This window comes from Leptonychotes weddellii, chromosome 8 (genome assembly GCF_054177405.1).
Source record: "Leptonychotes weddellii isolate Sample4059 chromosome 8, ASM5417740v2, whole genome shotgun sequence".
Classification (NCBI taxonomy): Eukaryota; Metazoa; Chordata; class Mammalia; order Carnivora; family Phocidae; genus Leptonychotes; species Leptonychotes weddellii.
The window spans coordinates 89,206,266-89,278,354 of NC_138376.1; the positions used below are offsets into that span (position 1 = coordinate 89,206,266).

At 36.8% G+C, this 72,089-nt stretch overlaps 1 protein-coding gene and 1 pseudogene across 1 annotated transcript; both read left to right on the forward strand.

Annotated features, from left to right (window-relative positions):
* Positions 1-4,229: 4,229 nt before the first annotated feature.
* Positions 4,230-60,670, forward strand: RFX6 (regulatory factor X6). Its single transcript, XM_006734550.3, has 19 exons — positions 4,230-4,452; positions 4,754-4,910; positions 7,676-7,799; positions 9,722-9,783; positions 20,909-20,986; positions 22,224-22,251; positions 38,055-38,162; positions 42,522-42,599; positions 42,716-42,829; positions 44,326-44,375; positions 46,787-46,946; positions 47,845-47,989; positions 49,395-49,504; positions 50,453-50,570; positions 52,560-52,682; positions 53,349-53,555; positions 54,692-55,204; positions 56,053-56,265; positions 59,909-60,670. Exons 1-19 carry the CDS (start codon positions 4,230-4,232, stop codon positions 60,082-60,084), a joined length of 2,787 nt encoding a protein of 928 aa, XP_006734613.2. The 3' UTR covers positions 60,085-60,670.
* On the forward strand, positions 18,168-18,235 carry LOC115941361 (U4 spliceosomal RNA; annotated as a pseudogene).
* Positions 60,671-72,089: the final 11,419 nt, after the last annotated feature.

The window sequence follows — 72,089 nt, forward strand, 5'->3', positions numbered from 1 at the left end:
TGAAGTATTATCCAACTGTGGGTTTGATTTGCATTTCCCTAATGCAAATGATATTGAGCATCTTTTCATGTACTTATCGGTTGTTTGTATATCTGCTTTGGAGAAATGTCTATGCAAATATTTTACCCATTTTTAAATTGGGCTATTACCTTTCGATTATCAAATTATAAGAATTCTTTGTATATTCTGGGTACTACACTCTTATTAGATAGATGATTTTCAACTATTCTGCCAACCTGTGTGTTGTCTTTTCACTTTCTGGACAGTGTCCTTTGATGCGCACATTTTAATGGAGTTCAGTTTGTCTATTTTTTCATTTGTTGCCAGCGCCTTTGGTGTCATATTTAAGAAATATTTGCTTAATCCAGGGCAAGGAAGATTTATACCTAGATTTTCTTCTAAGAGTTGTACAGTTTTAGCTTTTGTATTTAAGTCATTGATCTGTTTCATGGTCATTTTTGTATGTAGCATGAAGGAGAGTTTCAAATTCATGTGGAAAAGGGTTTCTCTTGCATGTGGATATCTGATTGTCTCAGCAACATTTGTTGACGTTTATCCTTTCTCCATTGAAGGGTCTTGGTGCCTTTGTCAAAATCAGTATTTGCTTCATGTATTTTTGGGCTCTGTTGTTAGTTCATAACTGTCCTTACTTTTTATTTGAAATCAGCAACTATGTGAAATTTATTACCTGAAGGCAGAATAAGAAGTATTTTCCATATTTAAAAAGTAATCTTGGTGAAAAGAAGAAAAATTAGAGGAGACATGTGTTTTCACAGAAGAAAGTTTCATAGTATATGATCCCTCCAGATCATACTAAGCCCAGGAATAGTCTAGGAAAGGAGAAAGGTGTTTTTCAGAATCATTTTGCAATGAAAGAGAAAAATTTCTTTCCTTGCCCATGAGCACTAAAAGAGATCTAAACTTTCAGAATGAAATATTAGATGCCTTTTATGAGAGCTTACTGTTCCAGGTACTGTATTAAGTTTGTCTTTATAATATTTCATTTAATTCTTACATAAGCCCTATGATGTGATGTCTTTGTCAGTAGAACTTGAGTGAAGTAGTCATCTACGAGTGATTTTTAAGGAAATATTTCCAGGAGAACCAGGTAAGGGAGTAGAGATAGCAGGACAGTGAAGGGGAAAAAAACAAGCAAGGATGGGATTGCAGGAATTGTCCAGCTGAGGATGCTTTAGTCCAATTCCACAAAGGAGCTCTGAGTTGTAAATTGCAACTCTGATTTATCTACCATGAGGTCAAAGAACTAGGCTTTTATTCTCCCTAATCACCAGTCATTGGTTAAGGGAAAGCCATGGAGTGTGCAGACACTGAGGCTCTTGGGCTCTCTGACTATGCACAATGGCGGTCTGGTAACCAAGGGCGGTCCCTGTGCTCAGGTGGTTGTGGTGGAGATGGTGACTGATACCCAAATGAGTTGGAAGCTGGGGAAAGGGTGCTCAGAAAATTGAGAGAGAAGGAAACAAAGGTTAAGTCCCCAGAGTCACAAAGAGAATGAGTGCAAATGTGTGTGACTCCAAATTCCTTTTATTTCCCCTTTAATGTGGGGCTTCCAGTCACAAAGACACTGTCATTGGGAACTTCCAAGAATCTCCTGTTTCAGATATCATTATGCCCTTTTCTTAAAACTGAATAAACTTTTATAGATTTTTTTTAACTTGGGGTCTGTCAAATTGCATGCGGAATTTTGTGTATATATATATATTTCCCCCTCCAGGGAGAGGGTTTATGGCTTACATAAATTTCTTAAAGGGAATTTAAAAAACAAAATGTTAAGAATCACTATTTAAGAGATCATTCTCCATATTTACCTATTTTCCTCCCTAAGATATGACTTTTTTATCATTATTACATCTTTAAAACATTGGTCTCATGAGCTCAAATTAATTATAATAATTACAAATAAAAATTTAGGATAATGACACTTCCCCTTCCCCCTTTTGAGTACTGTTTTCACTTGTTCTTATAAGTTTGAGAAGAATTGGCATTAATTATTTTTTAAGATTTAGTGTAGCTCACCAGTGAAGCCTTTTGTCCTAGGATTTTTATGTGGAAGGTCTTTTTTTTTTTTAAAGATTTTATTTATTTATTTGAGAGAGAGAAAGAGAGGGCACAAGTGGGGGGCAGTGCCCAGAGGGAGAAGCAGACTCTCCACTGAGCAGGGAACCCAACACAGGGCTTAAGGGGCTGGATCCCAACCTAAGCCAAAGGCAGACGCTTAACAGACTGGCCCACCCAGGGGCCCCTATGTGGAAGTTTTTGATTACTGATTTAATTTCTTTACTTGTTATGGTTCTTTTTAATTTATATTTTTAACCAGAAGCACAAAGAACTTAAATGTTATTTTGTTAGGCAGATGGTTTACTTAAAATTAAGGCAAAAAGTTCACTAAAGGCATTAAATGAGCTTGGTTTGTGTTTCCATTGATCAATTCAATTGGGTAATTGCCAGATACTCATTTAGTGTTTGTATGACTTACACACACACACACACACACACACAATTAGCCTGGATAACAAGTGGTCAGCATTTTTAAAAATTCAAAAAGAATTCCCAATAATATTCCTGAATATGTTTTTTCTGTTTATGTGATATAAGTAGTAGAATCTTTTTGTGTACACATAGTTAATCACTAGAACTTTTATAGGATGAATCTGAGGGTATCTCTATAAAGAGGAAACATTCTAAACTTGAAGAGCTAAGCTCCATGGACTGAGAAAGTTCTGGGGCTTTGGGGGAACTGGGTGGAGAAGACTGATAGACAAAGTTCTCCCTGAGGGAGGGGTGGGTAATAGCCTCCAACCTTTGGATGTATGGATGGGTGGGTGGCCCCAGCCTGGACCTGCTGCTGGAAGTACCAGGTAGGAAGGAAATCTTTGACAGCAAAGTGATGCCTTTCCCAGCAAGTGGTGCTAAAAACAGGGAAAGGTTCAAATATGTCCATAATCTCGGCTGCTTAAGCAGGGTAATGCTCTTAGATTATATTACCCCTCTCAATAATTCACCCATTCAGCCATCCACCCCCGTGAGTCCCATTTTGTTTTTCCTAAGTAAAATTTTGATGTAATGTAGATTAATATTAAATTCAAGTTCAGGGGTGATTTCTCTTTCTAATGCTCCACGAGAGGATGGCAGGTTGTTGGTTGTGGTGGGGCAAGGTGAACCAAAGCATATTCCTTGCTTTTTTTGGGGGGGGGGGCCCTAAGCATACAGTAAGCACAGGACATATTTGTCAAAAGAACAGAAGATGGAAGGAATGAAAGATTATGTGGCAGTCAGGCAACACACACCCCAACTCTAAACTGATTTCTCCTTCTTCAAAAGAGCACAAGTTATCATTTTTTGCACCCTGCATGACTCTCTTGTCATTTTGGACTGGAAATGAAATACGGCGATTTCATTCTTCATCTCAACAAACGTCCATTGCACTACCCCTAGGTATAATAGATGAGGAATTGTCAGGGATGCTTGAAGTCACAAAATACTGCAGGGAGCAAATGAATCCTCAAAAGAGGCGAGGCCTGGGATTCTGAGCCCTTGTGCATCCGCGAGCAGGGCAGTCTGGACACGCGGGTGATGCGATGGCGTCTGTCCCCAAGTCTCTGAGAAGAGCCTTCACCAACCCCTAAGATTAATCCGAGAAAAAACAAACCAGGCTCAGGGGTGCAAAGACTGAGCGGTGCTCTAGGGTCCACCTCTGCCCCGCTTCGCAGAATCAAGGCTGCCCGGCCAGGGCGTCGTTTGTGTCTGAAGAGACTAGGGATGGGGACAGTTGCAGCCACTCTTCCCTCGGACAAGAGAGTGGGGTTTTCTCAGATCTTTCTGGGAGCTTTGGGTGTGAAAAGTGTCCTCCGGTCCAGCGCAAGATGTAAGAAAGGGAGGAAAGAAGGGGTAAGATGGGAATGGGACTCCCGGCGAGACGGGCGCAGGTGGGGAAGTGAGTTCCTAGTTGAGCATCTGCCCAGACCTCAGACAGGTGGAGAAAGGCAGTCCCGCCTCGGCTCACCCCGTCCCCAGGTCTGAGCTGTACCTGTGCCCTGCCTTCCTTCTCCTCGACGCCGGGGGGCCGGGGAGCCTGCGGCCTCCGCCCCCGCCCCTGCGGCCGCAGGTCCCCAGCCCCGCCCCGCCCCGCCCCGCCCCGGGCTCTGGGCTCCGGGCTCCGCGGGGCGCCGGCCCAGCGGCGGGTGCGCAGGTCTCCCGCGGCCAGGAGGATGGCCAAGGTCCCGGTGCTGGAAGACGCCTTCCTGCAGGCGCAGCCTTCGCCCCAAGTTTCCCCTGAGACCCAGGGGGAGTGCTGTGTGCAGCTCTTGGGCAAGGGCTTGCTCATTTACCCCGAGGAAAGCGTGTACCTGGAGGCTGAAGCGCAGCCCGGGGGCGCGCTGGGCAGCGCGGAGAGAGGGGAAGACCTGGAGCTGCCGGTGGGAGTTAAATCAGGTGAGCTCTCTGCCCTCGCGGGGGATGTGACTGGGGAGCGGGTGAATTCTAAGAAGGGCAAATAAAAGTAAACACATCGCAAACATAACATGTATGTAGAGTGTTCAGTCCAGATCTTTGTATTTTCCCTAGGAAAATATTTGTCAACTGGAAATGAACTCTGAGGGATTTTACATAGTTCTCCTCTCACCGCCCCCACCCCCCCCTTAGACCACCGCGTTTGACGCCAGGGTACTTTTAAAGACTATTTAATTGATTTCACATTCTGATTTTCTTTATCATTCTTTCAACTTGCAATCAGAAATGCATTTAAGCAATGGTAACTTTTCCTCTGAAGAAGAGGATGGAGAGAGTCACGACAACAAAACCAAAGCAGCCGATCTACACCTCTCTCAGAAAAAAACCATCACGCAGATGATGAAGGATAAAAAGAAGCAGACTCAGCTCACCCTGCAATGGTAAGACTCCCACAGGGGTACATTTCAGCACCTGTTGAGTCTTAAAAGTCAGTATTTAAAAAAAAAAAAAAAGTATCTTCAGAATCTGCTTTTCTCAGTTTGCTTCTCCCTCGAACTTTTTGGGGGAAGTTTAAAATACCAATAGGAAATTTATCCATTTTTTTTCACTGAATATTTGGTATGGAGAGATATTCTGGTATTGATAAAAAATGATCTGCAATGCAAAACCCCATCACTTTGTTCATTATTGACCCAAAGTATAATTTTGTCAAATGTCAGCAATGACAAATGTTTTTATGACTTGCTTTCTTAACATAAAATCAATTTGGTCCTTATCATATATTTGTTATGTGATAGTTTTGTGTTTATAAAACATGATTCTTTAAAACAACTTATAAGGAGGAAGTACCTTAATACTGTCTTTATCCATATGAGGGCAAATTAACAATTGTGTACTGGTCATTAGGTGAAATATGTGTGAATGAGAAGACATAGAAAAATCAGTTAAAATATTACTATTATCTTAAATAAGTGTTCAACTATTTTTATAGCACCTGTCATATATGATTTATTATAGTGAAATATCATGAATTGGATTTTGAGGAAAACCTTTTAAAACCAAGAGTTTATCAGTAGGCTTTCTACATATAGAGAGCATTTTGTAATATTATCTAAAAGGAAGAGGGATCTAAAGTAAAAACTCTAGGCTTTCCTACATACTATGAAGAAATAGGGGTATAAATTTCCTCCCAAGTTACAAATAACAAGCAAATAATTAAAAAGGTCTATTTACTGATTAGTTGTATAAGATGTTTATATGTGAAGTATGATCTAAACCTTAGAAAAATACAATAGAAAAAATAATAGCTAAAAAAATTACCAGAAAAACCTAGTAAATTTTATTTTCAGTTGAGTTAAAATTTGCATATACTAAATTTTTGTGATTATATACTTAAACCTTTTCAAATATTTGAAATATAAATCAAATATTCTAAGGTTATGGTTTAACTATGGAAGTTGATGTCACACTTACTGGTTAAAAATACACTGAAGCAGTAAATATTTGAGTTAATTATCTGGAATATTTAGGATACAACTACTTTATTAGGATAATTGGGGCAGAAGTGTTGATTAAAGATATATTATGGAGAGCTGTTGAAAGATCACTTCCAGTTTTTCAGTTCAAATCAAGTGAGTGGAAACAAACTTGTTTTTTTTTTTTTATTTTGTAAATATGATTGCATTATAATTAAAGGAAAAAAATGTCATACCCAAAATTAATATGGTACTCATGGCTGGAATTATTCAGTATTTTGAAGGTAATGACAATGCCTACAAGAACATCAAAACAGCAGGGGAACAGTTGACATTTTATGCATGCCATTAAAATATAATTTTTAAATAGTTGAATGTTTTCTTAGTGATTTTCATATTTTTTGAAGCTATAAAATGCTGTAATTTTTGTTTGAATTTTCCACAGCCTTTCCTAAAAAAGAGTCTTATGTATATTTTTTTTAAAAATGACGTGAGTTATCTGTATTTTGAGAATTTTCCCTTAAGGTTGTGTAGATTATTAGGGATGTTAAAAATTAGAGTTGAAAATTAAAGTGAAAAATCTGGCTGAGTAATTCCAGTTTTCAACTGTCAACTAGGTGTTTGGTTTTATGGATGCAAATCTTACTGGGTTTTGGTTCTTTTTTTTCTTTCTTCATAGAAAAATGGACATCTGATGCTTTACATCTGATGAACATCTCTTTTAGCTTTTATCTCCTGTGTCTTGGGAATAGGTTAAATCAGAGATCTTGGATAGTTGCACTCAATTTTAATCTGAATGCATACTCTATATTGCATTGTTCCTATATAGGAATAATTATAATTTTAGTATACATAAATTTTAGTCAAAATCACCTACTGAATTGTTAGAAAAACTGGGAATACAATCTACAAGTTCTGAGTTCTTGAGTTGTTGTTCAGATATTTGTAATACTTAAATATATATTATCACATTTATGTAAATCGTGTTTAATTGAGATTGTAGACATTCAAGTTAAATAGAATTATGTCTAAATTTTCAAAATTTACATAATTATATTTATAACAGAGTTGAATTTATATATGTCATATTTGGAAATGTCTCTGAAGACATACATTGTGTTTCAAGTGTATGGTATGGATTAGGTAGTTACAGTACTGATCACAGCATAAGGCGTAGGAAGAGAAATAGATCAGTACCATTTCAGACTTAAGCGAAGTGAGTTTACTCTTAGGTATTTTGCAAATAGATGCATCATCATGCTTCCCTAACCATTTAGGGTTCAGAACTAGTTTGTGAATGAAAGTTAGAGATTGTAAACATTTGCTGGCCTAAAACCGGGCAGCCCTTCAGGGTTGAGAATATCCTTTAAAAAAAACATCATCTTCAATTTCACCATTCCCATTTTATCTCACGGGCAAACCGTAATGAATAGTGAGGATTTCCATAGAAGTAAGACCTTGTTCTTTGGGATATAGACCAGGTAGGAGTGGTATTATGTTCACCACGGTATTTTAACTGCACTAACAGGAGTGCATTGGGCCTGTTGCTCTTCTAACATTAGTTCTTGTGATCTGACTTTTAATAATATCCGGAATAGAGCAAGTCTACTCATGTCTGCTCATGAACCCATTTATACAGAGTTTGTATTCAGAGCTGTCATTAGACCAATGTGAAAGGGGAAAGGAAAGGAGAAAAAAAGAAAAGGCCCAATTTTTTGCCTTTTTTTTAGGCTTGAAGAGAATTACATCGTATGTGAAGGAGTCTGCTTACCGCGGTGCATCCTTTATGCACACTACTTAGATTTCTGCAGGAAAGAGAAACTGGAGCCAGCCTGCGCAGCCACCTTTGGCAAGGTAAATGACATATTGACTACACTACTTTACAACTCGACTCACGTCAGGTAGACGGTGTGGAAACACATTCATCTGAGCAAGTTTTCTTACAGAGTATTAAGAAACTTGTTTCACAAGCGTAAATGAAATTCTTACGGGTGTATTTGGAACTACTATATGTTTTGTCTTGATTTTACCTACTATAGGTTTTACCTTGAACTACTTTATGTTTTGAATATTAAAACCCTGGCTATCAGAAGAGTTCATGTGACATTAAAGGAAGCTCCCTTTGAGCAGTGACATACATTTTCCTTCAAAGAGGAATATGTTAAAGAGTATGGTATGGCCTGTATTGAGAAGCAAAATTAAGTGGAGGTGACAAGTATCTTGTTGATGCAATTGGTGATTGTGCTTATAGTCTAGCTAGTCCAAGCATATGGGTTTTTAATAGATTTTAACTTTCTTTCATAAATAGTTCCCTTGATTCTCCATTTCACTCTGGGTATGTTTACACCGCAAACTCCAAGATGTTGTGAGAGGATTGATTAAATATTGCTCATTTAAAAACATTCCTTTCTGCCCAACCTGTATGGTTAGGATGGGAATCTATAGAATTGGCATTACTATATTTACGTATGTTGATCTTATTTTGAGAATCAGGAAACAATATCAGTCTCTTGGGAAAGCCTTGTTCTTTGAGATTCGTCTCATGCTCTGCCGTCTTAAGAACCTAGGATCGTGTAGAAAAACTATCGCAGGAGGGGAAGAATGAAGGGGGGGATATCAGAGGGGGAGATGAACCATGAGAGACAATGGACTCTGAAAAACAAACTAAGGGTTCTAGAGGGGAGGGGGATGGGAGGATGGGTTAGCCTGGTGATGGGTATTAAAGAGGGCACGTTCTGCATGGGAAAAAAAAAAAAAAGAAAAACTATAGGAAGCTTAAGTCTCAAACATTGCATCGCATGTAAACTGAAATCCAAATTCTAACCTGTAGAGGGACTCGTTGTCTAGAAAATAATGAATACTGTAGTCTGGCTTCTCAGTTTTTGAAAATAAAATAATTTATAAATTTATTTTGAAAACGTATCTGCTTACGGGAGTCAGTGTGATATGCTGCATGGTAGTCTCATTTTTTAGGTTCTGGCCTAGACAGTGACTAACTAATTTGTTGTGAGATCTTCTGAAAGCACTTCACCTTTTTAAAAACTCAGTTCACTCACTCCCTAAAATGAGGAAGTTGTGTAAGGCAATTTCTAATGTCCACTTTAGCGTTGCTATTTAATGAGTCCACCTATGGCAATCATCCTAACTGTTTGGGGAGTCATGGAGCACCTTGAGAATCTGATTAAAACTATAGAACCAGTCCCCAAGAAATGAACATATACAAGAAGTTTGCCATGGAGCCCTTAGGAGATCATACAGTTTCATGTTTCATGTAGAAAAGATTTCGTTCTTTAATCACTAATGCTAATTTTTAGCAAATTTTAGAGAAAAGAACATAGAAAAGAAAAACTTTAAAACACTGCTGTGGAGATCTGGTAAGGCAGAGAAAGTTTCCTGTGTTCTCTCAGGGTTGGAGATGGAGATTTAATTGTGGCAAATCTCCAGATAAAATTATTATAAAGATACTCAAATTTTTCCTTTAAGTATGTAAGTAAGGTAATAATTGCTTTCGTAGTCACATTAAGTGAAAGCAGATACTGGTATGATCCGCTTTGGAATTGAGACAAGAGCAGTAGGATCATCTCATCAAAAAAGTATCTTCCTGCCTCTGCTGATGTATTATTGCTTATCAATATGGTACATGTCTGATGTTACTTCTTCCAGACTAAATATTTACTCAAAGTTTAACATTTACTTTCTCCAATTAAGTGGTTACAAGTTGCTTGCAATAGAACCACACACTTCCTAAAAACTAAAGTAATTGACTTTCCTTTTAGACAATTCGCCAGAAATTTCCCCTCTTGACAACTCGGCGACTTGGAACAAGAGGCCATTCAAAGTAAGACCCACTGATGAGCATATATCAGATCTGTACATATGATACACTGTACATGAGGACTGACGCATGTAAAATAAGGATTGTCTTTATCAGTGAGTGGAAGCAGGTATTCTCTTCTTGACGAAGCAGATTTGTACCATCTGTAAGAACTAAGAAGAAAAAAAGTGGATTTTAGAATGATGTTTAAAAAACAAAACTTATACTGAAAAATCATAATATGTTATTTCTTCCGATAAAATAATTTAAATGAATCATTGTCATAATCTTCAAGCCACTAACAAAGGCACCAGTGTCACGAAAGGGGCATGTCTATGGCTGAGTAGGGGGTCCGATGGAGCCCACAGCACTCCCAAAGGCAAGGCCAAAGCCAGGAGGTGAAGTACGATTCAGGTTCTTCCTCTGCGTTTCTTTCCCAGGTGATGATTTCTTAATATCCTCTTCCTTTCCCTTTAAGACGAGTGACCTGCACAAATGACTTCTTTGGTCATCTCTTCATGTACGTAGAAACATAAAGTAAGTTCTCTTTCTTGATAGCTTCAGCTTTTCTTTTCTCTTGCGGCAGTCTCTGTAGGACCCCAGGCACAGGTTCTGATTCATCCATGATTGCCTCTGTCCGCGGCGTTTTCAGTGTTTTCTTTCCTCCAGCCTACAAACCTATTCAGGTCTATTTCAGGTGGATAAAAATAAAATCCTCTCAAACCTGCTCTACTCTTCACAGTTGCTCTGTTATTTTGCTTCTCGTTGCTGTTCCTTGAAAGAGTAGCTCTGCTCACTTCCCTTACCATTGTTCACATGCTTGTGTCCTAGCCCATGTCTTTACCTGGACAGAAACTCCTTGGCTCATTGTTACCATTAGTCATCTTGCTTGGCACCCATCTAGCGCGTGAACCTGCTGACAGAGCCCTCTGAGGATAAATCAACGTGTGAAGTGTCTCCCCTGGTTTCTCTGTCACAGCACCTGCTAAGTCCTCTTCCCTCTTCTACCATTCGTTTGCTAGCTCATCCAGTGTCTTTGCCCTAACATCTAGTTCAGCATTGCCCAATGGAATATAATGCAGCCACATATTTAATTCAAACGTTTCTAGTAGCCACTCTTAAAAAAGTAAAAAGGAACAGATGTTATTTGATTTTAGTGTTTTATTTAATCCAATATATCCAAAATGTTGTCATTTCACCAAATAATCAAAATGAAAATTATTGAGATATTTTACATTCTTTTTTCCCCTGCTAAGTGTTTGAGCTCCAGGGTGTATTTTATACTGATCGCACATCTCAATTCAGATTAGTCACATTTCAAGTGGTCAGTACCCACATGTGACTAGGAACCACCCTAGTGGATAGCTCAGCCTTAGTCACTTGCCAAAAAGAATAAATCTTACTCTATGAATTCTCTTGAATTGGTCTCTCTCCATTCTCACTTTCATAATCTGGCCTTCACTCTGTCTTTCCAGTCCAGTCAGTATGACTCTTCCAAATCGACCTTCTAAAGTTTCCATTCAATCATATGTCTGTCATGCTCAGAAAGTTTTAGCAGCTCATGGCGAATATTTCTCACTTTGACCTTCAAGGTCCATTATGATTTAGTTGCAAACCATTTGCCTACCTTATCATCTGCTTCTCATTTCTCAGTTTGTAACCTGTGTTCCCACCAAATTAGGGCCCAGTACCCTCTGCTTCACCCTCAAATGTCATTCGTTTGTTTATGCTGTCTTCCTCCATGGAAAATGCCCTTTCCCCTACAGGTATGTTGAAAGCTTATCCATTGAAAAAAATGCCTCATGAACCCCCTCTTCTTTTGAATTTTTACTTACCTCTTGATTTCTTGTAGGCTCTTTCTTTATACCCTCACAGCAGTTCATTGGTACCTATCTTAATATGAAATTAACTTAACTTTTCCCCTCAAAAGATAATATTTTTTTAAAAGATTTTATTTATTTATTTGACAGAGCGAGACACAGAGAGAGAGAGAACACAAGCAGGGGGAGCGGGAGAGGGAGAAGCAGGCTTCCCGTGGAGCAGGGAGCTTAATGCCGGGCTCGACCCCAGGACCCTGAGATCATGACCCAAGCTGAAGGCAGACGCTTAACCAACTGAACCACCCAGGTGCCCCAGAAGATAATATTTTGAGGATAGAGACTTTGTCCCATTCATTTTCATATCCTTTCTGTTGTCGGCTACATAATTGATGATCAATTAAAACTTATTTAATTGACTCCTATTAATGTTAATAACCTGTGGTCTGAGAAGGAGGAATGAAATGCCAGATTGAAAACGACTGAATTCCCTTCTAACCAAGTGAGGACTTGTTTTTCAAAGTTGAATCACTTTAACTGGCTGATTTCTACTGAATTTGATTCCTACTGAATTGTGTAGGTGGAGGAAAGATCAGATGGTGTTTGACGTAGATAGTAGAAAAAAAGGCAAAGCAATGCAGAGAAATCCTCTTCACAGGATCTGCAAGAGGGCAGGCAGGCAGGCTGCAGAGAAAGTCAATTAATCCTAGAAGGAGCCTTTAGGATTAGGGATGAATCATTAACCCTGTCCATTGTGACACTGTGAGGCTCCAGTGTTTAGGTTTATGTAACAACATGTGGTAACTTCAGGCAATGTGTTTGATATCTAAGAACAGATGTGCCCAAGAGCAAAGCATTAATAATTTGAATTTTTTTCTACCTTCCTGATATGCCATTTGCTTTTTATAACTTGCCTGTTATATTCATGGTATTTCGATATCTTGGGGAAAAAGATATTTTCCATAGGGAAACTAGGTAAGTTGAAAGATAACGGCGAGATGTAGAGTTTGTGTATCTTGCAACTGGCAATGTTTTGATGTACTTATTCTTAGCCAGACAGTTTCCCCATCTTTATTTATTTCTAAGAGTTGCCTAGAGTTAGGAGCATGAAGTTTAGAGTTGGGCAGTTCTAAGCTTTAATCCCATTACTCCCATATGGAGTTGCTGTGTGACACCAGATGAATTGTTCGGTTTTTCATCAGTAAAGAGGGTACACAGTATCTGTCTCACAGGTTTGTTGTGAGAATTAAATGAGTTAAAGTATAGGAGTGGATGGAGAAATGAATATACTTTCAACCTGACTGTCCTTAATAATATGGAATTAATCTCTCAGTTCATCCAAACATCAGCAATGCAATTAAAAGTTATTTATTGAGCACTGCACACACACACACACACAAGCACATGCACAACCACACACTCTCAAATCCTCACAAAGACAATGCAAGATTAGAATTACTGTGTTTTAGGGACACCTGGGTGGCTCAGTTGGTTAAGCCTCTGCCTTCAGCTCAGGTCATGATCTCAGGGTCCTGGGATCAAGTCCCGCATCAGGCTCCCTGCTCGGGAGGGAGCCTGCTTCTCCCTCTGCCTGCCGCTTCCCCCTGCTTGTGCTCTCTCTCTCTCTGATAAATAAATAAATAAAATCTTTTTTAAAAAAAAAAGAATTACTGTGTTTTACAAATGAGGAGACTGCAGTTCAAAGATTATTGACTTGCCCAAAGCCACACGCATGCTGTAAAATAACAATGTTGGCATTTAAATCAAAGTTTATCTGACTCTAAAGTTTGTGCTTTGTCAACTAGTAAATCCTACTTTTTTTCTGATATCAGTCATATCAACAAAATAATTATTTAATTGAACTTTTGATTTTTTGAGGTATAAATTTCATTTTTTGCCTAATCTGTTTTAAAAACTTATTAATAAATTCTTCAAAGAGCAAACATTTTCTGTTTTTCTTAAAGATTTTATTTATTTATTTGAAGGAGAGAGAGAGAGAAAGAGCACAAGTGGGGGGGCAGAGGGAGAGGAAGAAGCAAATTCCCCACTGAGCAGGGAGCCTGATGCAGGGCTTGATCCCAGGACCCCAGAATCCTGGACCCTGACCTGAGTCGAAGGCAGAAGCTTAACTGACTGAGCCACCCAGGCACTCCTAAAGAGCTAATGTTTTCTGAAGCCTCAATCGTAAGGCATTTTAAACTATTTTATATTTATTTAGAGATATTTATGTTTTATATAAATGTGTGGTTGTGCCACACATTTGCTTTTTGCTTTTAATTTTTGTCCTAAACATTTTTCTGTGTTGGTATATTATCTTTACAATCATCATTTCTAATGGCTAGTTAATATGTCAAAAATTCACATCTTATGAAAAATATTTTTATGTCTATGGAAATATGAACAATTGGTGAAACACAGAAATATAAATGAAGAAGTAAGAATATTTTGGAGAAAGAGAAACTTATAATTTCTGTGAATTTTACCATTAATTTTGCAAAACGCATTTTACTGCAGTGGTGTTTATTCTAGTGCCTTAAACATACTGTCACTAAATATTTATTGAATTATTTCAAAAATATAAATAAACTTAATATTAATTTATTTGACTTCTGTGGATCATATATTAAAATATATTAATATTATATAACTGCTTAATGTTGGTTATTTAAAAACAGAAGCTCTCAATTTTTGCCCAAATGTCATAGAATAGCGAAAGTATGTCCAGTCATTTCATTTGAGTCCTTCAGACAGAATTTATTTTAGATCATGATTAACTCAAAAGATTCTTCTGTATTCTGGGCACAAGATAGCATCACTGTTTCTAAAACTGTCCTTGGATGCCTTTAGGGTTCATGGAACCTCTTCAAATTTTACTCCCTGTATAAAATCTGATAGTTGGGAAGCACTGATCTTTGTGAGGAAGAGATTGATTAGTAGGATCTAAAAAACAGGAGTGAATTTTGTGTCTATTTTCAGGTTCTGTTTCTCTAAGTTCTGACATCACTGGGTATTAAAAGGATTCGTCCTCACCTTTGTGCAGGCGCTACTTCTTTCCCTCATTAAAGTGAAAGATGAAAAAGTAACTGAATAAAATGAGGCAAAAATTTATTCAACCAAAAGGAAGAGAGAAAATATATAAAATAGATACATTAAAAACAAACAAAAAATCCAGATGGACAGAATCACTAGGTGATTTCACAAATCACGAGATATCACGCACTGTCAAAATTAGAAACAATTAATAATTGAATAATTTGTTTTCACTGGCCCGTCTCATGTTCTACATGAGAAGCCATTGCTGCCAATGGTTCCGGAAAAAGGTCTTTAAAGGTTAACATCTGGTGTCAGAAAGCCTGGCTCTAGAACATCTAACCTGAGTGAGCCTTGGGGACAAAGCCAGTGAGTTTACAGGGACAAAGCTCTGCTCTCTGTTGCTTCACTCTCTATCCCTTCCTTCACTGTCACCATCCCCTCTCTGCCAAGAAGCCCCAGCGGCAGACTCTGCACATTCTCAATACCAAGATAAAAACTGACTTGGCTTTTGAGGTTTTTATTGTCTTCTCTTTGATTTATTACCAATGCCAAAATATACACCTGATTTTTTTTCTGTGCAGTATTTTCAAATTTGGATTTTGAAAAAGTAACAGTGAAACAAAATCAGATAGGCACAAAAGAGTATCTAATGAAAAGTAGTTTTTGCCTGTTTCATGTTATGAATGGATTATATCAGTAATCAATCCATTCATATTTTTATCAACGTACAAAGCATGCTGCTGAAGAGTTTTTAAGGTGCAAGTAGTGGGGATAGGGTACGTGCTATCAAAAAAGTTTCACTATTAATATTCATTTATTTAATGAGCATTTTATTGAGTGTCCTGGTGCTGACGAGGCCCTGGGGATAGAGTGGTGAAGAAAAAGCATCTGCTTCTCACCCTTGCTCAGAATAGCTCAGAAGAATAAGGGAGAACACTGTTGGAGACCCACCATGTAGATTTCATAGACAGGGTAGACTGTTTGATTTGAAGTTACATTTTAATTTCTTGTAGACTTTGATCAGTTGAATCTTGGTTTTCAGACATGATGGACAAAAGCTATTATCTTATTTATTAGTAGTGATTTAGTGGGTTAATAAAACTGATACGGCAGCTGCTCTTATCATAGTAAAGTTATTGCAAGTCCCTGAACAGCTTAATCCCATCATTTCCTTATCAGTGATCATTTGTGCAGTGTAAACTAACATCAGGGCTACTAGCTCAGTGGAAACATATGTTTCAGGAATTCTATATAAGGACTGAACTGGAAAGGAAGAACTATAGGGGCAAGTAGAAGTTTATCAACAAGTGAAGAAAAGTGTTAGACACAATGTAAATATTTTAGTAGTAAGAGCAGCAATAATTTCCTTTGTCCTGTTAAAAATCTTTTATATTTTATAACATGTTCACTTTAAAATGTGGACATAAAAACTAATGAATTAATCTTCTTTAGTGCTAAAATGTAAATGATAGCTGTCATTTGATGTAAGGCTGAGGATAATTGACACTAATGAATGAACACAATTTATTAGATAATCACAAAGATCCTTGTTATTATGCAAACATTTTCTGAGAGAAATTAGCTAGTTATACCCAGGATTTTTAAGCACTTATCATATAATTTTAAAATAAAAATGGATAAGAATCATATAGAGAGAAAGAACTGTGAAATGTTTGGGAATCTTTATTCAGAGTAACCCACAGAATCAGCATTGGGTAGTGGTATATAAATGAAAATAACTAGCTAGCTCACACTCAGGCAGACACATTTTTATTTGACATGCACCAACCATATGTCTTTGTTGTACTAGAATATTTCTGGCAAATATTTCCTAGCAAGATTTATTTTAGGCGAATATATTAACAGTAAAATAATGTTGTAAAATGTTGGACTTGAGATGAAAAATCCATGTATACTTTGCATGAAATTACTCTCCCTAGTTTTATGAGGTTTACCTTTAGCTGTTAGGAAGACAGAGCTGCTCATTTATTATCTCTTCTCTGTTCTCAAAGACATTAAATCATCACTCAAGTGATAACATGTATCGCGTAGACTAAAAGGAAGGTTAAGGGGGAAAGATTATTAATTTTATTGGTTCCAGAAGAAACTAGATATGTAAGTGCTAAAGCATTACAATAGTCGTTACAAAATATTAAAATTTATATTCCTGGCAGCAGTCTTTCTACTTAAATACACTGATTTCATGCCCCTTGTATACATTGTTTAGCTATATAACTCTTGTTCGACCCCAATATTTTACTGGTGACCTGGGAATGCATAGTGCTACGAGGCAGTTATTGAAACTGTTGGCCTTAAGGGAATTTTTGTTTTATAAGTGTCTAAATTTCTAACAGGAGACATTGATTCATCCTCCAATAAGTGAGGATTTTTCTACAGTAATTTCTATGGAGGAAATCAATGAAGGAAAAGATCCATTCCTTTCCTCTAAACCTTATAGTTTAGTGGGAGAGGTAAGTCAGGTATACACACCAGTGGTATGAGGTATAAAGCTATAGAGCATAAATGACCAAGAGAGGAGTTTAAAGGACAGAGAGATTAGATTTGTCTGAGAAACCAGGCAAGCTTCATGCATTAAAGCTATGGCCTGAGGCGTAAGAAACGAGAACAGAAAGGAAGAAGGGCGTTCCCAATGAAGAATTCAACCAAGTAAGGGTGCCGAGGTGAGAAAACACGTTATTTATGGAGTGCAAGTAATTGTGACAGTAATAGATAAGTTTATACAGTGCTCATGTAGGGTTAAAGGAGTTAGTGTATTTCCTTATATCATGTTAGACAAGGAATTCTTTAATCTTTACCAAATTTAAAATTATGCCAATATATTTAAGTATATGATACTAGATGTGTGGCCTTAATTGAAAAATTCCTGTTTATAAAGTTTTCTTTATGACACATTGTTATTTCTAACTTTTTTCATGTTATTTATTTATTCAACAAGTATTTATTGATTTTCTGTTATAGGGAGTTTACATTCTAGAAGGAGTCTTTGTTTATACATGGATCATCAAATATGAAAAATCCAGATCAGTGGTATAAATCTTAGAGGTTCCTGTTAGTTATCAATGCTTGCTTAATATGATTCATGCTGAGCTAGAAGAAGGAGTGTTTCTGCTGAACGCAAACGTATTCAAAACATTTTCACTTAAGAATTTCTAATTACAAACAAAATTAGGATACAAAATTATATAAAAGATATATATATCTTTTGTTTCTAGAGTATGGAGGCAACATGGCCGGTTGAAACAAAGAGGGCTCAGTTGTGTCTGGGTTAATAGTGTCATTTACGTTTGGCCTGTGAATAAAATACACTGTTTTAGGGCACCTGGGTAGCGCAGTCAGTTAAGCGTCTGCCCTCGGCTCAGGTCATGATCCCAGAGTCCTGGGATCAAGTCCCATGGTGAGCTCCCTGCTCAGTGGGGAGTCTGCTTCTCCCTCTGCTCCTCCCCCACTCTCATGCTCTCAGGCTCCCGTGTGCGTGCTCTCTCTCGCAAAAATAAATAAATAAAATCTTTAAAATACACTATTTTAAAAGGATTTTCTAGCTTTGCACAGTGGCAGTATCGTAGCCAATGAAGTTTTTCCAAGGCACGATTTTTGTTAATTAAAAGGATTTTCTTTTGTTGGGGTTGGGGTGGTGGGGGGCAGTAAAATGTAAAATCTTGAGTCTGAATGTAGTTGGAAGCATTACATACTTCCATTTTTAAAGATGTTTTTCCCTAATGATTGGAAAGGAGGGGGCAAAGTAATACAGTCATTTTAGAAAAATAAGGAACAAATGAATTGTGTCATGAGAATACCCTTTCCTTAAAGTCATAAGTATGAAAAAAATTTACAAATTCGTATTAGTCGGTATTACTGAGTCCTAAAGGATGTTGTAGTTTTTTTTAAAAAAGTGACCATAAGGTGATTTTAAAAAATGGAAGTAAAATGTGCCTTCATATTGGTCAGTGTGGTCAGTGTTCTGTGTCTGGCAAGTGGTCTGGCTCAGGATGTAATGAACAACAGTGTAATTCAGAGGCACATTCCTGACCTGATCTTCCATGTCTGTTTTGTCATTGTACTGACATCTAGCATAGTCGTCAGGATGCAGTATGTCTTCTAATGTTTGTTGAACTCCTGCTCATCCTTTTGACTGGTCCTGTGATTTTTGTCCACCACCAAACAATGTAATTTCTTCTCCAATCTGCATGACAAACCACCTTACCATCGTATAATATTATCTGCATGTTGAAAAAAGGATTATAGATGAGAAACAAGAGGATCAAAGTTCTAATAAAAGAAAATGATCAACTTTTAAAGCAATGTTTAACATATATTACTTCAGCAAGTGGCTAAAATATAATTAAACTCTAGCATCTGTAGAATAAATGGAAAACTTTGCCAGAGAACATGAAATTACAATATATTTCCATTGTAATCATTCCCCTTGTTCTCAAACATCCCTTGCTTTATTTCTTCTAATACAAAGACATTCCCTCTGATATCTTTGTTCCAAAATTTAATCAAGAAAATATTAATACTGGGACACCTGGGTGGCTCAGTCCATTAAGCGTCTGCCTTTGGCTTAGGTCACAATCCCAGGGTCCTGGGATCAAGTCCTGCGTCGGGCTCCCTGCTCAGTGAGAGCCTGCTTCTCCCTCTCCCTCTGCCTGCCACTCTGCCTACTTGTGCGCTCTGTCTCTCTGTCAAATAAATAAATAAAATGTTAAAAAAAAAAGAAAATATTAATACTTATTTCAGACTCTTAGACTCATTAACTAATTCTAATATACTTGGCCCAATAACATCTGAATCTGCTCATTTTTTTCATGGTTTTTAGGTGTTTCCGTTATCTATTTCTGTTAATATAGCTGCTTTTGTTAACTTCTTTGTGACTTAAATAAGCTTCCTTCTTTTAGTTTCTCATTGAAGACTTATGTCACTTCCATATTTTGGAGTTTCCATCACTTACATCTTTCCTTCATTTCCCCCTTTGTTCCAATATACCTTAGGGGTTTTTTATTCCACATCTACTATAGGAGCATTTTCTATACTATAAAACAGGAGCGGTTATAAACCTACTCTGTTCAGGTTAACAGACTACTCATTGTCCTTGTATTGAAAACTTGTCCCCAATCTGAAGCAATCATAAAATATCTGCATTTACCTTGATCATCCTTCCTTATTGTTTCTCAAATATAACAGCTCTTTCTGAAAACATTTATTATAATATATTTAATTTTTTGTTTTCATATTTAAACACTTTTTCTTCTCCATCTCAAAGAGGGTCATTAGAAGTGACTTCTTTGCCCTTAGAACTTAATGGGAAAGAACCTATCTCTGGGCCTCACACTTTAAAGTGGCCCTCCTCCTGCTATTCTCTTCCCCAGGAGACAAGTTCATAGCCTGAGTAAATGTGTCCAGTGGGGTGGGGAAGGAGAGGGGAGGCAGAAGTTAGCAGACGTTGGCCACTCTTCCTAAATCCCCACTATTTGATGAGCTTTTGTATCATAGTTATAGCATTTGTACTTGGGTGTGTCATAAATCAGAAGTCTGCATCTTAGGAGAATGAGCTACAGCCTGAGAATTGATGAAATGCTATGCCTGTCTGTGGCTCAAGATCCATAGACACATTTATAACAAATTATTTGTAACACTGTTACTTTCCATGTTTCATATTTCTATTGATTCATGACATAATTTTTCCCTCATTGTTGCACAAAAGTTTGAAGTGAAGATGACAGTAAATTGGGCTTCTCATTCTTCATAAGGAAAGTGATTTTTGAAAGATCACATGCTTCATACATATTCCTATGCATGATATTGATATCTTCCTTCATACAGTGTCATACTGTTTTCTCCATCCAATAAATATACCATAAAGGAAAACTATCATTTTCTTATTCAATTGCCTATATGCAAATTGAACCAGCAATTTGCAGATAGATGCTTGTATACTTGGAGCCGGTGCTGACATTTACAAATTTAAGTGGTTACATTTAAATGCCTACATTGACAAGTGTTTTGGTTTTTGAAACCTAATATCTTAGGGGGCAGTAGCAGATTGATGGTAGGCGGCTCTCCTTTTTTAATCTCAGAGCCAGAAATATGACCATAAGTAGGACTAATGACCATCAAAGGAATTTAGCACATTAAGGTGCTACTTGAAAAAAGAAATCAGGAAAAGAAGGTGATCAAGGGGTTGCAGTTCTTGCACTTTCCCCTCAACTATACTTTAGTTTCCTTTTCCCCTTCAAAAAACTCCTTCATTAACACAGAGCTGGTTCCTGTCCTTGCTCCAGGTATCATTATTATGGGATTGGCATCAAAGAGAGCAGTGCATATTACCACTCCGTTTATTCTGGAAAGGGCCTGACAAGGTAGAGTTCTATTTTCTTCAAGACAAGTTCTCTGTATTTCTTTAACTATGCATAATAGCAATTGAGTAAAAGACTTTCTCATTTTGCTTATTGAAATGTTTTCTTTAAGGCATCAGACCTTAGTTTCAACTTTGTATGGACATTTACAATGATGTGGTCTAGATTACTGGGCAATTTACATAATTTGCAATCATTAATGAAAAATTAATAGTGAACAAGGTATCCCAGAGAGATGAAAAGGAGAAATCAAGGAAGCAGAATTGCTTTTAAATTAGTATTTACTCATAAGACTGGAGTCTGTTTTCTGGCTGGATTCAATAAAATAAAGGCAGAAAATGTATTTTTTTCCAAGAGATAAGCTGTTTTAAAAATCTATGTGCTTGGGGTGCCTAGCTGGCTCAGTCAGTAGAGCATACGACTCTTGGTCTCAGGGTCCTGAGTTCAAGCCCCACATTGGGTGTGGAGCCTACTAAAAATAAAATAAAATAAAAATCTATCTGCTTGATCAGCACCTTACAGAGATGAAAAGTTTATTATAAATCATCTCTAATGATGCATACTTTGAATACCAGCTTTACCTTAAGTGAGTTAAAGCTACTGACCTGGTTGAGTCTTTATGAAAGGAAAAACACAAATGAATGTAAAGAACACACTTCTCTAATCTACCCTTAGCTATCAAGGGGAGGTCATGAATAAGTGGGGTGACATCCAACAAAACCATTGATACTATACAATTATTATTTTTTAAATACTGCAGCTCTGAATAATTAAATCTGCATCTGAGGTTGCCTTATGGTAATCCGCTCTGAGCTCGCAAAGGAATAAATTAATTTGAAAAGTAAAGTAACTTGTATAAAAAAATCATTTTAGTCACCTGAGTCATACGAAGATGAACTCAGAAATGGTAAAGAACATACTGGTAGCTTACTGGCTACACTCACTGTAAAGTGAACGTACAGGCTGGAACAAAAACGAATATTTCTTGTCAAGTGTGCTTTGCTTGCCTCAGATCCTATCTGACTTCCTTAAATAGTCTTCATTTTACTTGCCCTTAATAGCTTGTTTTTTAAGTAAGTTGAGAAGGATGTGTGGGTCTCTGAAAATCAAATCGATTTCTCCAGGTTTATTTCATTAATCATGATATGAAGTCACCACCTTTGTGGGTCCTCTGCATTTCCTTGATTGCTGTAACTATGTATTTATATTTTAACTAATGGAAAATGTACTGATTTTTAAGGTTTTCTGGAAGCAAGCTGAAGAATGAGGTAAGAATTGTTTTCATTTCTATTTTGTGTCTGCCATAATATGTACTACAAACTGGACAATAAGTGCTAACCATCCTCGTTGGCAAATATACAAATCCATGTAAATTTATGAGGAGCCTGGTGAATGACTGAGAACTTCAGACAGAGCTAAGTTAGATTTGGGGCAACTGATGTTTCTTTACATGGACCTACTGAACAATTTCCGATTAGCCTAGGAAGGGTAATTTTTCGATTATTCTTACCTAATATCAGATACTTAAGAGGTGGCAAAAAAAGACCATTACTGATCTAAGAAATTTCCATTAAATATAAACAGAAAGCCTAAAGCTGAGGATATGGAAGGAATTGGTATTTGGAATATACCCATTTAGACAAAACCTTTAATAGTAATCAGCAAGCCCAAATGTTATGCTGTGGTTTGTTTCTGTTTTAACCACTGTGTGTGTGTGTGTGTGTGTGTGTGTGTGTGTGTAGTCAGTTTGCTGATCTCTTCTGCAATGTGTAGTTGGGGTGGATGGCGGAGGTGGGAGCTAGGGAGAAAGGGTACGTGTCTCTAGCACACACACACTCACACACTTTCTCCCTAGACTCCCCTCTCCATCCCCAACCAAGGAACAGATCAGCAAACTGCCTTTATCTAAATGAGTTAGACTACCATTAGGGACTGCATGGCTAATTAGGCACACGATAAGGCCTTCATTATCCTCAAGTTATCTAATCATTAAAAAGAGGTGCCACAGAACTAAGGGCACAGGACAATGTGTTGTGTGGTAAATCTGGACCTAGGGTAAATTGTAACCCCATTAGTTTGGTGAAATGATGCAAGCATATTATCTTAAGAAATAATATAAAGCCCCCAACCCTTTGAAATGACCCATTTCTTCCCACCAGTGCTTTTAATACAGTTAATGGCTAATTACATAATAAAATCCTCTAGATTGCTCTTTTTATCAATGAAATAATAGCTCTTTATTAGATAAACAATTGCGAAAGTGCAAAAATATTGACTTAGAAATACACTTCAGTTGACTGAAGTTTATGTCAATAGGGAATTTCAGTAATTTCTCTCAGGTGTTCTTTCCACCACTTTGATGAGGCTGGTGTTACTGGTGACCCATCAGCTGTTACAACACGTGTACGGCAAGGCTCACTTTACCGAATAAAAGAAAAAACGTTTCTCAAGTGTACTGTTTCCTCCTTAGAAGGGTCCACTACAAATTCAGGTATAGATTTTGTTAATAAATTTAAAATAAAGTATTTTTGTTAGGCTACACAGCCTATATTTCCGAAGACACCAGAAACAATTTTAGAGTATCGTTATTGTGATGATTACAGAAATGAACACGAGGGCTTTCTAAAGGCTCAGAACTACTCTAAATACTTTTTAAAACAATAATAGAATTTTGTTTAACAAAGTTGAAATTTTAAAAAATTATTTTGTACCTGAGGTGATCAACCATCAGTTTGCTCAGGACGCGAGACTTTCAGTATAAACCTACATATACTTCAGTTCATTTGAACATTAATAACTGTGAGGTGGGGAAAATAGGTGTTAACATTGCTAATTTACAAGAGTTGTGTTTGCTTTTTAAAAAATTCTGAATAAAGTTCTATTGTTTAAAACTCATGGGCAAGATATTAATCAATAGGTATATGGAGTAACAGGTACTAGGGGACAAATAGTGAATCTTTGATGGATTTGCTCTTTTACAGTGTAGCAGGAAAATATGTCTTTAAAAGTAATCATATGTAATTATGAAGCGTGTCATGGGTGTTAACCTAGTGGAAGTGGTTAAGGACATTTCTCATAGGAAGTGACATTTAAGGAAAGAACTGAGCATAAGTGGGAGTTTGGAGGAGTGGAGATGGGGAAGAGAGGAACAGTGGATGAAATAGATGTAGCCGTGTATAGGTTAAGGTTTCTCAGACTTGGTATTACTGACATTTTGGGCGATATAATTCTGTGTTGTGGGGGATGTCCTGTGGATGTTTAGCCACATCACAGGGTCTCTGGTTTCTATTCACCAGATTCCACACCCTCCCCCTTGTGACAACCAAAAATGTCTCTGAGGTTCCCAAGTGTCAACCACTGGCATGGGGAAGGCAAGCAAGAGGAGCGTCATGTTATAGGTATATGGATAAGTTTGGATGAGAGAATTTCTGGACTAGGATAATAGCTCTAGGGATGGAGAGAATTTTAGCTAGGAAACATTGGAAAAGAAGCAGGTAGAAAGAATCGAAAGATAATGGGGTCAATTTGGGACTCATCATATTTGATGTGCTTGCAAAATATCCTGTATAGACTTGAAGTGAGCAGCTGGATATATGTTGACTGGAACAGAGGACTTAGCTAGACATTTACTTTGATGGGCATCGAAGCCATGGTAATGGATAAAATTGTCTAGGGAAAAAAACTAAATGATAACAGAAGCTATGAGAAAAGAGTTGTGAAAAGTGGGGAAGAAAGATAAGGATCAGTGAGATAATTGAGGAGAACCCAAAGAGGTAAGAAGAGAGGGAAGGGAATTTGGTGGCACAGAAGCAAGAAAAAAGAATGCTTTCAAAAAAAGGGAATGGTTACTGCTATAAAATGGCACTAAAAGGTCATCAAGATAAAGGCTGAAAAAGGTCTATGGAATTAGTTAAGTGGAGAGAATTAATGACTTTAGGAAGAAACTTTTCAGTGGAGAGCTGGGGTTTGATTGGTTTGTGAAATGAGTGGGAAGTGTCAGTGAATGTAGAAAATTTAGTCAAGTTGAGGGTGATAGTTGGGGGAGGACTTGAAATTTAGTTTTGAAGGATGATTAGACTATCATTCCAATGTTGGTAAAACAGATCCAGTAAAGAGTAGAGACTGAAGATATGAAAGAGAGGGGAAAGCTGAGAGCACAGAGTCACCAAAGGGGTACACAGGGAAGAGCTTCAGAGTGGAGGAAGTGGCTCTAGAGAGAAGGAACACTTCTCTCCTTAAAACAGGAAAGAGGAGAGGGTTAAGTTCAGTTGCAAGTAGATTTGTAGATTTTGTGGCAGGAAATTAAGGTAGTTCAGTGATTTTATATTTCTCTCTGTGGTATTATTAGTCAGTTAAGTCATCTGCAGTGAGTAAAAATCATAGGGGAAGAAAAGAGTTTGAAGAGTTTAAATAAAGTACCAGTTCTTCTCAATCAGGATGCCCACAGAGATGTAGCCCAAGGGACTCATTGTATGTAAGGATTGTAGGTTTGTAAGGAACAAGCTCTTTTAGGCATATAGAATGGTACTGGCTAAGTGCTATCCTTTGGAAAATTCTGAAAGTGGTCATTCAGATCTTTTTCTGTAGGACTTAATTTTCTCACGGATTCCCAACTAGAGAGGTGAGAACAGTCTCCGAAAAACCAGAAACGTAGGGCATTATAATACTAAATTTCAGGAACCAGCAGAAATGCAAAATATTTAGGAGCAACCATAATAAGAGAAGCATATTACCTATTTCAAAAAAAATGCAGGCATAGAAGAAAATTTTATTTATTTTTTAAAACTATTTTTTTTTTATCATGGTAAGTGTACTCTTTAATCCCCATCCCCTAGTTCCCCCATCCTCCCATCTACCTCCCGGCTGGTAACCATCAGTTTGCTCTCTATAGTTAAGAGTCTGTTTCTTGGTTTGTCTCTCTCTCCTTTTTGTTCCTTTGCTCATTTGTTTTGTTAAATTCCACAGAAGAGTGAGATCCCATGGTATTTGTCTTTCTCTGACTGACTTATTTCACTCAGCATTATGCTCTCTGGCTCTATCCATGCTGTTGTAAATGGCAAGACTTCATTCTTTTTTAATGGCTGAATAATATTCTTATATATATACATATATATATATATAAAAGAATATATATATCACATCTTCTTTATCCATTCATCTATTGATGGACACTGGTTGTTTTCATAGCTTGGCTATTGTAAATAAAGGTGCATGTATCCCTTTGAATTACTGTTTTTGTATTTTTGGGTAAATACTCAGTACTGCAATTCCTGGATAGTAAGGTAGCTCTATTTGTAATTTTTTGAGGAACCTCCATACAGTTTTCCAGGGGCGGCACCAGTTTGCTTTGCTACCAACAATGCAAAGGGTTTTTTTCCCTCCAGATCCTCGCCAATACTTGTTGTTTCTTGGGTTGTTGATTTTTAGCCATTCCGATAGGTCTGAGGTGATATCTCGTTGTAGTTTTGATTTGCATTTCCCTGAGGATGAGAGATGTTGAGCATCTTTTCATGTGTCTGTTGGCAATCTGTATGTCTTCTTTGGAGAAATGACTGTTCATGTCTTCTCCCATTTTTAAATTGGATTATTTGTTTTTTGGATATTGAATTGTATCAGTTCTTTATATATTTTGGATACTAACCCTTTATCGGATATGTTATTTGCAAATATCTTCTCCCATTCAGTAGGTTAATGTTTAGTTTTGTTGATTGTTTCCTTCACTGTGCAGAAACTTTTTTTTTTTTAAGATTTTATTTATTTGACAGAGAGAAACACAGCGAGAGAAGGAACACAAAGAGGGGGAATGGGAGAGGGAGAAGCAGGCTTCCCACTGAGCAGGGAGCCCGATGCGGGGCTTGATCCCAGGACCCCGGGATCATGACCTGAGCCGAAGGCAGACGCTTAACAACTGAGCCACCCAGGTGCCCCTGTGCAGAAACTTTCTATTTTAAATGGAAATTTTAAGTGAAAAGACATACCACATACCTGGATAGTTATGCTAGCTATTATAAATGTACCGATTCTTCCTGTATTAATTTTGACATAAAATACCCCAGTAAAATTTTGCGTGGGTAATTAATTTTTGGAAATGATTAAAATGGCTGTAGACTCGATCTAGAACAATATACAGAAAGTAATAGTTAAGAGAAATGTAAACAAGAGTAGCCAAAAGGGACCCGTCTGGCAGATATCAAAATATTATGACACTATGATACAGACTCAACTGTAGGTGGAACAAATCTACAACAGAGATTAGATACCCGAAAAAAGACCCTAGTATACAAAAGAATTTAATGTATGACCAAAGAGACATTACAACCAATGAAGGAAAAAAAATTTTTTTTTCAGTCAATTGTCTTAAGTCCTTTTTGGAGGAAGATATAGTACCAAATAAATAAATAAAATTCTTCATTGCATAATGTTAGAAAAATGGACTCTTTTGGAAAAAAGTTTATAACTCATGCCTTGTATGAATTTCATATAAATTATTGAATATAAAAACAATACTTAGAAGGGAACATTTGTATCTACTTCATTTCTGGATAAGGAATGATTTTCTAAGATGAAAACAAGAAATTTCAAAGGAAAAATATAGAAGAAGGGAGAAATTGAAAACTACTTTGTATCAGAAGCATCATATATAAAATTTGAAGTCAAAAGAAAAACTGGAGAAAATATTGTCAGCAAATATGACAATGGGATAATATTTCTACTAATAAGGAAATCTTATCAATTTATAGAAAAATATGAAGACAACAAGAAAGAATAAAAGACATGAATAGAAAATACACATAAGGAAGAAAAGGCCAATAAATGCATGAAAAGATGGATTGCCAAATAAGCAAAAAATAAATAACATTTAAAATTATATAATTATCAAATATTAAGAAATTATTATGATGGTGGTGAAGGTCTGGTGAGATAAGCTCTTTCGTATCCTTCTGGTGACCACTGAACAAACTCCCTGGAAAATAGTTGGAAGGTCTGTATCAAGTCTTTAAAGTGATCATACTCTTTCTCCCACAGGTTCACTTTTGTATGAATCTCACATAAAGAAGTAACAGAAAATGCTTACAAAATATTATGCAAAAATTGTAATTGGCTATTGTGAAAAATTGTGCAACCTAAATTACTACTAATAAAGGAATGGTTACATCATTTATAGGACTTTTATGGGACTGAATATGATTTCATTTATTAAGAGTCTCTTTTAATGACATGGAAAAATATTAATTAGGAAGAAAAGAGGACACAAAGCAAATATATGTATATATGGCTTCAAATATGTAAAGAAAATTGGATATTTATATGTCATAGATGGGTGACAGGATTAATATGTGTAACTATGCTGTGCAATATAGTAGCCACTAGCCCCATGTAGCTATTAATTACATAAAATATTCAGTTTCTCTGTCACATTAGCCACATTTCAAGTCCATAATAACCACATATGGTGGGGCGCCTGGGTGGCTCAGTCCATTAAGCAGCTGCCTTCGGCTCAGGTCACGATCCTGGGGTCTTGGGATCGAGCCCCACATCCGGCTCCCTGCCCAGGGGAGAGCCTGCTTCTCCCTCTCCATCTGCCTGCCACTCTGCCTACTTGTGCTCTCTCTCTATCTTTAAAAAAAAATAATAAAATAACCACATATGGTATTGGATGGTGCAGACATAGAACATTTTCATCATCACAGAAAGTCCTGTCAGACAGCACTGTTTTAGAACATGTAAAATATTCAACTCCATGATAAAAAGACAACCCAATAGAAATATAACATGCTATATGAACATGCAATTCACACAAGATGAGAAAGAATAACCAGAAATAGTATTGGTGTTCATGGCGCCCCTCCTGATTGACCAGGTTTCCTAACATATGGTCAACAAATATTTTGAATACCATTCTTGCCCATAAACGTATGAAGAGGGCTCAACTTAATCAGGGAAATTTTAATCAGGGAAATGAAAATTAAAACCATAATGAATAATCATTTCACTATTATTGGAATAACAGCAGTTAAAAAGTCTGAAAATAAGGGTTGCTACAAGTGTGGAGCAAAGGAAGTCTCAGGAACAGCAGGAGGGAGTGTCACCAGTAAAGGTGAAGATGCACGCACCTTATGACTGCATTCCTACAGAAACCTTCACACTGCACAGGCAGGCAAACCAGAGTGGTGTTTGCGATCTCAGAAGGCTCGTAAAAAAATGTCCATTATGATGTAGTGAGAGAATAAATTTTAGTATATTTATACTACAGGGCTTTGGAAATGAATGTACTATAGGTATAAGAATCAAATTAGACTCATCTCAAAAACCTCTACAGTTGGGTGGAAAAAAAAAACCTCATTGAATGTAGGATACATACTGTATGGTACCGATTTTAAAGCAATAGTCTATATTGCTTAAGAGTATTTACAGATGAGGTAAAGTTTTAGAGGTTTAAATAGGAATGATATAAACTAAACGAAGAACATTATTTCTTGTGGGGAATGAAGGGAATAAGATTAGGGAAGGCTACAGAGGCTGATTTCATATTTCAAATGTGTAATGTCTCCATCAGGTTGGTTAGTACATGGCTATTTATTACTTTTTATCTACAGCTTTTTAAAGTTTTAGATCGTTCATAATATAAAAGCAAACAATGAAAACATGAGAAAAGCAGAACAGAAAGACAGGAAGAGGATTGTAAGAGTAATTATCAGTTAGTGGTATGAATTTTGATTATTTTAAATTATTTTTAGTTTTTATTCACAAATGCAGTGGTTCAAATTTCAGAAATGTCTTAGAGAATGTTTCTTTTAATCCTCAGGAATAAAACTAACAAAGCCTAGTCTCAAAACTTTGCCCTGATCAAAGAAAGCCTTTTTTTTCCCCTGTGAATCTCTTAGTGTGAGCCAAATTTTGTTTTAACTAAGCTCCAGTAGTGAAGTTGCTATTATTTCTTAGGGAGTCAGCCCCTTGACTTCGTACATTTCAACCAGGAAGTTTCCCTGATAGCCTGAATTTCCTTCTCCTTAACATCGACCATTCATGGCCAGTTTAACAACTTCGCACCAAGATAAATAACAAATCCTCCCTCCTTGGTATATGCTTTGCAAATATTTGCAGAGTGTTATCATGCTCTCTTTTAGTCATCACTTAGTCAAACTGTGCTGCTTAAAGCCTTTAATCTTTCCTCATAAATCAGACCCTCTTGCCTTCTAATCATATTGTTTCTTTTCTGTAGGTTTCTTCTTGTTTTCTTTTGGACATAAGATTTTTAATAGTTTACCCAAGAGTACTGAAGTCATCAGATGAGGGGAACCCTCCCCCACTCAACACACACCCCAGACCTCTGTAGCTGGCCTATGACCTGGCACTAATTTTAGTGCAATTAAAATAGCAAACGTATTGTGTAATTAAAATGATCATGTTTTACTTTTTTTCCCAGCTTATCAATCGCTCCTTTCTTTTTGTGCTACATGTTCTAGACAGCATATTATTATTTGATTTATACCAACTTTGCACACCATTGTTAACATATCCAACATATTTAATTTTTAAAATTCTTCCTTGGGCACTTTTGCCTCATGTTGATGTTCCACATGTTGCTAGCTGCTAGGACACAAAACTACTCTTTATCAAGATGAGAGTTTTAAATAGATATTTAAATAAAAGACATATAATATACTTTGTTCTTTAATATGTATTTCCTTAGCACTCTAATATTTTTTATTGAGAAGTGTATTGTTTATCACACACACACACACACACACACACACACTTTTAAAATAGCCATAAGATAAAAACTCAAGACCTACCCCATAGTTTAACAGAGAGAAGTCCTCTCTGTGCTCCCACCCCAATCCCTTCTCCCTCCCTACCTACAAAAAGTTACTGTTTCCACAATTTGGTGTTAATCACTCCTTTGTATTTCCTTAAAGTTGATCACTTATGAATATATACCTAAACAGTGTGGTCCATGGCTACACAACAATATTAATGTACTTAATACCACTGAACTGTATACTTAAAAGTGGTGGATAGTTCTATGTATTGTTTATTATTGCCATTTATTATTGTTTATTATTGTATTTATTTGCCCTACATAGAATGGATTCATTTTTTTGTGACTTTCTGGTTTCATTCAGCATTAGATTTTGTGATTCATCAATGTTGATGTACATGTAGTTTTAATACCTTTATTGGTACTGCTGTATAATATTCCACTGTATGAAAATATCACAGTGAATTTATTTATTCCATTGTTGGTGAATCTTTTTTTTTTTTTTTGGCTGAAAAACAATATTGCTATGAACATTCTATGAACAGGTACAGAAATGGAATTCTAGGTTCTAGGATATCCTTAATGTGTAACTTTACTGGTTAAGATTAAGTTGTTTTCCAAAATTATTGTATTAATTTATGTCTGTCCAACTGTGTGTAAGCGTTCCTTTTGTTCCACATTCTCACTGATACTTGGCCTTGAATGATATTTTAGTTCTTGCCAATCCAATGGGTGTAAAATGGTACCTGTGATTTTCATTTGAAAATTGTTTTAATAACTACATTAAAAAATAAGCTTGCATTTTTTTTATTTTTAATGGTCAATTCTCTTCTATGAAATAATTTGCTCAGATCACATAATTTTTCTATTTTAAAAATTCGATTCTTAGGAGTTCTTTAATATTCTAGTTACTAATACTCTGTAGGTTATGTGTTGTAAATAACTTCACCCTGTTGTGGCATGGCTCAACATTCTATAGTGTCTTTCAATGAAGATAATTTTTAATTTTATGATTAGTGTTTTTTTGTATCTTGTTTTAAAAAATCTGTGTATATTCCAGATCCTAAAATATTTTCTATATATTCTTCTAAAAGTAGAAAGTTACTCTTAACACTTAAGTCCTTATTTCATCTGCAGTGTTTTCAATTTTTTTTTGTTGTGGTAAAATATACATAACAAAATTGACTATCTTAATCATTTTTAAGTACACAGTTCAGTGGTATTAAATACATTTATATTGTTTTGTAATCATCACCACCATCCATCTCCAGAACTTTTAATCTTGCAAAACTGAAACACTATGCTCATTAAACAATAACTCCTCCCTCCCCCTTCCCCCTAGCCCCTGAAAACTACCATTCTACTTTCTGTCTCTATGATTGTGACTACTCTAGGTACCTCATATATGTGTAATCACATAGTGTTTGTCTTTTTGGGACTGGCATCATGTCCTCAAGGTTCATTCATGTTGTAGCATAAGTCAGAATCTCCCTCTTTTTGAAGGCTGAGTAATATTCCATTGCTTGTATATACAACATTTTGCTTATTTATTCATCTGTCAACAGACACTTGGATTGAATAATGCTGCTATGAACATAGCTTACTAATAATATCTCTTTTGAGACCCTACTTTCAATTATTTTGGATGTATACCCAAAAGAAGAATGGCTGCATCATATACTAATTTCTTATTTAATTTCCTGAGGAACCACCATATTGCTTTACACAACAACTATACCATTTTACATTCCTACCAACAGTATATAATCATACATGTCCTCATCAACATTTTTTATTTTCTGTTTTTTTTTTTTTTTTTTAATACTGGTAGTCCTAATGAGGGTGAAGAGGTATCTCCTTGTGGCTTTGATTTACATTTCCCTAATGATTAGTAATGTTGAATACCATTTCATGCACTTGTTGATTAATATATATCTTCTTTAAAGAAATGTCAATTTAAGTCCTTTGTCCATTTTTGAAGCAGGTTGCTTGTTTTGTTGTTAAGTTTTACAAGTTCTTTATGTGTCCTGCATATTAATCCCATATCAGATATATGATTTGAGAATACCTTCTCCTATTGCATTGATTGCCTTTTTTACTCTGTTGAATGTTCTCTGATGCACAAAAGTTTTTAATTTTATGAAGTTTTTAATTTTATGAAGTTCAGTTTGTCTATTTTTGTTTTTCTTGTCATATCTAAGAAATCATTGCCAAATCTAGTGTTACGAAGATTTTGCCCTGTCTTTTCTTCTAAGAGTTGTATAGTTTAGGTCTGATACTTCAGGTATTTGATTCACTTTGAGTTAATTTTTTACATGGTATTAAGTAAGGGCCTATCTCCATTCTTTTACATGTAAATATCCAGTTTTTCTAGCACCGTTTGTTGACCATACTGTCCTTTCCTTATTGAATGTTATTGGCACCCTTGTCAAAAATCATTTGGCAGTTTTTGTGAGGGTTTATTTCTGGGTGTTCTATTTTGTTCTACTGACCTATATGTCTGTCTTTGTGTCAGCTCTAGTTTCTTTTGATTATTGTAGCTTTGTAGTAAGTTTTGAAATCAGGAAGTGTTAATTCTCCAACTTAGTTCTTTTATTTATTTATTTATTTATTTATTTATTTATTTATTTATTTATTTGACAGAGAGAGACAGCGAGAGCAGGAACACAAGCAGGGGGCGTGGGAGAGGGAGAAGCAGGCTTCCTGCTGAGCAGTGAGCCCGATGTGGGACTCGATCCCAGGACCCTGAGATCATGACCTGAGCCGAAGGCAAATGCTTAATGACTGAGCCACCCAGGCACCCATCCAACTTAGCTCTTTCTTTCAGGATTATTTTTACTATTTGGGGCCTCTTGGATTCCATGTGAATTTTAGGATATATTTTTCTATTTCTGCAAAAACCATCATTGGGATTTTGCATTGAATCAATGGGTTGCTTTGGGTACTATTGACATCTTAACAATAAATTTTCCAATTCATGAACATAAGATGTCTTTCCACTTATGTTTTAATTTCTTTGAACATTGTTTTGTAATTTCCATTATATAAGTCTTTCACCTTCTTGGTTAAGTGAATTCCCATGTATTTTATTCTTTTTTATGCTATTATAAATAAAATTGTTTTCTTCATTCTTTTCAGATTTTTTCATTTTAACTGTATCCTGTTACTTTGCCAAATTCATTTATTATTTCTAATAGGGTAATAGGGTTGGTTTTTTTTTTTTGGAATCCCTATGATTTCCTACATATAAGATCATATCATCTGAAAACAGAGATAATTTTACTTCTTTCTTTCCAGTTTGGATGCATTTTATTTCTTTTTCTTGCCTAACTGCTCTGGCTAGGACTTGAAGCACTATGTTGAATAGAAGTGCTGAAAATGGGCATTGCTTTGTTTCTGATCTTAAAGGAAATACTTTCAGTCTTTCACCATTGAATATGATGTTTGCTATGGGCTTTTCATATGCCTTTTATTACATTGAGTACTTTACTTGTATTCCTAGTTTGTTTATTATTACTATAAAAGTGTGTCAAACTTTGTCAAATTCATCAATTGAAATAATCATGTGTTTTTTCCCCTTTAATCTGTTAAGGTGGTATATGACACTGATTTTTGTGTGTCAAACCATCTTTGCATTCAAGGAGTAAATCTCACTTGGTCATAGGGTATAGTCTTTTTAATATGTTGCTGAGTTCACTTAGTATTTTGCTGAGGATTTATGCATGAATGTTCATGAGATTTATTTATTTTTTTTCCTTGTGGTGTCTTTGTCTGACTTTGGTATCAAGATAATGTTGGCCTCATAGAATGAGTTAGAAAGTGTTCCCTCTTCCTCAATTTTTGGGAAAACTTCAAGAAAGACTGATGTTATTTCTTCTTTATATGTTTGGTATAATTCACTAGTGAGGTCATGAGGATCAGAGCCTTTCTTTGTCAGATTTTTGATTACTGATTCAACTTCCTTACTGGTTATAGACCGATTCAGTTATTCTCTTTCTTTATGATTCCACCTTAGTTGAATTTGTGTTTCTAGGAATTTATCCATTTCATCTAGGTTATCCAACTTTTTTAAGTCAGTCTACTTATGGGTTTGTCAATTTTGACCTTAAAGAACTAACCTTTGGTTTCATTGATTTTCTTTATTGTTTGTGTATTCTCTATTTCATTTATCTCTGCTCTGATCTTTATTATTTCCTTTCTTCTGCCCACTTTGGGTTTAATTTGTTCTTTTCATAGTTCCTTAAGTTGTTCCTTTAGATTATTGACTTGAGATCTTTCTTGTGTTTTAATGTAAGCATTTATAGCTATAAATTTCCCCTGTAGCACCACTTTTACTGCATCCTGTAATTTTGATGTGTCATATTTCTACTTCCATTCATCTCTAAGCATTATCTCTTTTCTCTTGTGATTTCTCCTTTGATCTATTGGTTGTTTAAGAGTATATTTAAATTCCACAAATATATGAGTTTTTCCTGTTTTCTTTTTGCTGGTTCATCTTTATCACGAGTGTTGTGTGTTCTTGGTCTTTTGCATTTCTACACACATTTTAGAATCAGCTTATTAATTTTCACAGAAAACCCTGATGGGATTTGACTGGAACTGCACTGAAGAAATAGATCAATCTGTGACATTTCTACAACATTGAATCTTATTATTCATAATTTAATATCTTTTGATAAAGTTTAATCATTTTCTTTTCTTTTTTTAGAAAAGGGGAGAGAGGGTGAGCAGGGGGGAGGGACAGAGGAAGAGGGAGAGAGAGAATCTCAAGTAGACTCCATGCCCAGCGTGGAGCCCAATATGGGGCTTGATCTCACAACCCTGAGATCATGACCCAAGTTGAAATCAAGAGTCAGACACTAAACTGACTGAGCCACCCAGGTGCCCCAGTTTAATCATTTTCTTATAAATATTTTGCTCTTCTTTTGTTAGACTTATTCCTAGGCATCTTCTAATATTTGTTGTTACTTTATACAGTATCTCTTTTATTGCATGTTTTCAATGTTTGTTCTTTGGTTTTAGAAATTCAACTGATTTTTTCATTGATCTTGTATCCAGCATTGTTGCTAAAAAAAACCCCCTGTTGTTAATTGTAAAAATTTCTGTGCAGTTTGTTTTAGTTTTTAATGTAATCAACTGCATCAGTTGCAAATAATGATAGTTTTTTTTCTTCCCTTTTAATAAACTTACTCTTTCATTACTTTTTCTGGCCTTACTGCTCTGGCTATTAACTGTTGAACAAAAGAGGCTAGAGTAGGCAACTTTATCTCATTTGTGATTTTTAAGAGAACATTTATAGTATTTTACTATTGAGTATGGTATTTGCTATGGATTTTTGATAGATTATTTTGATTTTTTAATATTTTGATTATTAAATGATTAAGGAAATTTTCTTCTTTTCTAGCATTGATAGGCAGAGAGAGAGAGAGAGAGAAGTGAATGGTAGTTGGATTTTTAACAAATGCTTTTTCTGTTATCAATTGAGATGATTATATATGGTATTCTCCACTCCCCTTTTTTTCTTCTGTCAATGTGGTGAGTTAAAGCCTAACTTGGTTATGATCATTCTTATAGACTGCTAGGTTTGGTTTGCTAATGTTTCGTTTGGTACTGTTTCAAGTATGATAGTAACCAAGATTGGCCTATGATTTTTCTTTCTTTTTCTGTCCTTGTCCACCTTTGTCATAAAAGTTTTCAAATGAACTGGGACAAGGTTCTTCTTTTCCACTATCTGAAAAAAATCTTTTAAGTTTGAAAATATCTGTCTCCTGAATGCTTGATAAAACTCACCTATTAAAAATCTTCTGAACCTGTTTTTCCCCCTTTGCAGTAAGATTTTGATTATTAATTATATTTGCTAATGGAAATGAGAATATTCTCTTATTCCTAACTTAGATTTAACACAACACTATGTATTGACATTTTTTTGTTTCTGTTTCTCTCTCTCTTCCAATTTCACTAAATTACTTTCTTGGGACAAATAAACGTGATTTTCCACCCATGAGAAAAGGTATAAGAAAAAAGTGTAAACTTTCCTGAAATTAGAATTTGAGTGCATATCTTGAATAATTAACACTGATTAAATAGAATGGATTGGGATAAACTGTGCTAATATATCAGTTCATGATAGTTAATCATGTATATAGTAGTTCTTTATTAATTTCTTAAAAATTATTTAATCAGGATAAGCCTTCTCTATCTATGCTTGAAAACAGAGAGTAGCAAGGATGAAAACTAAAACCTAACCTGAAAGAAATATATTTCTACTGCACTTTTAATATAAAATCTTTGGAAAGTTTATATCAAATCAGTCAATAAGAAATCAAAATATCTAAAATATCTGCTTTAAGGACTGAGAAGTCCTCCCAACTTCTTCCTGATTTAGCATGTAAGTCTGCAAGTCTACAAAGGTTGGGAATGATAAGGCAGGGTAGGAACCCAACTTATATAAGTATTAAATGTTCAGTATGACAGAGACAAAGAAATACAAAAACTCTAGAAGAAAATATAGGAAAACTATGAGAAAGAATGAAATTTTGTCCTTGCCAGGAATACCTTACTTCCTTTATCATAGTAACAATTTCATTCTTTGCCCAAACATTTGATTAGAGATCAGTTTGTTAAAACTTTATTTGAGGGGCAGGAACGAGTAGTTATGACCTGGGGAGACTGATTTGCTGAGGCTCTGGTTCTGTCATAAATATGCATTCTCCCTTTCTGTGTGGATTTTTTGTAGGTATGTCAATCCTGCAACATTATATATTTTTGTCATTTGTCATTTTTTCTAATTTTCTGAAGACTACCAGAGGTGTACTTTCCCCCAAAATAGAATGAGTTAGAGTAAAAAGAACACATGTGTAAAAAGAACACATAACTAAATTTAGGGTGGGGGAAGGTTGAGGTGAGAAAGTCCATGGTACTAATTTGGGAATCAGAAGACTTAGACTCCATTCACAATTCTACCACTAATTATTTCTGAGACTACATAAATTAGTTAACTTCTTAGCATGTTGTTTACTTAATCCATAAAGGATTTAGTAATCCATAAATGGATTTGGCAATCCTTGATCCTCTTATAGTTAAAATAATTTCAACAGTTTTAAAAGTGGATCTTTCAAAATTTATGCCATTAACGAATGTGAACTAAAATTAGATTTCTAAAAGTTGTGCAAACTGACAAATATTCAAAACTAAAATCCAAAGTAATAGGCAAAATTGTTTAAATTGTGGGTTTCTATTTTATTAGAATTGTATTTTGGAGCCAAATAGTTGATCATGACTTCTTTCTTTTCATTTTTCCAATTATAGGGTGGCTTCACTCGTAAATATTCACTAAGTTCAAAAACTGGAACGCTTCTTCCAGAATTCCCCAGTGCTCAACACCTTGTGTACCAAGGATGCATTTCTAAAGACAAGGTATCAATTAAAGATACTTCTCTATTGATTTTCTGATATGTTGTTTCCATATCTCAATTTGCTGGGAATCTCATGGCACTTGCAGGAAGCAGTCAGAAATCTGCATAATCACACATAATTGACTGATTTATAGGAGGGACAAATGTTTACTAACATTGATTAAACACTTTCCAATTAATTATTTACCATCTCCATGATAGTATGTAATCATAAGTTTGTAAAATAAACCTCAAAAGAGTAAAGATTATTTTTTATTTAAAACTCAATATCAAGGAAGAAAATACTAGAATGTGTCTATCACATGCAATTTCTTTAATTGTAAGCTTTATGTTTTTGATTAGCTTCGTATAATTTCAGTAAATAGTCATCAGACACTTCTCTGGGACAGAATTTTTTCCAAGCATTGAGGGGGAGATACCTAGATGAATGCAAGGACAGTATAGAGGTTGACAAAGTTTCCTTTCCATTCAAAAATTCTGTGTTCCCTTATATATTTGCAATTTTTTTGAAAGTTAAGGAAGAAACACTTTCATAGGATTCAGTTTATAAATAATCCTCAATGTGACTTTTCAATGCTTATATAATAAAATCTAAGAGCAAATCCTCCTCTATTTCTGAACTTCTAAAGTCATTTGCTAAGTATCTACTGAATGATTGATAGCTCCTGCTAGTAGTATTAAATCAGGGTATAATGATTTCTACATTCTTCTTAAACCAAAGTTAATTTTTCATTAGTACTTAAGGAAAATATCTTTTTTATTTTTTTTAAAGATTTTTTTTTTTTATTTATTTATTTGAGAGAGAGAGCACATGAGAGGGGGGAGGGTCAGAGGGAGAAGCAGACTCCCTGCCGAGCAGGGAGCCCGATGTGGGACTCGATCCAGGGACTCCAGGATCATGACCTGAGCCGAAGGCAGTCGCTTAACCAACTGAGCCACCCAGGCGCCCAAGAAAATATCTTTTTTAAAAAGATTTATTTACTTATTTTAGAGAGAGAGAAGGCACATGAGCAGGGGGAAGGGACAAAAGGAGAGGGAGAGAAAATCTCAAGCAGACTATGCACTGAGTGGGGAGCCGGGGGTGGGGCCTGCCCCAGGGCTGATCTCACAACCCTGAGATCATGACCTGAGAGGAATCCAAGAGTTGGACATTTAACCAACTGTGCCACCCAGGTGCCCCTTAAGGAAAACATCTTTTTTTTTTTTTAAAGATTTTATTTATTTATTTGACAGAGAGAGACACAGGGAGAGAGGGAACACAAACAGGGGGAATGGGAGAGGGAGAAGCAGGCTTCCTGTGGAGCAGTGAGCCCAATGTGGGGCTTGATCCCAGGACCCTGGGATCATGACCTGAGCCGAAGGCAGACGCTTAACGACTGAGCCACGCAGGTGCCCCAGGAAAATATCTTTAATATATTTTTAAGTCAGTTCATATTCTTGAGGTGCAAAGACAGCACCTCAAGAGGAATATGAGTAACTAACGTCCAACTGATTACTTTAGTAGTGGGCTTTCTGTGGAAACTGGCAATAAAATAACACATTGATAAAAAGATCTATTGACAGATAACAGTAACTTCCAGGGTCCATTCTGATGACTTACTCTTCCTGTTAAGAATAGGTAAAATAGGGGCGCCTGGGTGGCTCAGATGGTTAAGCGTCTGCCTTTGGCTCAGGTCATGATCTCCTGGTCCTGGGATGGAGCCCCATGACGAGCCCCACATTGAGCCCCACATTGAGCCCCACATGGAGCCCCACATCAGGCTCCCAGCTCAGCGGGGAGTCTGCTTCTTCCTCTCCCTCTGTTTCTCCCTCTGCTTATGCTCTCTCTGTCTCTCTCTCTAAAAATGAATAAAATCTTAAAAAAAATAGGCAAAATATTGAAGATAATTCTCAGATGTTGATTCCAAGCAAGTCTCCTTTTTTTTTTTAAACCTTATAGATATTATGTGATATTATGACTTCAGATTTGAGACATCTCCAGTACATGTTAACATGTGGCAGTCTGTGGGGGAACCTGTGGAAATCAGTGACAGTCCAGGGAACATGGTTCTTTGGGGAGGGTATTGTTGGGTCCCCTTTGTGAAGAGAATGGCTTACATGCAAACGTATCATGAAGATGTTTGCTGTGTAAATATTCCTGGTGAGAGAGGGGGATGGGGAGAGCAACAAAGAAAAAAAGAGAAGTGAGGACATGTTCCAGTAGTTTATTTCAGTTTCTCTGCTAGTCTCCAAGGAATTCCTTACTTGTCAACTTGAAAAACTGGTCTGTAGATCATTTCTCACCCAGGTATCAGGATGCTTAAAAAAACCCTGGTTTCTAAGTTCATTCCCAGTGGTCCTCATCATGAGCACCAGGGACTAACACTCCTCCCTGTCCCTTGAAGACAGCTGGACGTTGCTGTTCACCCTCTTAGCCAGTAGCCAAGTTCCCCAGGTAACTTGTCAGTTTCTAGCAAGAGGGGTGGGGCTGGAGCTAAGCACTTTATTCACCTCCTTTCTTGAAGCAGAAAGGATGGGACTTTCCAGGGAGAAGTTGATCCCAGTGAGGTGGGGATTGGTTGGGCCACTTTCTGCCTCATCATGGTGTCACTCAAGACAGTTGCCACCCCCCACCCCCCTTAACTTTTCTCAAGATAAACCTTGCCTCTGCTCTTGCCCGCTCTATAAATGTGGTGTCTATTCTCAGAAAATTGAGCAAAATTAAGTTTAGAAATAAGAGTATGCCACAATAAAAATTTATTGTCCTGAAACTATGTAAATATTAAATAAGCAAATGTAGTACCAATAGTAAGATTAAAAACTCTTGCTGATTTGTGTATAAAGGAATTTTGACACACATAAATGGAAATACTTGTGAGGATAAAAGCTTACTTGTACTTCAGTAGGTTTTAGGGATCAAAGGGTTAATTTTTGACAGCAGTTATGAATTCCTTTCTATCTTTCATATGGTCCTTATCCTTAGTTTTAAAAATATGTCTTGGCAACCTATCTAAAAATATGATATCATTGCCTAAAGTATGGAGCATGTCTCAATTGCATCAGTGGTGACATATTCCACTAGACGTATCCTATAATCAGCATACCTCCTTGCAGGGAGATTAGTAATTTGCACGTCACTGTGATATAGCCTTGAGCTAAACTACAAGATGTGCGCTGTCACTAGTCTGTTGGGATAAAGGCTGGAGAGGAGAGGGTTAGAGTAGGACACTCCCGTCACCATCATCACCCTAGGTACTGTTGGGATAAAATTAGCTCCAGCGGTCAATCTCTTAACATGTATTATGGATTATTCCAACCACTTTGCTTGTGTTAATTTGTTTAGTCCTCATAACAGCCCTATTAGAAATTTACTGTTATTATCACTTCCGTTTTCCAGATGAGGAATTTAAAACACGCAAATGTTACATGGCTTACTTGACATCATATAGCTAGTAAGTGGCAGATCAGAGCTGGTTTTCAAATCCAGGTAGTCCATGGGCAAAGCACACACCTGTAACCTCTAAGCCCAACTTCTCGTTCACTTAGACTACACAACCAGCAACAAGTAGCCATATTTCTAGCTGATAAAATAAAGAGATTTGAATTTGAATATTATTAGTTTGTTAAAATACTATTTAGTTCTAGTCCATTTTAGAATATGTTTACAACTTTTTATCTATGCTATCCAAATGTCTGTGGTAACATGGAAACAGAGACTCTTCATAACAGACACTCACCGTTCAAATCTTCTTTGGGTAAATTTTCGAGTCATTTGATATTACTAATTTCAGGTAATATTTAGTAAGATCTTACTGTGTACAGGCACTGCTCTATGTGCATCATATCTTATTTAATCTGGGTAATATATTATTCATACCCTACTTAAAGAGAAAAAGCTTAGGGTTCAGAGACCAAGCATCCTGTGCACTGTAGTGCAGGGGAACTGGGCGCTGGATTTTAGCTGACCTCACACTGCTATGCCACACTGCCCAAGCACTCACTTATTTCTACTGTATGAAGAGCTGATATATTTTACCATTTTACGTTTATTTCCGCAATTGAAGGTAATCTGCTTATTAGGTAGAAAAATTCAACGTTGCTTTGGCCCACATCTCCCTGCACAGTCACCTTTTTCATTGTTCATATGACACTATATTGTAATCATCTATTTGCTTGCCTTTCTCCCTTCACAAGGCAGTAAGCTCCTGGAAATAAGAACTGTGCCTTTGGTTTTGATTCCTCGACATTGAGCACCATGCCTGGTACCTAACAGGAGCTTAAAAAATGCATGCTGAATAAATGAATGAACAAATGAATGCATAAACAAATGAAGGCAGGGTTGAAAGGACTCTTTGGTTAAGCGTTTTCTTCCTTGAAATAGGTTGATACCCTCATAATGATGTATAAAACTCACTGCCAGTGCATCCTGGACAATGCAATTAATGGAAACTTTGAAGAGGTAAGGGTGACAAAGAATGCTTTGCTGATCATATTATGTGTAATTTCTCATCCTGTTCTTTATGAGTTCGTGTTAAGGAAGAATCTTAATGTACATACTTTTTGCTTTATAACTAGATCCAGCATTTCTTATTACACTTTTGGCAAGGAATGCCTGATCATCTTCTTCCCCTGCTTGAAAACCCTGTTATCATTGACATTTTCTGTGTTTGTGACTCAATTCTTTATAAGGTAAGCTCTTTGGGGTATCTTAAACACGAACCATGTATTGTTTTAATGAGCATTCTGTCTACATTTTTCCATTATATTTTCAATAAATTTGTTATTTCTGGCTGGAGATATAATGTTATTTTTTTCTGATGAGAAAGCAATATTTAGTAGGTGTGTATTTTAATGTACATTTACATGAAAACAAAATTTCTTACAGTTAAGAATGATTCTAAATGTCCCATACTCACTAATAATACATGAAAACTTAGTTAATTTTTATTAACTTTTAAGGTGTTTTCAGAGTGAATAACAGAATGGCTTTTTCACTATCGGTGTTCTGGGGGAAAAGCAGAATTAACCACTCTTATCGGATTAACAACTTAAAAATACTGGAAACCTCTAGCTTTAATGTATTAACGTCAATTTCTGTTCTCAAACCAAGTAAGAGTCCTCAAGTGTCTACAGAAGGTTCCTGAAGACATCACGAACAAAGATGAGCTGGTTGGCCTTCTAGCCAAACATTTATCTGGGAAGAGGGGACACTAATTCCTTGGTAGTCTGACCTCTACTTAGAGCAGCAGTAAGGTCCAAGCTGAGGGAGAAAACTGCATTGCAATCTGGATAAATCTGTTTGGACTGTCATTCAGTACCTCCCAGAAATATTCTTTAAAACATGTTATTTATTTATTGTTTTTACAAATGGTCTGTTTATTTTTAGTCCAACACAAAAGTCCTGAGTTTAAGTACCTTTAAATGAACTGTTTCCTTCCTCATAGCGGACCCAGGGAGGAACAGTAGGATGAGTTTCTGCAAGATCTTCATTCCATCTCTAAAGAATGGTCAGCTTTTAGTCTATAAAACAGCACATGATTACCAAGGTCAATTCATTGGTAACTAACGTACTGGGTATATACATTACTGTCTCATACACATGGAATACATGTGCATTTTGCTGGTAGGATACACAGGCCTTTGTAGATTAGTGTTTACCCACATTTTGAAATATCTTCTCCTCCAGACCTCTTGGTCCTCTTTGTCAGGCTGGACCACTCAGTTTATCAGCCAGCCCCGTGGATCTGCGTTGTTCATATCCTATTTGGTCCCCACTTCCTTTACTTAGTCTAGTTTTTCCTGAGCTGGGATCAGTCAGCACTACCTAATTTCTTCTTTCTACCAGTTCTCATTCAGGTCTTATCCATCTCATCAATGTTTCGGTCTCAGTCTAGCCCTTTCTTTCAGTATTCTTTCTGTTCTGATAATTAACTCTCTGGACCCAGCATATTAGTGTTGCTTGCTTAACCTAGTATTGCAATGTTTCTGGATCCCCACCCCCACCTTTTACACACACACACCCCTTACATGTACATTAATTTTAGAGATAAAAATATAACTTCCAGAAATGAATTAACATATTATTCTCTAGAAAGCTAGGAATTAAAAAGTAATTGACAAATAAGTGTCTTTCTACAAAAATACTAAGTAAGGATATATGTTAACTCTCTTTTGCTGTGATTAAGGTTCTTACAGATGTACTCATTCCTGCAACAATGCAAGAAATGCCTGAAAGGTAGGTTCAGTCAATAAAATGTGATAATTTCTTAGGGTAGGGTTTAACCCTATCCATTATATTAAAGGAAAACATTAAATAGAAATTCATTTGTTTATCAAGATTATTTGCCTGCTCCTGTCCCTTTGTAGTAGCTAGATGATGTGCCTCAATGCTTATAGTCAAACCGCAATGAACAAAATTGATGGAACCATCCTGAAATCCTTTTAATATGAGAGATGCCCAAGTGAAAAATAAATATTTAGGGGTCATTGACCTTGTGGAAACTGGCTAGAAGAATATAAATGGGGATAATTGATGGAAAATAACCACAATGATAAAAATTAAAGAACTATTTTATCTTTATTATTAACTTTGGTCTTAATTGCAAAATCAGAAGGTAGGGTAACAGAATTACCACCTTCTTTTAATGAAGGAATAAGTACTCTTAACACCTCTATGTCACAAGGGTGCCTGGGTGGCTCAGTCGGTTAAGCATCTGTCTTCGGCTCAGGTAATGATCCCAGGGTCCTGGGATCGAGTCCCGCATTGGGCTCCCTGCTCAGCGGAGAGTCTGCCTCTCCCTCCGCCCTGCTCATGTTCTCTCTTGCTTTCAAATAAATAAATAAAATCTTAAAAAACAAAACAAAACCCTTCTACGTCACAGAATGGCTGCACTTACTTAGTGGCAGATATCTGGCCATGCAACTGATGTAATTATAGCTGGCCTTTATTAAACACATCATGGGCTTTGAGACCACATGAATTGTTTCACTTAACTCCTACAACCACCTGAAAGTGACTATTTATGTACTTATCTCTTAAGTATGCCACTGGTTCTTTGTAGAAAATGAAAAACATGCATAAATGCATTAAAAACTCATAATTTCTCCACATTCTTAATGTGTTAGGTTAGTATTTCATAGACTTTTTCTAAGAATACCTGTAAATATACACATTTTTTAAAAAACGGGACCATAGTATATATATTAGTGCAACATACTGTGAAAATCTTTCGTATCAACAAATACAGATCAACATTATCTTTTTAAATGGCTGCATAGATTTCCAGCACCTGAAAAATATTAGACTTTATTTTATTTTATTTTAAAGATTTTATTTATTTATTTGAGAGAGAGAATGAGAGAGAGAGAGAGAGCATGAGAGGGGGGAGGGTCAGAGGGAGGAGCAGACTCCCTGCCGAGCAGGGAGCCCGATGCGGGACTCGATCCTGGAACTCCAGGATCATGACCTGAGCCGAAGGCAGTCACTTAACCAACTGAGCCACCCAGGCGCCCTATACTTTATTTAACCAATTCCTTATCATTGAACAATTAGATTTTTTAAAAACACAACCTGTCAGACTATTCCCCAGTAACAATTATGATTGCATATTCACAAATGAGGAACCTGGCAGCAGAAGGAATTAATTTATTTGCCCAGAGTCAGTTAATTAGTAAGAAGCATAGCCAGGATTTTAATTGAGGGCTGTTGAACTCCACTTCTATTCTTTTTCCTCTATTATGTTACTGCTCACCAGCGTATGCGCCATCCCAAATGTAAATTTAGATCTGTTTTGTTGAGATAGAGTGTGTAGATTGTTGACTACTTTTTAAATTTTTGTGTTTATATATAAATGTTTGTGTGTATGCACAATGAACATTTGCAATTTTCTTTTTTTTTTTTTTAAAGATTTTATTTATTTATTTGAGAGAGAGAATGAGAGAGAGCAAGCACATGAGAGGGGGGAGGGTCAGAGGGAGAAGCAGACTCCCTGCCGAGCAGGGAGCCCGATGCGGGACTCGATCCAGGGACTCCAGGATCATGACCTGAGCCGAAGGCAGTCGCTTAACCAACTGAGCCACCCAGGCGCCCTGCAATTTTCTAAATAGGGTCCTATAGTACCTTTTTGATAATGTATCCCACAGTTATATTTGGACTATAAAATCGGTTACTAGAAACTAATAGTAAATACTTGAAATGACACTATGATCCCTCTGTGATGTTTCTCAAGAAGCCAAGATAAGTGAAATGAAGTGCATACTTACATTTCCCCAGAAATATTTTATAGAGAATGACAGAACCATGAGCTAATGTTAATAATAAGGTATTATTTATTGATTACCCTCTGCACACCAGGTTTGACCAGAGAAATTTCCATGAATTATTTTATATAGTCCTCATAATAATCCTGTGACATAGATACTAATCTTATTCCTATTTAATAAATGAAGCCAGAGCTTGAGGAGATTGAGTATGTTGACCAAGGAGATAAATGGCAGACCTAGGCTGAATCTATATGACTTCAAAGTCATATTCTTGGAATCATAGAATAACAGTATACCTCCATTAAACTACATTTATGTACTGCACTTTGAGCAATTTAGCATTTAATACATAGGTTTTTTTTGTGTATGTGTGTGTGTGTGTAGCTTATTAGCAGATATAAGGAATTTTGCTAAAAATTGGGAACAGTGGGTTGTTTCATCCTTGGAAAACTTGCCAGAAGCTCTAACCGATAAGAAGATACCTGTTGTGCGAAGATTTGTATCTTCCCTGAAACGACAAACATCTTTCTTACACCTTGCTCAGGTACATTGGTATTTGAATCACCAATATAAAAAATGAATTATCTGGTAGCAGAGTAAGAAATTTTCAGAGATTGGAGACCAAGTAGGCAACAATTAAATGCAATCTGAGACCCCAGAGTGAATGCTAGAACCGAAAAAGGACATCAGTGGGAAAATTGATGGAAATTTGAATTACTCTCAGTATTATAGCAATGCTAATTTCCTGATTTGGGCAATAAACAATGGTTAGGTATGATGATAATATTAGGAGAAGATGAATAGGGAGTATATGGAAATATTCTGCACTATCTTTGCAGCTTTTTTGTAAATTTAATATTATTTCAGGATGAAAAGTAAAAAAACCACAAAACTTCTGAATGCAGTGTAAAATGCAAAACTGTTATTTGCTACATGAACCCAGTTAATAAAAATTAACATGTGGGGACTGCACCCATGTGATATTTGATGTTGTGAAATCCACAAACAACACATGTTAAACTACCTACTAATTTGGTTTTCCTAAATAGGGAGGAAAAAAGTAACTCTTAAATTACTGTTTGTATGTTTGTATATTGTTAAAATATATTTCCCCTCCTCTCAAATGATTGTTTGCTTTGTGAAAGTTTCTAGTCCCCTAAATTTTAAAAGACTTGGTTGGGATAGTTCCAGATAAGAAATATAACATTGTGAAATCCTTATTGTATGAACATGGATTAAAAAATTCATTTTCTAATTTCAAAAATAGTTTTCAAAGCTTTAACAATGATCGTGAGTCTCAGCTATTGCTTTTAGTTTTAAAATAAAAAAAAAAACATTTATGATACTCTTCTCTCAAGGAACTATTTCTCTAGTAGCCAAAGCTTTCCTTTAGACAGACTATCAATAATATGGTTTAGTGTCTTTTTACTTTCTTCATGCAGATTGCCAGACCAGCTCTCTTTGACCAGCATGTTGTGAATTCCATGGTATCTGATATTGAAAAGGTTGACTTGAATAGTATTGGATCACAGGCCCTTCTCACCATTTCTGGCAGCACAGACACTGAATCTGATATCTACACGGAACGTAAGTCTTCTCTGTGTATAGAGCTGGGTCTCCCAACCTTGGCACTGTTTGATGTTTTGGGCTGGATAACTCTTTGTTGGGGGTGGGGGTGGGAGTCCCCTTAGACTACAAAATATCTGTTTGAGAAACCTTGGTTTATAGAAACTTTTTTAATTAAAAAATTGTCCTCTACTTAAAAACAATTGTAGCTACAGATTGTAGAAAACCTGGAAAATATAGAAAATATTAAGAGGAAAATAAAAGCCATTCATAATCTCATTGCCTAGAAATAACCTGGGAATAATGGAAATGTTTTTGAGTGTTGTGAGTTTTCTTCCAGGTTTTTTGTTTGTTTAAATTTTTTTTGATTTTATTTATTTATTTGTCAGAGAGAGAGAGAGAGAGAGCACAAGCAGGGGGAGTGGCAGGCAGAGGGAATAAGCAGACTCCCCACTGAACAGGGACCCTGATGTGGGACTCCATCCCAGGATCCTGAGATCATGACCTGAGCTGAAGGCAGACGCTTAACTGGCTGAACCACTGAGGCGTCCCAGTTTTCTTCCAATTTTACATCACATGCATACACATTTTCCTGAGTTTTACACTCTTAGCCTCATATGGTATATGATGCATATCAAAATGATATCTCAACACAATACTGTTTTCCAAGCAGAAATTCCCTGCCCAGGTTTGGACAATCTGACAGAATTTACCAAGGCAATATGCATGACTAGACAACCAGGCTCTGTTTTCAAGGGATAGCAACCCACTCCTTCCCCAACCTCTCTCTGAAAAGACAAGTGCAGCCTCCGATAGACTGTTGAACAAATGATGGGCTGCTCCCTGGGGTGGTCCAACTTCAGCCTTGTTTTCTGTTCCCTAGCAAAAATTATATTACCCTTTGGGATTCAGGAAACTTTAAACTCTTTAATAAATGATAGCCTTAAATGGTCCCTTTAACTTTTACAAGATAAAAGATTATTCAAGTAAGTGGCTCAGTTTCACAGTGCAGAATTTAATTTTTGCTAAAGGTAAGGGATAGGTCAGAAAGCAGGAAATCAGCATTCATTCATCAGTTTTCAGTGAATCTGTTGCATTTAATGAAAGCTTTGGATTCAGAATGAATAATCAGCTATAAATGACAACTTACTCTTCCCCAGTATATACATACTTATATAATACATAAGCCTATATTTCAATATGTACCAAGATATGTACAATCATTATTAAAATTTTGAAGAATAAGAAGTTAAGGGTTTTTTGTTATTTATTCTTAGGATATGAAATAATTCCTTTAACACATTTAATTTCATCTGTCTTTCCATTTTATGCTATAAAATTCTTAATGATTTCTAGTTTTAGGTTTTCTCTTGGGTTCAAAGTAGAGTAATATTGTGTTTTGTTTTGTTTTGTTTTAATATGGTAGATGACTCTATCACAGTGTTCCAAGAACTGAAAGATCTTCTTAAGAAGAATGCCACAGTGGAGGCTTTTATTGAATGGTTGGATACTGTGGTAGAGCAGAGAGTTATTAAGGTATTTTTCAGTGACAGATTCCCAAAATAGAATTTTTGTTAATAGTAAATGTTAAACTGGCTGTAATTTCTTGAATGGTGGAGGAGGGGTGATTGTGTGTAACAATGCTTTGAAAAGCTTTTGAAGACTTGCAACTAAGGTGGCCCAAATATCCAAATTAGGAATAGGCCAGATTCGAGAGTGTTGGGCATAGATTCAGTTCTATTTATCATTTCTTGACAAAGGACTACAAGGCACTATGCCTTCCCTGTCGGTCAATGAATTTATAGCAGAGTAACATCAATAGTGAAAGATAAAAACTGGAAAGATTTGGCCCTTTTCTAAACAGTAAATTTTCATAAATGCTGACAGAAAATGTGGTTTTAAGTATTTCCATTTTTAATTTCTGAGAGCGCAGTATTTTGTGTTTTCTATGTTTTTTCAACTCCTTCTGTTAACATGCAAGTCATCCCTCATGAAACAAGGCGATAAGAGCAAATAGATCCATCACTAGTTGGTGTTAGCCATTCCATATCAAGGAAACTAGTTGTAGTGTAGGGACTTTTTTTTCTCCTGGAAGGAAAACAGATTATCATTCAGGACCAGAGAAGTCAGAGTTAATCATTCACAGAAATATATAACCCTTCTTTGACACTTCACCTTCTGTTCTTTTTAAAGTTCTGTCAAAGGAAAATGAGATAAACTATTTTGTGAATTATTTTATTTTGTTGTCCAATTCTGTTCGGTAACAAAACCATACGGAATAAAGATCTATTAACCTTAAAAATGATAACAAAGACAGATGAACATTAAAATCCCTGGACAGATCATTATATCTGATAAAATAAATTGCATGTCATGCCATCTGTCCATTTGTCAGACAGCTTATCAACCTCTTGATTTTATGTAGGATGCATGTAGTAATGAGATGACAGATTTTATAGTTTCGTTTTGTTCCTTTACTTGTAGACCAGCAAACAAAATGGAAGATCATTAAAGAAGAGGGCTCAAGACTTTCTGCTTAAGTGGAGCTTTTTTGGTGCTCGAGTAATGCATAACCTCACCTTGAACAATGCATCCAGTTTTGGTATCTCATGTGCTTTATAAAGCTCTTCCTCCCTGAATACATCATTCACTCTCCAGTCACAGTTCCTGTCAGTTTTTAAACATGGGGGACTGTCACTCCTCAAATCTGACTATTGAGCCAGTAGAGAATGGTAGTTATGAACCTGGGTTTTGGAGTCAGACCACATGCAGTTAAATCCTAACACTGCTTCTCTCTGGCTTGGTTTTAATCCAAGCTGTTCTGCTCACTGTAAAGAGGATGAATATTTATAACAGGATTATCAACAATCGCCAAACTATGGAAAGAGCCCAAATGTCTATTGACTGATGCGTGGATAGGGAAGATGTGGTATATATACAATGGAATATTGCTCAGCCATAAAAGAGAATGAAATTTTGCCATGTGCAACGATGTGGATGGAGCTAGAGTGTATTATGCTAAGTGAAATGTCAGTCAGAGAAAGACAAATACCATATGATTCCACTCATATGTGGAATTTAAGAACCAAAACAGAGGAACATAGGGGAAGGAAGAAAAAAAGAGAGAGAGGGAAGCAAACCATAAGAGACTCTTAACTATAGAGCAACTGAGGGTTGCTGGCGGGGGTGGGGGGGGAGGTGGGTGGGGGTGGGCTAACTGGGGGATGGATATTAAGGAGGGCACTAGTTGTGTTGAGCACTGGATGTTATATGTAAGTGATGAATCACTAAATTCTACTCTGGAAACCAATATTACGCTGTATGTTAACTAACTAGAGTTTAAATAAAAACTTGAAGCACTTAAAAAAAGAGGACGAATATTGCTCTTATTGGGTTGTGTAGGCACTTTAGTGAGATGATACTTATAAAAGCACAGTCTAGTACCTGGTGAACATTTTATGAATAGCAGCTATTATCATTACATGCCATCAGTACTTGGATAATTTTTTTTGTTAAACAAGCAAGTAAACAATAACTAGTACATTATTTTCAAGAGGCACTACTCATTGCAGTATGGCAAATTTTTGCATCTTTTCTAGGAACCACATAGCTGCACTGCGAGAATCAAAGAGCAGCTGAGAAGACATGCTCTCATATGTTTCTGAAACATCTTTCCTGATCGATTTGACTTGTGAAATGATAAACTGAGTCAAGTTAGCTCTTTCAAAAATTGAATACCTTCGTTTTCTTAAAATTTCTGGGATTCTTAGTTTTGCAGCTATAATGCTAGCTCGTGGACAGTACTTCTGCATTTAGTAGTTGCTTTGCAAGAAATCTTCACATTATAAATAGGTTATGGTTAACTAGGTTGTTTTTATTTAATTCTCAGTGGAACTAGATAAAATCAGTGAACTTGCATTGGAGGATGAACAAAATGTCTTGAGCCTTTTATTTGAAATCTCTTACTTATATGTAAGGTTTCTTAACATATACAACATTGAAGCCTGACTTTGTGATGAAACCAGACTTTTGTTGGGAAGTCTGTGGAATAGTTCAAAGAAGTTTAAGGTTTTCCAGGACAACTTCCAAATGAAAATGACTCTTTGCTTTTGTCCAAACCAAAGAGAACTTTGTTTCAGGCTAGAAAGACATCTTACTTGATACTTTTTTCAGACCATGGTGGCCATTGTCTAATTATTTAGTACAAAGCAAACAGAAATAGAGCAGAGTAGAGCTCATTCTCCCCAGGTTAAAGCTTATCACATTCCAGTGTGTGCCCTCTTAAAGCATAAAGCATGTCTCACTTTCATCCGTATTTTCCTTTGATGTAATTAGTGGCCAAAGAGCTGGCAGGACAGTACACACAGTAAGCTGAGCAGGCGGTACACAGAAAGATTAGAGACTCAAGTTAAGCATGTTGGTCTTAGCAGGTCATTTAAAGTCCAACAAGTATTTGTTGATTTCAGTTGCTCCTTGTAAAGTGTTGTGAGATGGTCACAAAGATAACTCGACTTCTCTCTCTCCCTTTCCTTCTCCTTCTCTCCCTCCTTTCATCTGACATTGTCCTCTCCCCATTCCCATCCACAACAAGGTTCTTTCCATTTGATCCGAATGCTCCTTGATGAATACATTCTCCTCGCCATGGAGACCCAGTTCAATAACGACAAAGAGCAGGAGTTACAGAATTTATTGGACAAGTATATGAAGAATTCAGGTAATTTAAAATGTATATCTTGCTTTGCATATTTCTTTCTTTAAACCTAAATTTAAGAATTTGTAAGTACATGTGTAGTGGGTCTGTAATAGTCTCAGAGGTTTTATCCCAAGCATGTCACAACTAACTCAGGATATGAACACTATCGGAGCACTATTTTTTTCTCTCCACCATTTGCACATAGAGTAGTCAAGGGACTTTGCTGGAAGCTCTGGAGGATATAAAATCGATGTTCTTGTGAGAATTGAAATGAAGGTGGAGAGGTGATTATAATAAAAAATAACCATAATTCAAGACAACACCTGTGGTATACCACCTTGTAAATGGTGTAGAAATAAGTTCTATAGGAATTTGGAGAAGGAAGAGAACATGTCTATTTGGGATGTGATGATTTGCATTTTGAAGACTGTCCACTCCAGTGTGGATTCCTTAGTGCCCCCCCGGAACACACGTGACACTTACAAATGTACAGATAACCATGACCACAAAATCCCCAGCACCACTGCCACGACCAAAGATCTGCCGGCCTTGTTTCCCATGGAAGATATTTCTCTGACATTGGATTTGTGACACAACCCTAAAACATTTTCAGTTTCATTTTCTTGGGCTTATTTATTAGGAATATGGGAATGATGTTAGCTTCCCCATTAAAAAAAATCTTTCCAGATGCAAGTAAAGCTGCCTTCACTGCTTCTCCAAGTTCATGCTTTCTGGCCAACCGTAATAAAGGGAGCACTGTTTCCAGTGACACTGTGAAGAATGAAAGCCATGTGGAAACAGCCTATCTTCCTCTGTCATCCAGTCATCCTGGAGGCTTACCCTCTGCTCTGCACCCATTCCCTGCTGGGAATACGGACACCATGCCACTCACAGGTACGCTGTGAAACACTTGGGCTTCACGCCGTCTCTCAAAAGCCTGTTCCTTTGTTTTCTTCAAACCTGGTAACATCCAGCCATTCCAAGGATAAAAAAGGCTGGTCTTTACTAACATTTATTAAAGCTTTATATTTTTTGTGACTTTCAGCATTTGTCATTCACACTTTTGTCAATACCATTATTAACATAGGTACCACACTGTGATGTGCTCGCTTAGGTATGTTGGAAATACAAATGATAAGTTATTTTCATTTGGTGGAAGAAAAAATTAGATTTGGTATATATGAAATCTTAAAGATGTTTTGAGAGTCAAAAAATGGGCTTCTTGTTTATTTTTGGCTCTTGAGGAGACTTTATTTCTCCTCCATTAAAAAGTAGATTTGGTCACTTTAGGATAACGATGACAATAATTTTCCTCTCTGGTCTAGAGTCCCCTCTGTATCAATCTGAATGTTTAGTGGCTAGAACTCACTACTAGATAATATTTTAAGTCTGCTTTTGCCTTATGTCTTTTCTGAAATTCATAGATATAACTTCATTGGACACACAGAATTTTAAATCTGAAAGGGCCTTTGAGTTCAGGGGCCTAATTCTACCAATGGAAAATCAGACATCCAGGGAGTTGGTGGCATTCATAGCTCATTGTTCATCAGTGGTGTTTGCATGATGGTTTGAATCGGCTGCTTTGAAGCTGTGGTCATTTTGACTTTATTGCCTTTTCCTTTTACCCTAAAAATCAAACCATTTAGCATTCAGCTTGGTTTTTAATTATGGAGAAATGTGAAGAGCAGATCCCTTGACCTTCCCAAGCTTGAGCTCTAACTATCTTCATAGCCATGGAAACATGAAGACATCCCAGACTTTTTTCCACAGTTACTGACACCAAAAGTCTTCCCTGTTGTGAAATATACATATATTGCAATCGTGTTATTTATTTATTTACTTACTTACTTATTGTGATGGTATCTTTTAAACCTACGCTTTCAGTGTTCCCCAGTTCTGTTATTTTTAGAGAGTGAGAATGAACCAAATTGGAAAAAAGTATATTAATACATCTTTTGGATAATTTTTAAAGATGTGTGCCCATCTATTTTAATTTGCCACTGGTGAATGCTCTGTGAATTTGTTTCCAGGTCAAATGGAGCTTTCCCAGAATACTGGTCATCTGATGACACCACCCATTTCTCCAGCCATGGCAAGCCGAGGAAGCGTCATTAACCAGGGGCCAATGGCGGGGAGACCTCCAAGTGTGGGCCCGGGCCTGTCAGTGTCATCACATTGCTCATCATTCCCAGAGTCCATTTATCCTACCCATCCTCAAGGCAATCATGACTTTTATGGGACCAACTCTAACTATCAGACTGTGTTTAGGGCACAGCCTCACCCCCCATCAGGACTCTATCCTCATCGCCCCGAGCATAGTCGATGCATGGCCTGGAGTGAACAGCAGCTTTCTAGAGACTTCTTCACTGGCAGCTGTGCTGGGTCTCCATATAATTCTCGACCACCTTCCAGCTATGGACCATCCTCACACAGCCAAGATTCACACAGTATGCAGTTTTTAAATACAGGAAGCTTCAATTTCCTGAGCAACACAGGGGCGACCAGCTGTCAAGGAGCAGCATTGCCTCCTAGTTCACCTAATGGTATCGAAATTTTTAAAGAATTTTCCCCGGTTTTTGAGATGGTAATAAGGCAAAATCAGACACTGAGCTCCAGATCTGCTGAGCAGCGTGTCATCCCATGTAAAGTTTCTAAAGCTCATGGAATCTTAAATACTTGGAGCTCATTTCTTCCACATACAAACATGTCCCTAATTCTTGTGGTTTTTTAAAGTTGCCCTTCTAAATGCCACAAATGATGAAAAAATATTTTACGTCAAACTATGTTTGAGATCTCCCTGAATAAGCCCAAAAGAAGAATGTTTTGTCCTTTGAAAATATTTCTAGTGAATAATGTTTCTTCTGGAGAACTAGCAGCAGATCTTACAGTTTAGGACCCAAACAGTGCCCCCTGTTAGTCTGATAAAACACTTAAAGTTTAGGGAATTGGAAAGATCTGTGGACTTCTTCAGCCTCCAAAGCAGGCTGTGTTCTCTCTCCTAAGTGTAGGCCAGGCTTTCTTCCAGAAACATAAATCTGTAGATAAAATTGGTATTTGACAAGTAGTGTAGTCTTTGTGAGAGGTTTTTAGTGCTTTTTTTCTTTATAGGAAGATCTTGTTAATTAAGTGAGGAAAACATGAGAGAGGTGTAGTCTTATATCTGAAACTTAACAATAGGATAACGGCTTTGTATTTTTAAAAACAAAAAACCAGCCTAGTGAACCATATCCATAGACAAGTACGAATCCAAATCTATAGTAAATGGAGATGTGAAGGTCATATTTATAACAGGGGATCTTTAGGGCTGTACCCTATTACCTTGTCCTTTTTTCCTTCCTGGAATATTCTTTGTAGTAAGTGAATGGTACATTCTTGACATTTTCTGTTATAGGATACTATGGAAGCAACATAAACTACCCAGAGTCTCATAGACTTGGATCGATGGTGAATCAACATGTTTCCGTCATCAGCAGTGTTCGCTCACTGCCTCCTTACAGTGACATCCACGATCCACTTAACATTTTAGATGACAGTAGTAGAAAGCAGACCAGCTCGTTTTACGCAGACACATCACCTTCAGTTGCGTGTCGAACTCCAGTAGTAGGTAAATTATTTTAGTAGTTCTTAAAAACATTTTCAAAAGCTATTAACCTCAAGTACGTGGTTTTACTTTGGAGGGTGACTGTTGAGGTGAACGGGGCACTCATGTTCCCACGGGTGATTCATCACTTTGGATCTCAAGTCTTATTTTTGTATTAGTAACGGTCTTCCCAGTTCCCATTATATATGTCCCTGTGCATCCTAATGCTAAATCTGTTATTCTTTCAAAAAGAATAGCTGGCATCTTTTATGTTTGCAAAAAATAAATATAACCCGTCAGATGCAGTCTAAAAGACTAAGTTTTATGAGGGCAGGAATGATGTCTTTTTCTCACACTCTCTTGTTCACTGTTGGCCCCAGGGGCAGTGACAAGAGGTGTCTTTGGACCCCGTATTCTCCAGCAGTACCCTAAAACCACTCCAGGTTTAAAACAGTGGTGACTTTACTGTCATTTTCTCAATTATATGTAAAATGTAATTAGACAGCTCTGTAGAAAATGTTGCTGTTTTTATTGTTCTGCTACATACAGTTTAAGTAAAAATTAGCAAAACTGTGTGTTTGCCAGGAAGTCCCCTAGCATCTTCTTGCAACCAGGTTGCTCTCCCTGGGAAAATCCTGCGACGTACTAGATACATCAGCAGCTACCCAGCCAAGTGTCTGCCACATAGTAGGAACTCCATACATCAGTGAGTTGAAAAAAAGGGGCAAAAATATATGGATAGATTTAGTTTCCCATATTACTAATAAGGGATCACAGGACACGTATAGATGCATGTAAATATCAAGGCAGAGTGTTAATGCTTTTATGCGATGGTTGAAATCTTCCAGTGGAATAGATTTCAAGGGCATTGACACCCAACTGGAGCATAGGGAAAATGAGATAAATTCCATCTCTCCCCTCTCGGTGTGCTTTTCCAATAACTCAATAGGAAGCACTTCTTCCCTTCCCGTGACCATCACAGATGCTCCTTGAGCAGAGTCTAGCAGCTCATCTCATGCTATCTGCAGATGGTCATTGCTTCTAGGTTACTCTAATGAAGCAGAAAATTCCACTTCAGGAAGTTTCCTCACCGTGAGACTAAAATGTACCTTGCTGCTATTGTTACTATTAGTTCTGTTTACTCGTAGAGATAGTGGAAGCTTTGCTGGAACATAGCTTGGGTGTAGGAGGGATTCTCAGCTCTAGTTGTCAGAGCTGGCTTACAAGTAAATAGCAAAGAGGGCTTCTGAGTGAAAAGAGGGACTAGAGTAGGTGGGTAAGGAGTGCAAGGGAAGGTAGGACCCACTGTCTGTTTCCTTAGTTATAAAGACTGGTTTTCAGGGACAGAGTAGGTAGTTAGAAAAATGAGAAAAACAGCAATGAGAAGTCAGCAACCATACATGCAGGAAAAGTAGTGTCAGAGAGCCAGTTGGTCAAATTCTTGAGAACCTACTACTATGTGCCAAACTTCATTCTAGGCGTGAGGTTATAGTGGTGATTGGGATGGAGTTCTTGCCTATAAGAAGTTTACATTCTAGTAAGGAGAGATAAGGCAATAGATAAATAGACAAATGCATTAAAAAGATAATGTTGGGTACTCTGAAATCTGTTAAATAGGGTAAAATGACAAATAGTTATGGAGAAACTGCTTTTGGTAAGATAGTTGGGAAAGGAATCCTGAGACAGAGATATTGGAGTTGAAAGCTGAGTGATGAGGAAGCATTGACATGAAGGTCTGATGGTGGAGTTCTAGGCAGAAGAAATGATAAGTGCATAGTTTCTGAAATGAGAACAAGGAAAATTCAGTGGGCAGAAAGAAGGCCAGTGTGTTTTGAGCATAGTGAATGATGACAGTAGAGTAAAATAAATCAGCGGACAGAGACCAGTTCACAGAAGGTGCTGTGAATCAGGGCAAGGAGCTTGGATTCTGTTCTAAGAATAATGGGAAGTCATTGTAGCATTTGAGAAGAGTGACAATGTACTGTACACTTCAGCAACATTATCCTGGCGGCTCCCTGCAGAATGAGAGGGTACGGCAAAGGTGAGGGTCATAAGACCAGTGAGGAGGCTGCTGTGTTGGTCCAGGTAGGAGAAGATGGTGGTTTTTTGTTTTAGTTTTTTAAGTTTTTGTATTTAAAATAAACTGATTAACATATAGTGTATTATTAGTTTCAGCGGTAGATTTTAGTGATTCATCAGTTGCATATAACACCCAGTGCTCATTACAAGTGCCCTCCTTAATGTCCATCACCCAGTAACCCCATCCCCCCCCACCTCCCCTCCAGCAACCCTCAGTTTGTTTCCTATTGTTAAGAGTCTCTTATGGTTTATCTCCCTCTCTGATTTTGTCTTATTTTATTTTTTCATCCTTTCCCCTATGTTCATCTGTTTCTTAAATTCTGAATAGGAGTGAAATCATGATATTTGTCTTTCTCTGACTGACTTATTTTGCTTAGCCTAATACCCTCTAGTTCCATCCACATTGTCGCAAATGGCAAGATTTCATTCTTTTTGATGGCTGAGTAATATTCCTGTGTGTGTGTGTGTCTGTGTGTGTGTGTGTGTGTGTGTGTGTGTACCACATCTTCTTATTCCATTCGTCAGTGGACCTCTGGGCTCTTTCCATAGTTTGGCTGTTGTGGACATTGTTGCTATAAACATTGGGGTGCAGGTGCCCCTTTGAATCACTATGTTTGTATCCTTTGAATAAATATCTAGTAGTGTAATTGCTGGGTCATAGGGTAGCTCTATTTTTAACTTTTTGAGGAACTTCCATAGTGTTCTCCAAAGTGGCTGTACCAGCTTGCATTCCCACCAACAGTGTAAGGAAGATCCCTTTTCTCCACATCCTCTCCAACATCGGTTGTTTCCTGAGTTGTTAGTTTTAGCCATTCTGACTGGTGTGAGGTGGTATCTCATTGTGGTTTTGATTTGTATTTCCCTGATGCTGAGTGATGTTGAGCATTTTTGCATGTGTCTGTTGGCCATTTGGGTGTCTTCTTTGGAGAAATGTCTGTTCATGTCTTCTGCCCATTTCTTGACTGGATTATTTTTGTTCTTTGGGTGTTGAGTTTGATAAGTTCTTTATAGATTTTGGATACTAGCCCTTTATCTGATATGTCATTTGCAAATATCTTCTGCCATTCTGTCTGTTGTCTTTTAGTTTTGTGGACTGTTTCCTTTGCTGTTGAAAAGTTTTTCATCTTGATAGTCTTAATAGTTCATTTTTGCTTTTGTTTCCCTCACCTTTGGAGACATGTCTAGCAAGAAGTTGCTGTGGCCGAGGTCACAGAGGTTGCTGTCTGTGTTCTCCTCTGGGATTTTGATGGATTCCTGTTTCACATTTAGGTCTTTCGTTAATTTTGAGTTTGTTTTTGTGTGTGGTGTAAGAAAGTGATGAAGATGGTGGTTTGAACAATGGAAGAAGTGTAGATGGAACGAGGAGGTAGATTTGGGATATATTTGGGTGATAAGGTTGTCTCTTAATTTAAGTTTGAAATTGAGTTTTCTTTGTGAAATGTGTAGAAGAAAAAACAATGTCTAGGAAAATAGCACAGATATGTGTGATAAATGCAAAAAATAAATACAGAGGCTTAATGTGAGTGGCACTTTAAAGAAAAAAACATATCAGTCAATATGCAATTGCTGATTATATTTTCCCTTACAGCATCCAGCTTGCAAACACCAATTCCTTCCTCCGCATCTCAGTGTATGTATGGAACTTCCAATCAGTATCCAGCTCAAGAGACCCTGGATTCCCACGGAGCGAGTGGTAGAGAAATGGTGTCCTCTTTACCACCCATTAACACTGTGTTCATGGGAACAGCAGCCGGAGGCACTTAAACCAACAGTGTTGGGTGGGGAATGAAACCAACAATCTCTACTGCTCGAATATTATTCACTCAGATTGCCATCAGGGTAAAGAAAATGGAATATACAGTGACAGGACATTGTGTTTTCAAGTCACTGATACAAAACCATGGACAACTCCATAATGAGTGGAGATACTTGCAGACTTTGCCTTGCACACAAATTGTTTGAAATGTGATCTCATTATTAATTATAGTTTCAAACATTATCAAGTGGAACCAGTGGAGCTTTGGAGATGCAAACATTTCAACTATGAAGATTTAATATTTTGCTTCCTAATTTATTGAAGATCTGTGTGCTGTTTCATCTTTGGTCTATAAAAGGAAAAAATATTTAATGCCTTAAAATAACTTTAATTTAATTTATTAGGGTCTCAGAATCATTGTTTACTATCCCTTGTTTGACCAAAAGTCAAATGTGTATGTTCTACCTCCTATGGAAATGTTTACAGGGTTAAGACTTAATTCAGTTCAGCCTAGACCAAAGTTGCTTGACTTTCAATCCTGTGCATTAGTGTGATGATTTCTGTTACATAGCAGTATTCCAATTCTATGTAACTGAACGGAGATTATAAATGCTTTCCCTCTTTATTTAAGAAAGATAAGAAGAAATGAAAGAAATAAAGTATGAATATTTTTAAAGGCTTGATTGCTCTCAGAGCTGTTAATATTTCTGAAGAATGCTTGGGATTTGCAGGCAAAGCTTCTTTGGATATTGAGTTAAAGACTAAAGCTGGTTGGTCAAAACATCATAATTCAAGAATATTTGCATATCACATCGCTGCATTTAAATATAAGGAAATTGTGGCTGATAGACTGCTGGAGCTTCTACAGATTTGGAAGCAGTCTTTCATCAAGTACTTGGCTTAGAAACTGAGAATGAATGAGTGTTCAGGGATCATCTGAATTCAGAAGTGAGGAATTCATTCCATATGAGTTAATAGAATTTGATACACCATCTATCTAGCTCTGTTTCTTTTTCTTTATCATATGTCTTAGCTGACAGGTCTGTTGTAAGACTCATGGCCTGTAATGGCAAACCTCCATTAACTTCACAGGCTTTTCCTATAGTCTCACCACAGACCTTAGATTATTTGTATTACAGATTGGGTTATACTGTGACCTCCAGGTACATTTTTAAAGGATTTGTAAGCCCCAAATACCCATTATACATCATGATGTAATTTGGTGAAGACAAACTGTGGAATTGTTTTCAGCAAGTAATAAACAATGAATTGTGGACTTGTCAGAGTGTTGCTACCATTTGCTCAGTAGCATGCTTAGTAGCATGTAGTTTATGAGCTAATTAATTGAGCAGAAAAATTTTGCAACAGTAACAAATCATGAGAAATAGCAATAAATGTTCTATTATTTGCTGTAGTAATATTGTAAGAGTACAAAGGGGAGTGAAATTAATAAGGGCTTGGACTGAAGTAAAAAACAAAAAAGCTTTAGGGCGCTTGGGTGGCTCAGTTGGTTAAGCGACTGCCTTCGGCTCAGGTCATGATCCTGGAGTCCCAGGATCGAGTCCCGCGTCAGGCTCCCTGCTCGGCAGGGAGTCTGCTTCTCCCTCTGACCCTCCCCCCTCTCATGTGCTCTCTCTCTCAGTCTCTCTCTCACAAATAAATAAATAAAATCTTTAAAAACAAAAAACAAAAAACAAAACAGCTTTAAAAAATGTTTGGACAGAAGTCTTGAAAATTAAGAACCAAATTTCCACTGTATAGTAATTAAATATATATATTCAGCATCTGTTTTGTAGAGACACATTGGAAAATACAAGTTGAAAAAGACGAAAATGAAAATACAAAGACTGTAAAAAAGCTCTGCCAATACCTTTACTAAATTCTGATGTAATGATGAAGGGGTGAGATGATAGAAAATAGAAGCTCACTGAAGATTTTTGAGTAAAAAGCAATATGGGAGAAGTGATGTTTAGGGAACAGCCAGCAGCAGCTGGAAAGGGAGGTAGACCAGACAGAAGAGGAACTAGCCCAAGAATAGCTATTTTGGAAGCTGTTTCTCTCATCCAGATGTCCAGCAGATAAGCTCAGAGACTACATGGAAGCCTAGTGAAAGGAACAAGAGAAAGGTCAAGCATCATTTCAAAGAGGCATGAGTATCATTTAGTACGAAGGATTGGCGACTGACTAGATATAAGGGATTGAAAAGGAATATGTTAGTAGTGGCTCTAAAGTTTTCCTTAACCCTATTTGCAGAGCATTTCAGTGTAAATAGCTGACCGTAGATTGATAGCCCCTTTGTAGATGAGGGAAAACAATCTGGAGCAGGGAGAAGTGCAGAAGACAAGTGAACATTGTCTCTGGGCCTCATGTGCATCTGGCTGATGACAAGGTGCTAAATTTTGACATCAAGAAGACTAATTTTCTCTTTTTCCCAGGCAGTGGTACTTGAGTTTATCTTTATTAGACATATAATAATTTTCTCAGTGTGGCCACTATTGGCTTTCAAGCAGGACAGTTCTTTGTTTTGCAGGACTATTCTGCATATTGCATAAGATTGAGTATCTCCAGCCCTCAAACACTAAATACAAAAGCACTCCCGTCACCCAGCCTTGTGACAACTAAAAACATCTTCCATATTTCCAAATGCTACTAGAGAGGCGGTACAAGTCCTGCATGAATTAAAAGTGACAGCATCTTTAATTTTACCTAGAAGCACCTTGAGACATTTAATACCTTTCTGCCCTTCAGCTACATTGATCATTTGAGAATTGTTTCTTTCATGAATCTAAAGCTTGGAGGCTCAAGGCACTTTCTGCTATTCTTTAGGTTAATTTTAATATAGTTAAAGGATCTTGCCTAGCTTTTTAGTGTTTCTGTTTTTAAAAGTAAATAAATGATTCTTCAAGTAATTTTTAGAAGTTGTGGAGTATCAATTATAAAGAAGTGACCTGTTCAAGCTAATGCTTATGGGAAGTCCGAAATTAAGGTTAGAAATAAAAAAGCTAGAGGTTTATAAATTCAGTTCTTGGGATGCTACCTTTCAAGTCTTGTGTTACAGTAGTTACTATAGATAAATGGCATAATGAAAAATGAATGTTTCAAATAATTCAGTGGATTCTTAATATAATTCAGGCACCAAGAGCCTGTTTTATAATAGCTTGAAGAAAAACAAAAACCCAGGTATATCATTAATATAGAATTACAGGTCAGGAGAGATCTGGTTTCCTCTCTCCAGGTAGCGCTACACTCAGAAAAGTTAGAGCTCTCCTCAGTTATATGTTCCCAAGTATGCTTTCAGCTTAGAAAGGATTTTTTTTTAATTATTTAAGCTAAATTCCAATTACAGTGATGTAAAATCTTTCTCTTTGTTTCCACTTTGAAAGAGAAAAGTCCATGAGACCCTCAAGGTCGCCCAGGTCAAGAGCCCATTTTGGAAATGGGAAGGGGAACATTTTTTATTGCCATGTTGCCTGAAGAGAGCAGATGCACTGGCATTTAGTATCACGACCAGGGATGTGAGTATCCTGTAATGTGTGGAACAGGTTTGCACAATGAAGAACTGTCCCACTTCAAAAGCCAATAACACTTCTAGGGAGACATGGCGGTAGGCCAGGAGGCTGTGAGGCGAATGTCCCCAAACTTTGCCCAGTAGTGGTGCTCTATATTAAATAGTATCTACCTAACCCAATTGGATGATTTCTTCAGGAACTGTGACTATGGAACTCGTACACACAGCCTAGAGAAGCAAACAGGCAGTAGAGTATGACTAAACGCAGGGAGAAAGAGAGAGAAGGAGAGCTAGAGAGAAGCCGAGTTGTGAGAGGGTTCCAGCAGGCAGCAATGGGTAGGTCCCTCTAACAGGACACCAAGACAACAGGTGCCCAGAGCTAGATCTCTAGAACACCAGAGCTGACACTGTGCGGTCCTGAGCAGTGAGGCATAATGCCCAGTACTCCTCTGTCCTCTCAAATTTACCCTCAGAGCCCTTATTGGCAGGGTCTCCATTTAGCCATTCAATGGGCATCTGCTCTACCTACACCACCAGTCCACAGCAGCATGTGCTTCTGCTTCTTCAGAAAAACTTGATAAACAGTAAATTAGAGGCTCACTGGTGATGTCTTTCAACCACTGAGTTTATGCTCATACAAATGCAGTCCACAAAAATGGGACAAAGAATGGGGCGCCTGGGTGGCTCAGTTGGTTAAGCGACTGCCTTCGGCTCAGGTCATGATCCTGGAGTCCAGGGATCGAGTCCCGCATCGGGCTCCCTGCTCAGCGGGGAGTCTGCTTCTCCCTCTGGCCCTCCCCCCTCTCATGTGCTCTCTCACTCTCTCTCAAATAAATAAATAAAATCTTTAAAAAAAAATGGGACAAAGAAGACTGCCAATTCTTGAAAGTGAGCCCAGGTAGTGCATCTCCTCCACCCACCCACCCACCCTCCCCCCTCCCCCCAAAATAAAGAAAGAAAAGAAAAAGAGAGAAAGAAAGAAAGAAGAAAAAAAGAAAGAAAAACCCTTTGAGATAAATGATTTCTGAAACCCAAACCCAGAGTTCCAACTTTTCAAAAAAGCAGGAGACAAATGAGAGTGATATCTGAACTCCCTGGAAAGGGATATTACAGGCACTAAGATTTCTATATAACAGGGAGCAAAATTAATTGTCATACAAGTCTCACGTTAACAGCTATGAGCTCTTCTAAACACCTGGAGTAGCAAACTGGTTGTACTATATTTTGAAGGTAGATTTATAATCCCAGGTGAGTTATAGAAATTTAAACAAAAACCTTCCAGAAAAGTAAACAGTAATGATTATGGCATACAGAACATTTTGTGCTTTGAGAAAGATAAGAAATGATGAGTTTATATAAAAGGTTATTGTTCTGTCTCATTCAATTATTGAATTCTAAATTAAATCCTCAAGTTTGTAAATGGCAGAGAACACAACTTGTCTGTTCCAAAAGCACACCGATTAAATGAAAAGAAAATAAATTTCAGTTACTCTTTGATTATAGGTGTTAGCAATCGCTGGAGAAGATTGGTAGTTGCAATGAGTAATCTATTCATTAATTTTGAGATATTTCATTACAAAATAAGGTCCTATCTCTGTTCTGACTGGTAAAAAAGTTTTCAGTTTTCTAGTATCAAAATCTTATTAATAGTGCTAATTTTTATTGATCTTGGGCATATAGTATTATGGTAGAAATGTTTCTCATTATAAGAATAGTCCAGCATAAGCAAAGTAATTTATTTAGGTTTTTGTGGGGTTTTTTTTGTAGAATCTAATCCAGTTGGAGAGATCTCTGATTTTTTTCCTCAAAATTCTCTTCTAATATCTATAATTTCAATCATATTCTTGCAGGTGTTTATGGGGATAAAAGTGACCACTCATTAGTTTGACCATTTTACTTGTCATATCCAAAAGTTCTATCATAACTAGAAGGTTCTAGTTCTCTCTATCCGTTCAATAGCACGGGAAGCTTCGGACATATATATAAATATAGAATACTTCTAGATTCCTGTTCCTATTAAAAAATTTATCTCATTATTTATAAATATTTCATTTAATGTCAAGACTTAAAATTTATTTGTAGCTTGAATATTTTAATGAAATGTCTTGATCATGTTCTTAGGCTCGGTTAAATTTTGTTAAGAAGTTAGTATGCTGAAGGTTCCAAGAGATAGTTTCACCCCACATTTTAACAAATGATGTCTGCTCCCATTGATAACAAGAACAAGGTCCCTCCCTTCATAGATCTTACATTTTATGAGATAAGGCAGACATTAAGCTAAGCATTTACACAACTGGTTACAACCAAGAAATAATTTATTGACATTGTGAAAAGAAGTAAAAGCTGCTCAGAGAAACAAGAGTTGAGCCCATGGAGATGTGTTCAGGGCAGGGATGGGGTGGGGAGAGCTTGCAAGAACTGACATACTGAGAATGGAAGAATAAGTGGGAAGCAGGTGAGGTTGGGAAAGGAGGTGCTGGACGGGGAAGGGTTGAGCAGGACAGGAATGTAGCCTATAAGGAACCTATGACTGGAAGTAAAAGATAAAAATTTGTAGCAGAGGGCACCTGGGTGGCTCAATCAGTTAAGTGTCTGCCTTTGGCTCAGGTCATGATCCTGGAGTGCTGGGATCAAGCCCTGCATGGGGCTCCCTCTCAGCGGGGAGCCTGCTTCTTCCTCTCCCTCTCCTCCCCTGTTCCTGCTCTCTCACTCACTCTATCTCAAAAAAATAAATAAAATCTTAAAAAAAAAAAAAAGATGTGGCAGACGCTGGAGAGTTTGGAAGAGCGGCCCAAATGATAATCCTGAGGCTTTCAGACTTTAAAGATGATCATAGTGATTTATTGATGAAACATAAGAAACATGATTGCGAAGATATATAAAGTATTAGATGAGGCTGGTAAGAATGTCAAGCTGAGATTTTTATAAACTCTGAAATGCTAAAATATTTTCAACGAACACCATTGCTTTCCTATAATCTACTACTAAAAATAGCCTTTAAGCCTCTTTTATGTGTTCTGTGACAACACATAATTAAGGAAATTAATCTCATGGTTTTCTTTTTTTATTAAGATATAATTGACATTTAACATTGTATTAGTGTTAGGTGTTGCTTTTCTTCATGAAGGTCTTAATTTGGTTCTCTTTTCAAAAATGATGATTTCAGCCAATAAAACTAGATTTAATGGAATTCTCTATTCCTTTTTCACAAATTCAGTCCCAGACTTCCTCCCTTGAAAAGTGTATTTAAATATCAGGTAAGAAAAAAATATTTTATTGCTTTTAAATTGCATTTTTCTGTATTGCCTATGTGATTAATTTTGACCCTAAAGTTGAAGGGAACTAAAGGTGAAGAGAAGGTCAAAACCAAGATTTCTCAGTGTGATGTGGTGACTTTACCTCTTAAAATAGATGTCATAGTGTCTTTAAGTGAGAATTGGGTGAGGAACATGTTTACAAAAGTGAAAAATTAACTACTCAATATGATACTTGTTCTAAAGTAAAGAGAAACCATTGTTTTTATTAGTTAAAAACAAGGTTGGTGTTCTTACCAATCAATAGTCAGAATGAGGGTCAGAGATTTACAGCCTTCAAGCATCTTTAAACACAGCGAGGCAAATAGGAGCTTCGTGGGCAGTTTGTTAATCAAGATTTGTCATTTAGCTTTGTGTGCTTTAGCTTATTAATGCTTTACACGTGATCCCTGTGGAAAATAAAACTGTTTCTATATTTTATATTGCAAAAAGGCAAGATTCCTTGCCTTTGAATTTTGGGGGTAATATTTTTGTACTATTTGCCATCCCCTTTCCCCACACATATGCTGTTTTTCACGATCACTCATTGTCTGGGTACTTCTACAATTTATAATATTCATTTCAACGCTCTGCTCCTCAAAGAAACTTCACCTAGAACATGTGCCTGAAGATGGTACCGGATGTATTCTCACAGGAAGCTGAGTTTTCTGTTGCCTGGGGGGTTGGGGGCATTTGGACAACAAACTAGCAAAGAAAACCCTCCAAGAGTTCATTGATCCTTTGATGAAAGATAACCCCTTGGCATATTAGCAGTTCTCTCGCATCCTAATGCTCCCCAGGGAATATAAGGGAAAAACGGCCAAGAATGGACAAGGGAATTGGGGAAACCAAAAAGAATAGTTTGTCTTTGTCACAGGCTTCAATACTAAGTGGTTTGCCCTAGTGAAACTCCTGTATGGTTTTTCCTGGGCTCCCTGCATTTGAAAAGATAAGACCATTAAAGATTCATATAGGGTGCAGTAAGGACTAAGAAGTATCCTAATCTTGAGTTCTAAGAAAGGCACCTTCCCAAGAACCACCGATTTGCCTTTTATTTGAAGTGGTTTTTCAAGTTTCTGTTAAAATATGCAGATAGGATTAACATAAAGTATGAGTTCAAAGTAGAGACAAAATATGAAGCAATTGAAAATGCTTACTACAAAGTCAGACAAATCTGTGTTTGAAACCACACTAGCTGTGTGACAATTAACTTCCCTGAGACTCATTTTTCTCATCTGTAAAATGGGCTTAATAATACTATCTACCACAAAAGGTTTTTATGAGGGTTAACTGAGCTACTGCTTAAAATATATTTAGCAAGATAGTTTCTGTCATATTGCACAGGCTAAACAAATGGTAACTGTTATTATCATTATTCTTCAAATCCCAATGGAATCAGTAATGTTATTGAACGCAATGCAAACTGTTCTTGTGTGCCTTTATGTGTAATGTAGACTACTGTATTGCTAGAGTTGTCTAGCACGATAACCTAAGCTGGTGTAATTAAATAAGAATTTATTATGTAAAAGTAAAGGAAAAAAGCAAAATGTAGTAAATCATTAACTATTCCAATATGGTTACATAGAAGTGACACTCACAGGATACAATATGGTCTGATTGTTAGATATGAAAACATTATTACAAGCAATATTGAAAAATAATTTGCGTTTATATGTATTTTACTGGTTTCATTCAATGATGTAAATTCTTTCTCGATTAATCAATAATTCTGGGAGTGAGTTGTCAATGTTTATTTCAGTCTGATTGTCTTTGCTTTCACAGACCTGTAATAAACAGCTATAAAAATATGTGATATCTTGGGGCACCTGGGTGGCTCAGTCAGTTGAGCATCTGACTTTGGCTCAGGTCATGATGGCAGGGTCCTGGGATCGACCCTTAATTGAGCCCCCTGTTGGGCTCCATACTCAGGCTGCTGCTCAGCAGGGAGTCTACTTGTCCCTCTGTCCCTCCTCCCACTTGTGCTCTCTCTCTCTCCACTCTCTCTCTCAAATAAATAAATAAAATCTTCAAGAAAATTTGTGATTTTTCTGTGGAAATTTCTATTAGGAAGAAAATATTTTTCATTGATTAATTTTATTCCCCCTTAAAAATCAATTAAATTAGTATTTCAAAAAAATATAAATGTTTACATTCATAATAAAAAATTATCAAGTGTTGGACATTTCTAATGCCTTCATAACCGCAAGGCTGGGGACAAGGTACTTTCTGTTCTCTTTATTATTATTATCAGGAAAAACTTTAGCTTAGCCAAAAACACTCTCCCAAGCCACTAAGCTGAATATCAACAGTTGGTTATTGAGCGTCTTCTCCAAGATATTGTGCGGGCACCTAGGGCTCAGCATGCACAGAGCAGTAGCTATTTGCTTCATTCTCAGATTGGGTTCTTACTGTGTTCTCCCTCTTGTCATTACAGTGCTCCGGAAGCCAGAAACCAGAAAGTTATCCTCACTTCTCCCTCCTTTCCCCCTTTTCTGGTCGTTTTGTCCTTCTAATTATCTTTCTGAGCTCTCATCCTCCTCGTACTCATAGACAACATCCCAATGCAAACTCTCATCTCTTATCAGGATGATGGTATTAGCCCCAACTCAGTCCATTCCTCCATCACTTCCAGAAAGATGTTCCTTAAATACTGCTGCTCAAGACCATTCTCTGGCTCTTCTTTGGTCTCAGAACAAGGCCCAAACTCATTAGCATGGGCCTAGCTTTTTCACTCTTCCTGCTTGAACCCATATTAATCAATATAATGCATATGCTCTTTGGGACTTTGTCTGCAGATGGAAGGTTCATAGGATTTTTAGATGTCAAAAGTAATCACTGTGTAGGTACTGGGATTTCCTTTATGTTTTATGGTCAGAGTAGAAAGTGTAGGAATATGAATGATAAATGGTCACTAGAGAGAAAATGCTTATAAAAATCAATAGCTTTAATGGCTTTAAAATACTTCAGGACATTAGCACTTGACACAAACAACACTGAAGGCAACCTTATTTAATGGAAAATTTTGGCTCAATCCTCCGTCTTTCTAATGTGTGACAAAGTGATATTGAAAGGCTAAGGAAATAGACCTTGATAGACCTCAATGACGTATGGCAGATAGAGGCTTAATTGAGGCCAAGGTTGAGATTTAAAACAAGTTAATACACAGGAATTCAATAAACACAATAAACTCTATTCCTCTTCGTCTGCCTCTCCTGTATTTGGATGATTCTTACTCAGCCTCCCAGTATAGATGTTGCATTGTCTGAGAAGTTTCCTTGGAAACCCCGAAGTCCAGGTTAGTGTCCCTCCTATAAGCTCCCTTTAGATCCTAGACTTACTTCTCCAATGTGACACTTAATGTATTATTTTTCTGTCTTTTGAACATGACTATAAATTCTGGGATGGCTGAGGTGATTGTTAGGTTTACTGACTCATTTCTACAATAAACACATGTTTTATTAAAATTGCTTGTTAAGGAACACTTTTGAACATGGAATGAATAATCACCTTTGGGTTCATTGCTCAAGATGCTGTGTACCAAACAACACAATGAAGCCAGAGGCAGGGTGAATCAACAATCACTGTCATCTAACAGGGGCCCAGAACGGCACAAAGTAGGAACATTGATCGAGACTGGGCTTGCCCTGGTATAGTCACCAATCTGAAACATTCCTTGGAGAAGAAAGTTGTGCTACTTTTTTTGTCTTTAGATTTGATTTTGAATCATAGAGGTGAAATGCAATTCGGTTCTAAAAACTAAGATCCATTTACTTATTTTAGTAGTCTAGGCAGGATAAGAAGACTGAGTAAAGGTTCAATTTTACCTTACACACTTTATTTCTTAAAAAAAGATGTGAAGCAAATGTGGCAAAATGCCATATATTTGTTAAAGTGTGGTGATGGATACATTGGTGTTTATTATGTTATTCTGTGTACTTTTTAATCGATTTAAATATTTCATAATTATTTCTTAAATTACAATGGAGAAAAGTGAGCTTTAAATGGGACAGCCTATTTGGTTTAAAAAATTACAATTTTACCCAGAGATGTTAGTTCAGCAATGCAGCAGCGAGTGGAATAAACCATATCTTATTGGCAGTTTAAGTCTCATTAGCAAATGTTCCTATCTTGGGGGAGGCAGTTAGGTAGTAATAAATGGGTTTGTTAGATAAGATGGGGAGAATGTTTTTCCTTACAGAAATTTAAATATTTTTCCTAATTCCAAAAGCAAAAGATGCTCAGAAATGCAAAATAACAGGGGAAATCCACATATAATCTTATTCTTACAAATAAAATCTATAAACGTAATTTTTACACACATGCACATGCCTCTATGCATATACAACCTAAGAGCATCTCTCTGTGCATACTTGGTATTAGATGATGAACATTTTTTCTGTTCTTTAGTTTCCCTTGCCAGAAGATTCTTAGTAGCTGTTAGAATTTCTTCAGAGGGATATATTATAATTTACTTAACCAATTTCCTACAGATGAATATTTAGACTGAAAAAAGACATCTAGACTTAAGAAAAGAAACAGTAATTTTCTGATTCACTGGAAATAATATGGTTTAGAATATTTTCTAACTCAGCATTGTTTTCACTGAATCCCACCATGAAAACACATATACTCGATTTTTGTTTTAAACATACGAAATCATCCAGATGATGAACTAAATTTCCCATGCTTTTGGCATGTCTGATGTCCAGGAGACCCTGTGACATCTCGGTCAGCTATTAGCAAGTCTGGGAGTTGGCATGCCTCTATCCTCATAATGACTATATCCTCATAATGACTATATCCTCATAATGATTTTTACCTGCTTACTTTGGGAGTGGGGAAAAGGGATGTCACACTGAAAGTGTTTAAAATAAAATTCTTAGGGGATGACTACATTATTTAAATATTCTTAAATGGGAATTATTTCCATACTGATACTGGAGATGAACTTTTAGACTCACAACAACCTTATGTAAAGTATTTGTTGAAATAAATTTCCGGGTCCAAGATGGAGCTGCTCCTGCCCAGGGTGCCACATCAGCAAACAGAAACTTGGATTGCTAAGTGTTTCTGTAAATGCTACGCTTGACCAATAGCGTAGTATAACCAGTCAGCCAATCCTTAAACGCCAGGCCAGCTCAGGCTTTTATTGCTTCCTTCTTTGTTCTTTTTTCTTTATCCTATAAAAGCTTCCTGCCTTGTGTCCCATTTT

What these genes read in the sequence shown, in the direction of transcription:
- RFX6 (XM_006734550.3), top strand. Translation starts at nt 4,230, where the DNA reads ATGGCCAAGGTCCCGGTGCTGGAAGACGCCTTCCTGCAGGCGCAGCCT. An exon ending in GAAGCAAGCTGAAGAATGAG is followed by an intron (nt 22,252 to 38,054) that starts GTAAGAATTGTT and finishes TTCCAATTATAG; the next exon opens with GGTGGCTTCACTCGTAAATA. An exon ending in GTGACTCAATTCTTTATAAG is followed by an intron (nt 42,830 to 44,325) that starts GTAAGCTCTTTG and finishes GCTGTGATTAAG; the next exon opens with GTTCTTACAGATGTACTCAT.